Below are 72,089 nucleotides of genomic sequence, written 5' to 3'. Positions count from 1 at the left end.
GCATTTCCAATGCATGACTTGAACACTAACTAGGTCAAAATAGAGGAAAATGAGACCAAGACTCATGCTTGGAGTCCAATCCACCACCAAACTTCAAATCTGAGACTTATGCTTATCAAATGACCTCAAAGACCCATAAAGTTGCCAACTTTATGGATTTCATGCATCCTACTTAACCTATACATGGAGAAAAGTGGGTAAAACTTAGATCTAACATGCTTAATGAGAAAGGGAAGAACATGAGGACTTACAAAGGTCCATAAAAAACACAAGATGGTCAGGAGGAGGCTTGATTGTTGAAACAATGCACGAAAGGGACTTTCTTCTTCAACAAGGAGCTAAAACCACCCAATATGAGCCAAACCACCAAGATGAGATAAGGTTAGGGTTTTCTGAAGTTTGAGAAAGATGGAGGCTAAGGAATGAACCCTAAACTCGAGTTTAGGATGCTTAAATACGAAGGAAACCCTAAAAGATCATGGATTTGGGTTGCAGCCCTTTTCACGTTGTGACCAGCTATGTGTCACGTCGTGACCACTACTTCAGATATGCGTCCTCATTTGGCTCGTCACGTCATGATATCTTTATGGTCACGTCGTGACCCATGTTTTTTTCCCAAAAATCAAGCCTTTTTGTCCTTAATGCCCCACACTGATCCATTCTGGAAACCGGGTGTTACACTTTGTAACGCCCGCAGATTCGGGCTAGCCAATCTAGAGACAATAAACGTCAAAAATGACTTTTTGATAGAAGATTATTTAGAATAAATATTCTTAACCAAAGCATAGTATATGTCACAAGGATTACGTACATATAAAGAACGCTAAAATCCAACTTATAACGAAGAAGTTATGACCCGTCGAAGTTTTACGACAAAACCGGCATGACGCTGTGTGTCACAAAAATTGAATTTTTGATAAACTACTTTTTAGCCTTAGTGATCTAAACAAAAGTTGTAGTAGACGTTAAACCGAAATCGTGCATATATAGAACGTCCAAATCTGACTTCGTATGAGGAAGTTATGATTTTTCTAAGATTTGGAATAGCAGTGCACAACCCAAAAATCGAATTATATGCACGTCAATACCTACGCGTGGATATAAATAACGTCGAAAACGGAGCTCGTATGCGAAAGTTACAAATTTAGAAGTTTATTAGATTTTGGTTGATGTGAGGTAGACACGTGGCTAGATCCGAACCCTCGCTTTCTCTCCACGGCTTCGCTTCGGATGCCGACACCTGGCCCTCGTACGCGCAGCGTAAGGCTGCGTACACCCAGCGTACCGAGTACGCGCAGCGTACATCGAAGAACGCCCCGCGTATGCGCAGCCCCTCAGCCTATAAATAGAAGTGTTTTTCTTCATTTCTCTTCAAACCTTTCTCATTCTTTCTCTCTCAAACATCCTTATTAACCCTTCCCATTCCCTAGTACTTCCCAAGTTCTAGAGGCAGTTCCCGGAGCGCCAGAAGGCTCCGAGAAAAAGAGCTTTCGGCTCAGAAGTTCTGCCCGCGCAGACCCCGGTTCTTAGCTAAACTCCATTGTAAGTGAGTTATGCTTACCCTACTTTAAGTATAGCTTATTTTTAAGTTCATTATCGTTATTATGAACCTATAAAAAATATATGTATGTATTGTAAAATATATAAAGTGTTATTATAATATCTTTTAACTTATCGCGGTACGGGGAATCTGGTTTGAAGGGTCGCATAGGGTTGTTGGATTTCAGAACAGCTTAAATGCCAAAATGGTCATGCCCTCCGGTGTTTCATGTCTTACCCATGTTTGTACATAGTAGTTGAAAATTATTGTTTTAACACTTATAAAACTATATAGCTCGTAGACATTGAGTTAATAATTAGTCGTAATAAATATTAGGCTAAAATCTAGTGATAATGATACTAGGTTTCGTCGAAGAGAAATAAAATTGTTAGAAGCGAAGCGCTGCCCGAGTTTGGAGTCGTCACTTTAACAAGTGAGTGCATAGTCCATTTCATGAACATGATTTTAATACAAGTATTAAATATATGTTTATATGTGGAATATTTGATATTGTCTAAAATACATGTTAAGAGTATATCTGACAATATATGGTGATTTAGGATACAAAGTAAACCTAAATTAATTAAGATGAATATTGGGTAGTATCTTCTTATGAGTACGAATGAGATATACACAGAGGGTAGAACTTTAAAAATTGTCATTAATCCAAGAGCATGGATTAGACATAGTCATTCGTCCCTAGTCCGAGAGTATGGAGTGCGCATAGTCATTTGTCATTGATCTTAGAGCATGGATTAGACATACCTGATCCGGGAGTATGGATTAGGTAAAGCTGTTAATTTTAGATCCGAGAGTATGGATCGTGTCGTTGTGAGGATCGACGGGGTGGGGTAAAAATTGCTTATATGAGGTGAAATTGTATATATTGTGAGTTCTAACATATATATATATATATATATATATATATATATATATATATATATATATATATATATGATATAACATTGTAGGATTGAAATCCGTATGTACTCACCAGGTTTTCCAACCTGACCCACTCAGTTTATTTGTATCACGTATGTCAATACGAAGCTACATTACACTGAGAGATTAACAAAGATGTAGATCATTTGTGTAAATGAATGTAAGGTCTGTTTATGCTTATGTTTCTATATTGATGATGACATCCCAAAGTTTTAATATAAACAAAATACATTTATTCGGAAATGCTTTGATAATATCTTTATCATGTTTTCTGGGAACAAATTCCGCAATATCATTCTTTAAAATGGATACTCTGATTTTTAAAATAAGCATAAATATTTTTTTTTAAAATGACCATGAATTTGGGGATGTCACACACTTCAAACCCTAATCAAGTGGTTTCATAGCCCAAGGGCTCATCACAATTAGCAACATTCAAGTATATATTTTGTTCTTTTAGACCGGTTATTAATGCATTCCACTTTTGTCGACATGTTATTTTTGTTGATGGTACTCATTTTAAAGGTTCATACATGGAAAATGATTGTTGTTGATCCAAAAGAAGCTAACAATAATGTATTATTGGTTGCTTATGTCATTATACATGAAGGGATTATGCATATGAAGTGCTGGGTTTTTTGTTAGTTAGACATTTTTTTTGCTCAAAATAGATAATTATATGTTATTTCAAACATGCATCAATAGATAATTCGGTTAATGATGCATCTGCAAGAATGGAAGGAGCCATTAGTATATAATCGCTTTTGTTTCTAACACATCATATGTAATCTTGATCCTTAAATGATTTTGTTGGGCACACAAAAAAATCATTAAGTATACGAAATAAATAAAAGCAATCAATCTTGATACTTGGCAGTATTTAAAGAAAAATACAAAAGTCAATAGGTGTCTTATATATGATAAAAATCATCGATATGTGAAGAGAAACAAAATTACAAATTATGACGTATATTGACCTTATATTCAATAAAAAATGCAACTTAAAAAGGAAACATTATGATATTGCAATGAATTGGAATACACATCTACCATCGTGTATGTGACATCTCTTTGTTAAATGTGACACATAATCACAAAGCCATACATTTGTTTAAGTTTGACTATAATTAAGGTGTATACAGACTTGTTACAATGTCACAAATAAATACATGCACATATGTAAGTGGAAAATGGAAATGTTTTCATGCTCTTACAGTTTTTCGACATTGGTGGAATAACCTTATTGCCATTGTTAATATTGTGTGCACTAGTGTTACATATAAACAACAATATAATGTTGTTTTTGCACCATTTCCTCCTGACGGTTATTAGTTAAATTCAGATTGGAGGATTGAAGCATATTACATAAAAGTGTGTGTTACTTGAGGTCGAAGGCATGCAAATCGAAGTGAGATAGATTTTATCATTTCGATGAACCTTATAGATGTGGACTATGCCACTACTCTGGTCATAATAGAAGAAACTGTCCAAATTCTCAACTAAAATATAATGCGATGTAGAAAATGTTTTTTTATTGATCTTGTATTTCAAGTTTAATTTATCTTGGAATTTTATTTTTAGTTAATTTTGTAATTACATGTTTAACTGATCTTTGTAATTTTCTCATATTATAAATATGATGTTACTTGTTATATATAATTTTCTTGACATTCAATATTGGTATTGATTTGAAGGTATTAATAAATTTAGTGTTATAAATTATTAAAAGTTATACATAAATGTTAATAATATATTTTGATAAAATATAATATATATACATATGGTGAAGACAATTAAATATTAAAAATGTGTAGGATATAACTATACCATATTATAAAAATCGAGGGTGAAAATTGTAAAACAAAAAAAGCCTATTTATGTAACTTTCATTTTACGCATCTTTCGTGTGTCCATAGCCCCCATTTTTATAAAACAAGCACCATTTTTGCAATGCTTAGCTCGTTTCTACAAATTTCTCTATGGATCTTCGGATCATAGTTTTTCTACTCAAATCCAATCGGTCAAAAATATGTCCCTTTTTTTATCAAACATTCACTATGATCATAGAATTGAAATTTAGAGCACATTACAAATTTCGTCCCTATAGTTTTCACGATTTTCATTGATTTTACTATAAAAAAATGATTAACCATGTAATTTGTTGCTTGTTTTTCTTTTATCTGTAATTATGTTCGTCAAAATTTATATATACAAATACATAATTAAGATCATTTGCAATTCTTATATAGAGGTTTAATTGGGGTTTGTGTCTGTAAATCCTAAACTAACAACGTTAATTTTAATATCTTGAGTTACTATAAAATTGCTATTAACAAACCTCATAAATGGTCGGTTTCCCAAAATGTGAGATATCGTCCATAAGTTTAAAAAACCTTATATATGATCTTTGTGTTTTCAAAACTTTTAACAAATAATCTCTTATCCACATAAAAAGACTTATTTACCCCTTTTAATATATTTTTAATTTTCTTTATTAAAATCAATTTTTTTTAAAATGAAAAATAAAATAAAAACTTGGGCCCACATCTCTCTCTCTCCTTCATTCCATCATCTTCTTCCTTAGGCTGGAGGGTGTGATGCGGTTCCAGGGAGTGCGGTTTCGCCACATAAGCAGCGAATACCGCCCCCTGGGTGCGGTTTGGTGCGGTTCAAACCGCAGTGCGGCAAAAAATGGCCGCGGCTTGTGATTGGGTGTAGATAATTTGACTGTTTTGTGATTGGGTGGGGAGAAATTAAAGTTTTTATTTATTTTTTTTTAAATAAAGTGTGGCACCACTCTTTGGGTGTGGCAAGGAACCGCACTTTCGTGGTAAAAATGACGTGACGCTTACGTGACAATGAAGGGAGTGCGGTTTCGGTGGCACCATTCCCTCCAGCCTTACTGCTCCATTTCACACCGGTCTACCCTCCTCGTAGCCTGTTTTTCTCCTCTGTCAGTTAAAAACGCCCAAATTTGCTCAAATAACCATCTGTGTAGTAGAAAATACATCAAACTAACATCGGAGATGAGATGAACATAAAACTAAAGAAATGAGATTTGGATAATCTGAACTAAAAATCGAAGGAAGTGACGGTTTCAAAGACGACTTGCTCCATAGAAATCAGGTCTCTGTCACGAATATCATATTGTAAGAAAGGGATTTGGGTTCATCTTTCATTTCCAAGAAAATCTGATCTCATAGCGTATGACATTTAAATCAAAAGTAAGTTGGTTTCTATAGACAAAGAAGAAGCTTTCATATTTGCATCGGTTCTTCAGAGCTTCATCTGATGGATGCTTAGGTGGAGGGCGAGCGACACTGATAGTAAAAAGAGATATGGGCAAGCGATAGTGGGTCTTTGCATTTTAATGGTGAAAAATAAAAGGGATAAATATCTCTTTCTTGAACAAAATCATACATAAATGATGAAGAATCGGTGCATTTCATATTGATGGTAGATCGATAGGTAGAGTTCAATATTTGCATCCACCAAAGAAGGGAGATAGTAGTGGTGATTATGAAAATCTTTCGAGTTTTGCAATAGATACATCGAAAACACCATATTTTTGTTTCCTTTGCTACTGATCTTCCTTTACATCTTAAAACATCATCAATGGTAGTGGGGAGAGCACACATACTGTGTGTGCTTGTTGATTTTTCTATTGATTTTTTGTTTTGATTTCTCTCTAGTTTAATCAATAAAGTTTTTTACAAGATTAGAGAGGGGAAAAGAAAAATAATCGTTGGAGAAAGTAGATCGAGAGAGGGAAAGAAAGATCCAGATAAAGATCTCCAGTCTTGACTCACATGACGATTATTATCTGAGTTTTTCAGTGTATGTGTTTTAGTGTGTGAGAATGAAGATTTTGGTGAAAGAAGTTAAAGAACTTGATGAAGATGGGTTTAATTTCTTCAATATGTGTGTGTGAGATGTTGGCTCAAATTATTTATTTTCTTTTTCCTTTAAAAAAATAGATTTAAATAAAGACAATCAAAAATATATTAAACCGAGTAAATAAATATTTGTATATGGGTGATGGACTATACATTAAATTTTTTTAAACCACATGGACCATCTCTGATATTTTTAAACTTAGAGACTATATCTAATGGAAGACATAAGGATCATTTATGAGGTTTTGTCTTAAAATAATAACAAGCTTATCAATTTATACAACGTTTACATAAAACCATGAAAAATGTGGTAAGATGTTCAAATGGGTAAAATATAATTTAAATTTATTAAAAAAAACATCTTTTATGTTCCATTTAAAATGAAAAAAATAGTTGTTAGGTATTTTTTTTGAACTTTTTAACAAAAAAAGGACGCATAGGCGTTCTAAACATGTTTCATACTACATCACACATGTTTTAAGAGTCACATTATAAAGAAAAGTGGAATTGAAAAAGTTGGGAATTTGCCAAAGTTATATATATATATAAAGAAAAGTGGAATTGAAAAAGTTGGGAATTTGCCAAAGTTATATATATATATATATATATATATATATATATATATATATATATATATATATATAAACAAACAAACGTGTTTTTAACTTCTTGTGAGATTCGTTAAAATAATAAGTGTGTTATTAACGTTTTGGGAAATTCATGAAGATTCATATCATATCATACTATATTTTAAAGGAAACATTTTTACTTTCACCGTATCCATTTGAAACTCCAAACTTTTCATATATCCACATAATATATACTTAATTTATTAACTTAAATGGTAAATTACACGAATGGTCCCTGTGGTTTGGGGTAATCTATGTGGTTGGTCCCTAACAAGTTTTTTTTCACTCGGACCATCCTTATGGTTTGCTTTTATTGCGCGTCTGGTCCCTGGTCGATGTAGAAAGACAGTTATACCCTTCTTATTTATTTTTCCTTTATTTTTATAATCTTTTATTGTTATAATAAAAGATAATATAAATAGGGCTTACCCTTACCCTTTATCTTTTCCCATTTTTTTTCCATCTTCTTCCTAAATATAAAAGCATGCAACTCAATCGAAAGGAACTTGTTCCCAAATCTATTTAACTTCGAATGTCTTCACCTTCGGCGATGAACCAAAACCAGACGGAAATCATCCAATTATTCTTGAACAAGACAAAATTGTTCAAGAACCAAAGCAAATCAGTACCAGATTTTCGGTGATTGAGGGGGTTTACAGGCGGCAGCGGTGGCGACGGAAAACACTGTAACAACCCAATTTTTCAAAAGAAATTTTCATTTTTGATTAGCCAAAACGCTTTTCCATAAACCATGAAATCCAAATACAATTGTTTTCAAAATTCATATCAACTACAATTTTATTTCAAAACATCAGAGTGTCCCGTAAAACGCCTGAGAGAGAGTGCACGTTGCTCCATCAAGCCTTGCCCTTGCCCTTGGGCTCAGATGTACTTGAAACAAATCCACAAATTGTAAGCTAATGCTTAGTGAGTCCTCCAGAGTATACCCCACACACAATCCATATAACACATATCAAATTAGCTACAAAAGCTACATATATCACATAATCCATGCATACAACATATAAGGAAGCCATGGAAACCCTCCAGGGTCATACACCTAGTGCCACTAGAACCCCCACGTGGTCTTAACTGCCTGCCATGGGAACCCCCACAGGGTCTTCCTGCCATGGGAACCCCCACATGGTCTTCACTACCAAACAACACATAATGTAACTACACATACAAATATACTAGGATGCCATGGAAACCCTCCAAGGTCTTATTCCAAATGTCACAGGAACCCCCACGTGGTCTCGGACTACTGCCACGGGAACCCCCCGGGGTCTTCCATGAAAATGTCATACTAACATAACACATAATCAATCAACAATCCACATATCATAAAATGGGCCGACCTTGGTGCCTTAGACCCATTGGTATGGTGAGTAGACTCACCTCTCGGATGCTGAACTAAATAGCTAAAATCAGATGTATCCCACGCACTGCTCCTCCTCAACTGCCTATAACCAACATGTAATTAACTTGTCATAATCCCATAATTACCCTCAAAGTCAACCCTGGTCAACCTTGGTCAAAGTCAAGGTCAACAGTCCATGTTGACCTCAACTCGTCAAGTGCATCCTAGCAACTCGTCGAGTTCCTCCCGAGTCCATTCCACTGAATCCCGCATCAACTCGCCGAGTCATCCTAGTGACTCGTCGAGTTCATCAAATGTCCAGAAAACTAATGTCCGTTCAGACCAAAACCCTAATCCTCCACTGCACTCATCCAACAACTCAGAAACGGGCAAACCCTACCCCGACTCGTCGAGTCAGCTAAGGGACTCGACGAGTTCCTTCAGCCCCTTTCATGTCCAACCCTTTTTAGTGTGATCTAAGGTCCCAAACTTCAGATCCAACCTCCCCTAGTACAGATACCACGTAAAGTTGCAAACTTTACGTGCATGCAAGGCCCTTCAAGGCTATAACATCAAAACTAGGCTTCTTATAAGGTTTTTGTGCATGGAAAGGGGCTAAGCTGCATAAAGTGAGCAACTTTATGTCATTGGGGACCTAGAGAGGTCCAGATCTGGAACCATATCCTTGTGATAAGTCCAGATCCGAGTTTGACTCCATTTTGCTCCAAAAATGGCCATTTACTTCCAATAAAAGGGATCTAATCAACTAGAGATCAAGGTGACGAATTTATACCTCAAGATGATGACCAATACATAGTAGATGCTGATTCTACTGCTTCTCTCCTTTCTCCTTCTTCTCCAAACTCTAAAATCCTTCACAAATACCCCAAAATTTCTCACAAAAACTCTTTCTCTCACTCAAGGAGGTGCAAGGTCGAACTAGGGCTTTCTCTGGCTAATAGGGTGATAAGGGAGGCCACAAGAGGCGGATTATGTTCTTTAAATAGGGTGCAAACCCTAAAAATTAGGGTTTCTCTTTACAGCTCCTACTCGTCGAGTCGGGGCCTTCCGACTCATCGAGTAGAACCCAAATCCCGCGTCCTCATAATAGTCTCTACTCGACGAGTTGGAGCACCCCAACTTGCCGAGTCCATGCACAAAACCCTAAAAATTATATAAATTAATCAATACCTGGAACAGGTGTTACAAACACAACCAAACCAAAAGGGGGCGGCGAAGATCTTTCCAGCAAAGGAACCAGATAAGTTAAACACATTTCCTGACATAATCGAGTCTATGTCAACTCGATTAGGCTTCAAATCAGAAGGAATCGAACCTGTTGTATTAGATGTTTATATAAGTGATTGGTTTCTTAAATGAATTTGATTTCTTGAATGACTTTAATCTCTTGAATTGATTTCTGAATTCGTTTTGGGGATTTGACCCTCACCTGTAAACCACCTGGTCTAATTGTGAAGTGTATCATGATCAATCTTCACCATATGGACGATATTTTTTCCGACGCAAGAAGTGATTCCCGACAACAAAGGTGGTCGATGGTAAGGTATAAGGTGATGTCAAATGGAGTCGACGGAGGTTAGGAATTGGGAAGAAGGAACGGTGATGAAGAGGAATAGGGGATGAAGGGATGATGACGACTGTAAACATTTTCTTATTTTATTTAAGTTTTTTTTTCTTAATTTGTTTTTATTTATGTTTTTTTTATAATTTATAATAATAGATAAATAATGCAAAATATATATAATAAGGGTAATCTTGTCATTTTATGTCTATCAGAGACCAAACGCCTAACAAAAACATACAATAGGATTGGTCCGAGTTAAAAATTCTTTATAAAGACCAACCACGCAGACTTTCCCAAACCACAGGGACCATTCATGTAGTTTACGCTAACTTAAATATACTGTTAATTACAAACATTTTCATAAATGGAAGACTTCTTGAATTATTAATATGATATATTTAATTTGTTGACTTCAATATAATATTAAATGCATAACCTAAATTAATAAATCAAATAAGCTTAAAAATATAGTGCAAAATTTAACTCCAGAAGTACAATATCAAATAAAGTTTTAAAAAAAATCAACAAATATTTTTTAATATAGTTAAAAGAAAAATATTAAATATGATAAATGTAAAAGAACCTAAATCTAAAAGTCAAATTAAATAAAAGATTCCAAAAACTATTTTTTTTAAATAACTAAAATTCAGTTAAGTTCTTTTTAAATTAATTATTAATAATAATAGTTAAAAATAACATAAGGTTATAAATAAAATTATGTTACATTACAAACAATGATTGATAATTAAAATAATCATCATGATGAAATTAAAACATCGTCAAATCATATCATACTATACTATAAAGGAAACATTTTTCCTTTCACCACATCAATTTGAAACTCCCATCTCTTTATATTTCCATATAAATTACTTAATTTATTAACTTAAATATGTTGTTAGTTATAAACATTATCATAAATGAAAGACTTCTTGAATTATCAATATGATATACTAAATTTGGTGACTTCAATATAGTGTTAAATACATAACTTAAATTAATATATTAAAGAAACTTAAAAATATAGTGTAAAATTAAAACCTAAACTAAAATATCAAATAAAGTTTTAAAAATTCAACGTATATTTTTTAGAATAGTTAAAAGCAAAATATTAAATATGATAAATATAAAAATCTTAAATCTAAAAGTCGAATTAACAAAAAGATGTCCAAAAACTATTTTTTATAATAACTAAAACTCAATTAAGTTGTTTTTAAATTAATTTATAATAATAATTAAAAATAACATAAAGTTATATCTATATATACTTACAAAAGAGACATTTTTTCTTTTTCCACATCATTTTAAAACTCCTAACTCTTCATATATCCACATAATATATTTAATTTATTAACTTAAATATGTTGTTAATTATAAACGTAATCATAAATTGAAGACTTATTGAATTATCAATATGGTATACTAAATTTGTTGACTTCAATATAGTGTTAGATGCATAACCAAAATTAATATATCAAACAAACTAAAAAATAGTTGAAAAGAAATTACTAAATATGATAAACATAATAACTAAAATTCAATTAAGTTGTTTTTAAATTAATTTATAATAATAATAATAGTTAAAAATAACATGAAATTATAAAATAAATTATGTTACATTACACACAGTGGTTGATAATTTAAATAATATTCATGATGAAATTAAAAAAATCATCAAAAAAATGTAAAATTTAATAAATTATAACAATAATTAATTAAAATAGTGAGTACTATATATATATATATATATATATATATATATATATATATATATATATATATATAGAGAGAGAGAGAGAGAGAGAGAGAGAGAGAAAGAGAGAGAGAGAGATAAGATCGGGTAAGGACTCATTTTAAAGTGAGGACTCGTGAGGACACCATAAAAAATTGAAAAAAATCTAAAAAAAATACAAATCTTAAAATCGAGCAAAATTAAATCATGGATCATAATGATGCAAAATTAAAAATTAAAATTGAATCATGGATCAATTTTAATGATGCAAAAAAAAAAAAATTCCAATTTTTTTTTTCTCTCGGACATAGATCTATGCTCGATTTTATAATCTGTATTTTTTTAAGATTTTTTTTTCATTTTTTAAGGTGTCCTCACGAGTCCTCACTTTAAAATGAGTCCTCACAGGAACCGGACCATATATATATATATATATATATATATATATATATATATATATATATATATATATATATATATTGGAAAGAGAACTTCCTTAACGAGCATTCCATGCCCGAATAATCCCTCGATGCAAAAATAAGGCTATGCATCATGCCCTGAAGTAGTGCGATAATTTAAATATGGGTCAATAATCTATTCATCATATCTTCCATATGTCTAAATAAGTCACCACAACTAATTTTATACACACGTAAAGCATGAGCAGAGACCATCAAATGATTTGATTTTAATAAGTGTTATATTATTTATTGTGCAAATTAATTATAATTTTGCATCAACTAAATGTAATTATTATTATTTTATAATTAATAAAAATGACATAAATATTTTCAATAACGCATGATTACAAAAAAATTAACCGTATAAAAACAACATATTAAATCTATTAAATTAAGTATAATATGTTAAAAGTTAAAGATATAACTTTATAAGTAGAAGTAAAGATATTACTTTAATATTGAAATTTAGTTTATTTACGATTATATTAAAGGACGTGGGATGTTTCAACAGGAAACTTCCCCTCTTTATAATTTTACCATTTTTTTTTACTTCTTTATAATTTTGCCACTAAAGTTTCAACTAACTTTTCATCTTTATAATTTTGTCACTTTACTTTTACTTTTTTATATTTTTGCCACTAAACTTTTACTTTTACTTTTTTTACAACCATTTTTCTTTATTCTTTATCATTTTCGTCTACCGTATTCTTCTATCTTTTATTTTTTTTCTAAGAAGATTCTCTTGTGACTTTTCTCACTTGTTTTTTATATTTTCTCAAAAGTGCTCCGTTTCTTTAATCCATTTATAGTTTTGTCTCCCATTTTTCAACATTATTCTATTTTGATACTTTTTTTTCTTCAATTATCAACCCAAATTTTTTAACATTTAGACTTTCGTCACATGTTTTCTAAAAAGTTGTTAAATTCAATAAATTTTCTTTATTCTTTGTAATTTTCGTCTATCATATTCTTCTACCATTTATTTTTTTTCTAAGAAGAATGACCCGTGCAACGCACGGGCCTTTTCCTATATTTTTTTTATAAAAGAAGCATTCTTTTTCTTTCACCACAACCATTTGAAACTCCAAACTCTTCATATTTCAACATAATATATACTTAACTAGTTGTGAGACCCATGTATTAAATGGATTAACTTAAAAAAAAAAGTTAAATATAAAGGTTAAAATATTTGAAAACTTTGAATTTATAAGAAAATAAGAAAAATAATGAATTATTATAATGGAAATGTTTTTTATCTTTTAAATTTAAACAAATAATTTAAATAAATAAAAGAAACTAATGGGCTTTAACTTTGAAAAAATTGAAATTAAATGGTAAGTTCATTAATGAAATTGATATTAATTTATTACTACATTTATTACAATTATTACATTAAAATATTATGTGGAATTTAATAAAATAGAAAAACTAATAAAATGACACGTGGAAAAAAATTATTTCAAAATAACCACAAAATTACATTTGGCAAATTAAAATGAGAGTGTGACAAGTGGCAAAAAAACTTTCATTTATTAGAGAGGATTAATAATTAACTTAAATATATTGTTAATTATAGACATTATCATAAATGGAGGACTTCTTGAATTATCAATATGATATACTTAATTTGTTGACTTCAATATAGTGTTAAATGCATAACCTAAATTAATATATCAAATAAACTTAAAAATATAATGTAAAATTTAACTCCTAAAGTAAAATATCAAATAAAGTTTAAAAAAGTCAACGTATATTTTCAAATATAGTTAAAAGAAAAATATTAAATACGATAAATGTAAAAGAACCTAAATCTAAAAGTCGAATTAACAAAAAGATTTCCCAAAACTATTTTTTATAATAACTAATTTTTAGTTAAATTCTTTGTAAATTAATTGATAATAATAATAATAATAATTAAATAGAACATAAAGTTATAAATCCATATCATCATATCATATCATAATCATAATTATCATAATATATATATATCTTATAATAGAGTCATTTTTACTCAAACCATATTCATTTGAAACCTCTTATTTTAATGAATACCACTCAAAAGTCTCTTAATAATGATTAACAATTCAAATGTTTTATAAGTTATATAATATGTTTAATAAGCAATTCTACTATAGAATGTCAATCTATTTAAGTAGACACACAAATACAAATAACATACAAAATTCACAAAGAAAACAAATTTAAAGGTTTTTGTGTTGGTTTGAGGGTTTTGGACCATTTTTCGAGCCATGTTATTATGTTGAAGTTTTTAATTTGTAAGTTTGTTATATACTAATTTTGTTTTCTATTTTTTTGGTTTAAGTATTCTTTTAAGGATATCATTGTATGTTGTGGTTGAAATTTTAATGTAAATTAGAATAGATTCATGTTATCGATTATATGTTATGGAAGGTGATATATATAATATTTAATTAACTGTTGTATACATGTTTGTATGTTCGTGTTGCTTCAAAGCAATAATTAACTAAAAATTATGGATATGTCATATTATACATGTAAGTCTCTTTTAAAATGCAAATTGTCTATCTTATCACTTTATATTTTAGTATATGTTTAACATTTTAATTATAATAATAAGTGTTTTTTAAAAGTTTCTTTCACTTATTAATAATAATAAGTGGTTTTAAAATTAATGAACAATAATTATAAATAATAAAATCAAATTATAAAAATCATGGATATGTCATATTATCCATGCAAGTATATTTTGAAATGCAAATTGTCTATCTTATCACTTTATTATTTAGTGTATGTTTCACATTTTATTAATAATATTAAGTATTTCTTAAAAGTCTTCTTTAACTCATTATTAATATTGTTTAACGTTACTTAGAACCTTAAATTGATAATATACCATAATAAATTATTCAGAAAAACAAAATAGTTGGGATACCACATTGTACCTTTATCATCAATAACGACCCATACACACACATTACCCATATAAGCAACGTACACTCACCAATACCATTTAACCATATTCTCACCCGCATACACTTACATCCATACCAATATTTTAAATTGCCATTGCTTTATTGCTACTTTCAAGCTTTATTTAAGTTTGGGTCTTACAACATGGACCAAAGACATGGATATGGTGAAACATACTTCTTGATAATAACTAATTACCGACCCTAAAGGTAATCATCAACGTTTATGACTAGCATATACGTCTAAGGGTTATTATTAGACATGAACAAAAGATGTATTTCTTTTACGAGCCATTTCCCAGTGCACCACCAAAGGGAACCACTATGAATGACATGTATCTTTATGAAAGGTTACATGATCTAACTTCATTTGGCAATTAAAATCTTATTCATACAATTTTTAAAGTGTTTTTATAAACCGGTTTTGTAAAGGCACACTAAATATTTGGTCCTTCATCTTTTAATCATTTTATATAGTGTTATTAACACGTTATATCCAGGCATGCTTTGTGCAAAAAAATCAAATTGAAGTCTCATAAAAAGTTTGTAGATAATTTTTTATTAAATTCATTATCGCTAAATTTAAAACTTAAAGTTGATAACAAGTATCTTGTTAATTTTGTACTTGTGCATCATATATGGGTCTTAACTCATTAGAAATAAATTGAAATTGCTACAAACAACTTTCCAAATAAAGATAAACAGCCATTGCATTACGATTTGCAAAACGTCGATAATCTAGTATTTTTTATAAGAAAAAACTTTTCAGGTCTTATTGTCAATATTTAAAAAAAAAAAAAATTTCAATCGAAATCAAAGTAAGAACGTTTAATCTCTCTTGAAAAATAGTAGGTCGCAAATAATATATCAAAAGTTTTAGTTTTGAATCGTTTTTTTCTAATCGGAGGAACAATCAGCAATATTATGTATACTAGACAATAAGTTGGATAAATATTTATCATTTTTAAGAATTTTAGTATGTGTTAGATGATTATGAGATATGACTATTTTATAACGTCATATCAAGATTTTTTTTTCAACACTTTAGTTCATCAATACTAAGTGACTATAATTTTTATGTTCTAAATAATAAACCAAAAATGTTTTCATATTATTTGTATTGTTCAAATCGTCGCTTTGATGAACCGATTGTTGGTGAGTTTGTATCATCAATATGTATTTAAATGTAATGGATTGACTTGTGTGACCAAAATTCAATCTTGATGAATATTAAACAAGTAAAGAAGGTGCGGAGTGCACACTTGTTTAAGTTTATTCAAGATTCAAAGTAGACTGTCATTTGAGGCGAAGCCCCTAAACGAACGGGGGTCCGGGGGCAGCGCCCCTGGGAGCAGGGTCCAAGGGGCAGAGCCCCTGGCTAGGGTCGCGGAAACCTTTTATATGAGTTATATTGCTATATAAAAAATGCCTTAGAAATCTGAATTTTCTGTAAATGAACCCGGTTTTTTACTTCATCTTGACCTTTATTAATGACCTCGTTTTAGTGATTGTTATTGGATTTGACAGTTGGAGTAGTTTTTTGGACAAAAAAAACTGTCTTGACAGTTTTCAGACAAATGAACTACTTAATCATTTTGGTCATCATTTTTCCTGGTACAAAAAAAATCACGAAATTCATAACAACCATATTTTTTGTTCTTGCTCTCAATTCAGAGTCTTATCCAATTAAAGATTGGGAGTACCACCCAAATACTTTAATCTGAAAATGTTATACACGATTCTCAGAATTTTCAAGCCTTTCTATACCCAAATTTCTAACACCAATAACTTGATCAACTATATATTCAAAATAATCAATCATGAATGATTCTTGAGGTGAACGTGCATGTACTAGTTTCAATGACTCAATGTTTCTCTCATCAAAAAGTTTTTTTTTTCAATAGTTCTTTTATTACTTTTCTCAACAAACACCAGATAAATTCCTAAATCATAAGCTATTTGCTCAAGAAAAATCCAAAGCCTTCTCAAACCCATTTTCTCGTTAGTCTTTAAGAAACTCAATAAGTATCCGTATACTACTCATTGTCATATCAATATCTATGGTTTCATATTGCAGTTGCCCTTCTATATGTTCATCATTAGATTGTGGTTACAACTTCATTCACATTCAGCGTTATATCTTCTTTATGTTTCTCCTCACTAGATTGAATATTATTAAAATTTATAGTATTATCTTCAAATATATATTGCTCCACTTGAACGGATTCTCGTTATGATGACATTGTGGCACTTTTTTATAATATATTCACTGAAAGTGAATTCTTTAATAAATGTGTTGCTTTCCTAAAATTAAAACTGCGACCCTTGTAATATACTTTACTTGACCTTAAAGCTCAAATATATTTTTTTAAATTTGAGTTATATTTTCGAGCTTTAGTGTCGTGATATAAATGTCTATATATTGGTATCTGAGAAATCAATATTATAATATATTTAACAAACCTAAATTTAAACTTTATTGTTAATAACATGAATTAGATTAATAACATCCAACTATATTTTAATTTTTATTAAATTCTAATTTTTTAAGTAATATAATATTAAAAGAATTTTTCAATCGAAAACCTCTTATAATTGGATGTCTTATGCGACTGTATGACCCGCACGTCCCAAGACCGCCTCTGCTTATATCATTTAAAATACATATTTTAAGTGAACTTTTGCTAAAAATACAAATGAATTTTAATAATCTTACAAGGAACTCAATCTTTTATTGGTATAATAATTTCCTTTCTTTCCTTTTATTCACAACATATTTTAAGTGAACTTTTGCTAAAAATACAAATGAATTTTAATAATCTTACAAGGAACCACTACTAGAAAAAAGACTTTTCTTGATAGACGAATTACGACATACAGCACTTTTATGACAGGGATAAAAGTCTGTCATAAAATTTATGTCATATACCGTAAAATATCAATGATTTACGACAGACAAAAATGTATGTCGTAATGTTATGTCGTATTTTAAAGAGTAAATTAAAATGATTTTTATCGGTTAATACTATAAGGAAAAGTTAGTAATCGCAAACAATAATACAATAATGCTATGTCGACAAGTACATGAGCACTATGTAGTATGAAAAAAAGTTAAAGCAAGTTTAAAGGATGTGAGTTAAATATTAAAACCAATAAACCACTAGATTAGTGCAAAAAATTAATTACAAAACCGGTGGAAAAAAAACTCAACAGTCGAACCAATTTGAAAAAACTCCACTTTGGTGTGAGAAAAAAAAAACAAAAAGAAGAGCGTTTGGTAAAAAAAAAAATTATATTTTGGTGAAAACTCTAAAAATACCTGAAGAATGACCTTTCTAATCGGTAGGTTAGCATTATTTTTGTTTGCCACAAATACTATATTTTCTAATCGGTAGATTATGTTAGCAATGATGAAATTACTAGGAGAAACTTGAGCTAGAACTAGTAGTACACGTGAAGTTGCTTATTGTTACTGTGATATTTGTTGGTATACTATATGTTAAATCGGAAAAAATGAGTGTATGTTGTTATATCAATTTTGTATCAAAATAATGTACTTTTGGTATAAAGAATGGTTAATCTCCAACTTATTACATCATTTTAACACCAAAATTTCAACATATCAAACATCCTATAAATTATTATTGGTGTATATAAAGTCATATAACGATACCATGCCAAGAAAAATGATTTTGAATCATTTTGGTTTTGGGGGAAAAGTTGGGGAAATATAGTCTTTATTGAAAAAAAAAATCCATATTACCTCAAGGTGACTTGGAAAATAGAAAATTTAGGGAAAATATTGGGTTTAAATTGGCAAAAAAATAAATTTTTGGCTTAAATAGAAAAACTATGAAAGTTTTAGGTCTTTTACGAAAATAACCCTTCTTTCTATCGGACGTTCCCTTCTTCCGAATCTTCACCGACTCCATCTACCTCCACCCTAACTCCATCGACCACTCCCTCCGCCTTCACCACCAACGCCCACCACTTTCATCGATCCTCCCTCAATCGAACACCTCTACCTCCGTCAACGATCAACAACAGCTACCAATCAACAATTCTTAATCCGCTTCTGCTGCCTATGCTAGAAAGATCAAGCTCGAGAACTCTAAGATCGTTAGGGTTTTCGCTGATCTTTCACGCAGCTATACGAATCTCATCTCGAAACCTTCTTATAAAGCTTTGTTCAACTCAGATGCAGAATCAACAGACGAAGTGATGCTCCGTTAGTTCAAGAAAGAAGTGAAAGAGCGGATTAATGTAAATCGTTCCGTTAGTCAGCAGAGCCGGACGATGGCGTCGTTGCCGCCTCCATCAGATGGCTCCGTCAGATGGCTTTATGTGCTATTTTGTTCATACATTTACGACAAAGGATAATGGAACATGATAGGTGCTCAAAATCTCATATAATTGTTCATCAATGGCAGCCATGTAAATTCCTCGAGGAACTCGGAGACTTCATGGAATCGTTCATCAATGGCAGTCATCGCTCGATTCCATATCCTCCAACAGTCGTCTTCAGTTCTAAAACCTACTGTAATCTCGTCGAAATTCCCTCATCAATCTTCTTTGCCACCGTTTTATTGTAACCCTAGTTTCTTTCGAAACAACACTCATATACGCAAGCTTCATCTCACTCCATCACTCTGCGCCAATTCGAGCCCGACTCCTGAGGTCTGCTCTCTAGAATCATAACCTTACATTTACATTTCTATATGATGATGGATATGTCTATCCCTGAAAGACCTGTACTTTGACCTTCGATTCGAAATGAGTTGCTTTTTAATTTCAAGACCACTGTGGTTTTTAACTGACTTAATATAGTTTAGAAACTCCAAAACGTACAAATTCACGTTTTTTTCTTTCAAGTTGAACAGTTGAAGGTCAATTGTGCAATTTTTATTATTTTGTTGTTCATTCTGATGTAGGAGTGGTTCTGTGCAGAATTCTTCTTCAAGCGGGCCAAGTAGTTCGATAGTTGGTCATCTTCTAGAATATCTCAACGAGTCTTGGACTCAGTTTCATGCCACAGGTATGCAAATATAAAGTTGTTGCTTGACATTGTGTCACATACATAGTTTTACTTGGAACTGTATGTGAAAAGGATTGCCAAGAACTTAACAGTGATTCCAGGTTAATTTTTTTAGGAAAAGGTTTTATTATATCATTATCTTATTATCTACATCTGAATCTATACTCTATAGCTGAAGCAAAACTCCAATTAGTTGCTTTTGCTGGATTTCATCTGAATCTATAATCTATACTCTTATGATGCTTTGAGGAGTTATGTTCCTCAAATGGTGGAGCTATTTGTTGACTCTGTAAGAAATCAAGCTTTCTTGGATTGGGAGGTCAAAGCACAGGTGCTTGTTTAGTTGTTTCCTATTCACTTTATTTCTTGTCATATATCTTTTTGAAAGTTGGCTTTTGCATATTTGATAATTAAAAACATTACATTACCTTTTTTATGTTTGTTTGCAGATTGAGAAAGTGAAAGCTGAGATTGGTGAATATGGCAACAATCCTGAGGCGTTGTTGGAAGCTATTCATTCAGCTAGATATGCTGGTGGACTTGGGAATCCTCTTCTTGCTTCAGAAGGCTTAATCAATAGAATAAACAGTACAATTTTGGAGGATTTTGTAGCTGTGAGTCACACACCTTATAATTTTTGTTATTTTATGCATTTAGGAACTAGAGTATCTGGTATTACTATTACTCTCATTCTTTTTATTTATTCCATGTGGATTCTGTTCCTGAAAAAAATGTTGCTTGAAAATTTTTAGGCAAACTATACTGCTCCTCGAATGGTACTTGCTGCATCAGGAGTTGAACATGAGGAACTGTTGAAATATGCAGAGCCTCTTCTCTCTGATTTGCCAGGTGGCGCTCAGGTTCAGGAGCCGAAATCAGTATATGTTGGTGGTGATCACCGTGTTATGGCTGATACAGGGGTGGGTGTGTCTTTTAAATTAAATTGTGTATCCTTTTTATTGACTAAATTACCCTTTGTCATCCTGATGTATTATTGACTAAATTACCCTTTTGTTAATTGTCATCAGAGAACTAGTTTTGCTCTTGCATTTGAACTTCCTGGTGGCTGGCTTCAGGAGAAGGAAGCCATGACCTTGTCAGTTCTTCAGGTATCCTTTTTTTTTTTAAATATATTTATTAACCAATCTTCTTATTCCTTTTATTTATCTACCATTAAGTATTGGGAATTAATATTTTCTGATTTTATCTACTCACAGATGCTAATGGGAGGAGGTGGATCTTTTTCAGCTGGTGGTAATGGAAAAGGGATGTACTCTCGTCTCTGTGAGTCGCTTCTTCATATTATTTTTATTAAATTTAAAATTAGTTATCATAATTCACATACTAATTTTAATTTTTAATTTATTTTTTTGGATTATTATCGTGAGCAGATCTTAGAGTTTTGAATGAGTATCCTGAGATTCAATCGTTTTCAACATTCAACTCTATCTATAATCACACTGCCTTATTTGGAATTCAAGCTATCACTGTAAGAAGACATCAATAAACTTTCAGTTATTTTATTTAAGTGATTATTTAATCCTTTTTTAACAAAAAAATGCATGCAGAGTTCTGATTTTGTATCCAAAGCTGTTAATATAGCCGTGAAAGAACTCATTGCAGTTGCCACCAACGGAGAAGGCAAGCTATAATATGCCACAGTTGAATTACTTTTTAAGAAATAGCAACCTACTTTCAGTGATTTGTTTATTATATCATATTTTTATTTCTTCCTACTACTATAGCATTGAAAACAAACAAACAAAAAAAAATCATATTTTCATTGTTTTAATTGGAAATATTTTTCAAAAGTTGTAATAGAAGGAAATGAAAGTAGGATGCTATAGTAAACAAATAAGAGAAAGTTTGTTGCTATTTCTTGCATTTAGTCAAAGTTACTAACATGTAATCTTTCAGTCAACCAGATATAGTTGGAGCGTGCGAAGCAGTCAACCAAGTCTGCCATTCAGATGAACCTTGAATCAAGAGTATGTAATTTAGTTTTGACTAGTCAACCGATTAGTTTTTAATAATATATTTAATGTGATTTATGATTGATCTTGACATTCACATGCAGATGGTTGCTTCAGAAGATATTGGCAGACAAGTATTGATATATGGGAAAAGGTATTGGCATTTTACCGATCAATTTATTATACAATTGTACAGAAAGCGGATCTTATGTTCTTAAGTTCATGAAAGCGGTTGTTGATGGACTTGAAGTGTTGAATAACAATGTAAGTAAATCTATTAGTTACATGATGGACTTGAATTGTTGTAGAATATTTACATATATAATTATTTAATAGTTTTTTGCTAATATATTAGTTTTTGTCTCAGTTTTGGTGGAAGAATGAATATACAGACGTCGAGCTTGATAGGGTGCGTGAAGAATGGGCTACTTATGTCATAAATTTTATTTACCAGTGATATGAATTTGACAATTACTTTTTGATGAATTTGGACCATATTTTTGGATTTGACACTATAGCTCGTGTAAGCCTTTTTATATATGTATGATATTTTATTTTGTTGTATTAGACATTAAATATGTAATTTAGTTTGATTCAAGATTTGGTAGAAATTTAGAATATATATATATATATATATATATATATATATATATATATATATATATATATATATATATATAACCATGACATACAAAGCATGTCGTAAAAATATGTCAAAAATCATATTGTACAAAAGATGTCGTAATTTGAAGTCGTAAATGTATGTCATAAATACAAAAATGTTACGAATTATGACAAACAAAGTCAGTCGTAAATGTATGTCGAAAACGCATGTCGTGTATGTATGTTGTAATTGTTGGTCATAAAAGTTTGTCGTAAATTTTATGACGAGTATTTTACCAAAAGGCTGTATCTCCAATAAATATTTACCAACTAATGGTATTTTAATTTTTATTTACTTAATAAATGTGGTTATTAAAAAAAGATAAAAAAAAAAAAGCCTTATTATCCTCTTCGCCGCACGCGTTTTTTCCTCCAGTCTTTTCACGTCGTCTTCCTCACACATAAGATTTTACCTCTTTGGTTTCTGAAAATTAAACTACTCATCGGTTTCTCCCTCTATCACCGGTCATACCCGCTAGTCGTCTTTTTCTGCATCATATCCCTCTCCATCGATCTATCACTTACGGTCGCCTCTTTCACTGATTCACACCGATTTCTCAAAATCTATTTGTATTCTCGATATGTCCTCTAAACCCAGTTGATATTTTCTTGGCTATTCAACTTCAGTGGAAGCCTTGTGTCTAGAAAGTTGTTCCGTATCATATGTGAAGCTTTGACACATTCAAATCACTTCAGAACTCTGATTTAACATCAAAATTTATGGGAATTTTGATGCTAAGTTCTTGTAGCATGGAAAATCATTATGAACCAAGAACTTGTTGGTTTTACCAACGACACCTTTAATGGTCCACTGATGTTTTTACTTCTTGAAGTTCTTTAATAATCAAGTTTTTATATTCAACGTCTGTCTTTGTTTTCTAAAATTACTGTTTCTTCTAGGTTTGAAATAATCGACACTACAATGATCTACTAACTACAAACCTTAATCTGTTAGTCGTTAGTCCATGGAAGTGTGATTGTTGGTGCAAGCAATCGAACCATTACTTTTGTTCATCCACATGTACGACATTATGAAGCTAATATTAGATCAAGGAGCCTGATTAACAATTCTTCATTTTTATATAATTAAGAACATGGTTGGTTCATGGTATCATTCTTCAGCCAAGAACACCAACACCTTGATCCATATTTAAGCCTATTTTTTCATAAATTATGCCGGCATACAAACATGCTTTTTGTACATACATTGTAAAATTCTTCATTTTTAAGAACATGGTTAATTTTCCCCTGGATTTGAGTGTTCGTATAAGGTAAAGAGGCGAGGAGTGTGGGTTGTTATGGGGTGTGGTGTCAAAACTGCAAATGGGTCCTATATAGTAGGAGATAAAAAGCCATTTAATATAAAACTACAATATTTTGGTAATTAATTTTCAAAGTACTGTTAATTGGTAAATACTTTTCAAAAGTATAATCCCTTGGTACAAAACTCATTTTATGACAGACATAATGTCTGTCATTTTCTTTTATGACATGGCTTTCAATGACAGACATTTGTCTGTCATGTATAGGCATTTATGACAGACAATGTCTGTCAAGGAAAAGCTTTTTTCTTGTAGTGAACTCAATCTTTTATTGGTATAATAATTTCCTTTCTTTCCTTTTATTCACAACAGCTCGTAACTATAAACTCATGGGCTAGGATGCCAATGTGGTTATCTATATTTTTGTTCCAAAATATCTCCACCGTAACCTACATGTGTTTAAATCACAGCTCCATCAGCGTCCACACCTGAGCCAGTCTCGATCCTGCCAACTTTCACATCAACTGAGCTTGTAGACTGGATGCCTCCTATTTGAGGTCCTACAGCTAAAATTTCATATGATCAAATATATGTAATCTTTTGTCACCTATATATTCATTAGAAAAATAAACTTTTCAATTGAGTTAAATCAGCTTTTAAAAATGGTGCTGACATATTACCAACTACTTAATTAGTCAATAAACTTTCAATAAAAAATTAACACAAGTATAATCATAACTTCATTTTTCAAGGACACCACTTATCAGCTCTTGATTTGTTGGTTTAACTTTTCTTCCAACAAAAGTTATTTAGTGAAATACATTACTTTTTAGCCGAAAAAGTTCGTATTTTTTTTTCTCTACAAATAAAGTTCTATCTTGACATATTTATATATAAAACACCAAAAACTCATAATTAATGATTCCTTTTTTTTTTGGGTAACGATGTTTAGCTAAGAAAGATTGTTAATATTGTTATTGCTACGTCGCGATAATTAGTTTTTGACTACCATAATTAAAAACACATAGGTACCTTGAAACAAGGTTTTAAAATTGTAGGGAGATGTGAATTTGGAATCTCCATTCCAAAACAACTCTGCAAACTGACGAACTGCGGCTTCACTAGGATGTAATGAGTCGAAGAAGAGATAATCATCAGGATTATCACATAATTCAAACTCTCGTATTCCTCTCTTTCCTCCACAACTAAAAAACCCTCGTAAAGGACCACTACCACAACATGCACGATCTCCAACCTTAAAACCTACAAATCCATTCAAATCCAAACAATGAATGATGATAGTTCACGAATTGAAAGCAATGAAACTCATGAGTATACAACCATATTTTGATGGGTTTTTCATCCGTTTGGTAATGCCAGTTGAGATATCATAGTTTGCAAACATGAATCCTTCCAATTGTTGCCCTAGATCTTGCAATTTATGTAAAAGTGCATGATTGTGTTGATTTGCTATGATGTTAAGCTCTTCGTTGCACGTATTGTCTGGCCTTTCTGCACGAGTGTTAGGCCAACAGCCTATTGCCGGGACCGTACCGATTCCAATTTTTCTTCCCCCCTTTGCATGGATTTCCTTTTTAAATTAAGATAAAATAACGACTAAATTACTGAAATTTTTTCTTATGGTTTTGTCAAAATTGCATGTTTGGTTTCTAAATTTTTTTTTTTTTTGCATTCGGACCATTCCTATGATTTCATTTTGTTGCGTTTCTCATCCCTATGGTTTGGTCAAAATTGCACATTTGGTCCCTAACTTTATATATGTAAGGGACGAAAAACGCAATAAAATCACCACGGAGACGAACAGAGTGCAAAAAAAAGTTAGAAACCAAACGTGTAATTTTGACTAAACCATAAGGATGATTTTCTCTAAAATAAATTGAATATCACGGTAATTAATTGGAAACCTAACAACATCCATAATAGAAGTTTTTGGGAGGTTTTTCGAATCAAAACATCTTGAAAATTAATTAAAAAAAAAAATTTCAAATAGTTTGTTAATTAACAAACTTTTCGTAAAAGCTTTTTCAATAATTAGGTCATTGTGGACTCATAAATAATCAAATTGAAAAACTTCATCTACTCTAGATGTAAAAATAAAAAATAAAAAAAACGGGTCCTAAGTTTTTTGTAAGCTTTATGTCTAATTGCTTCCATATAATCAGATCTAACATCTCACATCATATATCTACGATACATAAATAAATAAAATATAATTATATAGGTAGGAAGTATAGATAGAGGGGAGTGAGAAAAGAGTCACTCAAAAACTCCATTCAAACACCTCTCACGTGTTGTGGATACTCCTGATATTTGTTACCTTAAAGACATCAGTCAGGTTTCCGATCACCATTTCAACGTACCGCTCATAAAGCCGACTACTCTCATTGTTGCTCAAGAGGACTGAATAATCGTTGCATCCGCAGCTAAACAAGTAGACAGCATCGGACAACAGCTGATTGGCTTTCGCATCACCTAAATTCTGCCTATATTGTTTCTCTAAATCGGAGAAATATTGTAGCTGTGTTTTGAGGTCAACTACCTACATCCATTAATTTATACATATGAAGTCAATATATGAGAAAATTCAAGCAGTGGATACGAAGAAGGGATACATACGAGTCCCGCATCGGTTTCAACTAATGCACCAGATCCCCCTGATGCAAAGTTTGCTCCATACAGAAATCCACTATTATGGTAATGGGGGTCGAGATATGCAGGGATGAAAGGCAATCCAGCAAACTCAGCTGTTAACAGAAGGGAATTAAGTTTGGAATAAGAAAGAAATTTGAAAAAGAGGAGTAAAATTGGTAGTTGCTTTAATTGTTACCGATGAAATCAGGGAGGAGACGGCCATTGGAGAATCTTCCAGTTGGGTGATTGAAGTATGATTCGCCATAGGGCCAAAAATTGGCTTGAAAGTCCGGAGTAGTTTTTATGTAGTTGTTGTTTCCGGAATCGAAAAATGAATCACCGAAAATGAAGAGCGCAACATGTTTGTTGAAATGCCCCTGAGAACTCTGGCAACCTGTAAGGATCAAAAGAAACGAAACAACAAGTTGATCAAGTCCCAACATGCTTTTTAGAACACCCATATGTCTCAACTCTGAACCTTCAAAGGACCCTTTAATTAAATGGCCCAATCTAGTCAGCCCCGTTGAAGAATAAGTATTAAGTATATACTGTTTACAATTTACAACATGATAATAGTGTTTTTTGTATTTTTTTTAATACGATATATTTTCTCTTTATAATTATTTTGTGTCAAATGTTAAAAACAACTAATTAATAGCTCATTGGTTTGTGCTTTCTATGTTTACTTCTAATTCTACGGTCAACGTTGGTTCAAATCCTTCTCAATTAGCATACACCACTTCCATTTTCCCTTATTTTATGTTTTTAGCCCAACCTTGATCGTTTTTACAAAATTGATTTACATTTTTTATTTACAATTTTAGCGTATTTTTAAACAATTTTTAAGATTTTGGTCTATATTTTAAGACAAAATTGTAAAAATGATCTCTGTAGTTATTAAATTATGTGGTTTTAATCCAAAAAAGTTTGATGATGCATTGATGGTCCAATTTCGTATATTTTGTATGGTTTTGGTCCCTATGGTTGATATTTTTATGTGATTTTTGTCCGTACCGAACCTGAAATGATCAATATGCCCCTAATATAAATGTTTTTTAATTTCTTATTATTTTGAATAAAAAAAATCACCCATCTACACTCTCTCTCTCTCTCTCTCTCTCTCTCTCTCTCTCTCTCTCTCGAACACTTTTGATCTGAACCCTCACTAACATGCTCTTTGTTTCTTCTTCGGAGATGGAAACAGATCTACAAAGGAGGGTTTGCTTTGAGTTAGGTTTTGTTGAGTAACAATCGAGTCGGAGGAGAAGACGAAGGACGGCGAGAGGCGATAGGTTTGCTTCATATTGTTGTATCCCATAAACCGACATCCAAATCTGGAAGGAGGAGGATCTGAATCGTCGCCACCAGATCTGTCGATTCGGGGTTTGTAAGGATGAGTTTCAAATATCTCAGAGGTGGCTTCGTCTGGAAACCCTCATCGATGACGTTCCAGATCTGTAAACGTCGTCGTCTTCACAACTCGACGACAGCTTTGTCTAGAAACTTGAGCCACAAATGTCGCCTCCGTCTCTCGCTCCTTTTATGGTGAGTCTCGTCTCTCTCAGATCTGACGACTAGTTAGGGTTTTCAGATCGATGAATTAGGGTTTCAAATCGTCGTCGTCCTTCTTCTTCACTGAAAACCTTAATCCATATGAGATAAGATGGCGGCGCTAGGGTTTCAAAAGTTGGTGATGGTTTTGTCGAAAATAGGGGTTATGGAGATGGTTTCCGGTGGAGAAGACGAACCAAGAAGGTGACAAGATGGTCTCCTGTAGTGGGAATCGATTAAGATTTGTTGTAGGTGATTGCGACTTTTAGATCTGTCGGAGGTTGGTAGTGACGAAGACGATGAGGGTTGAAGGCAGTGGTGGCCGACGGTGACGACAGTGGTGACGTCGGCTGACAGAGGCGGCGCCGGTTTCCGGCAGTGGAACCGGTGGTTTTAGTGAATAGTAGTGGGAGAGATTGAAGATTGAAGGAATGTAGGGATATAGTTTAAGTTCAAAGCAAAGTGGACCAAACTGACAAAAAAATAGAAAATGAAAATTATAAGGGCAAAATCGTCATTATAAAAAAGTTCAAAGCAAATTGAACCAAACTCGCAAAAAAATCAAACTTTTGGACCACTGGTGCTAGTCCAAACCTTTTTAGATCAAAGTGGCAATTTTCGACATACCATAGGAACCATTTTGCAGTTTTGTCTAATTTCAAGTGTATAGGGACCTAAATCACTAAAAATATCTAAAATTTGACTACTATACACCACCAAACATTTTTGAACCAAAACCACATAATTTTACAAACTACATGGACCATTTTTGCAATTTTATCTTTTTTAATATTTTTTTTAAAACTTTCTCCAACTTTTTTATTTTTCATTATTTTTTTAGCTTTTTGATAAAGTATTTTTTTTATGAATTCGTCCAAACATTTCTTACAAATTATTCCCAATTCTTTTTATAAGGTTTCTGTTGCAATGCACGGATATAATTATTAAACTACAAATTTAGTCCAAATGATTAGTATTTCTTGTTGATTTTGGTTTAAAAATGATTCCTTTTTTTTCAATTTTAGTCTTTATTTTAAGTAACAATTTTAGACCTTAATCTATTAAGTTAGCCATATTTATACTAACATTTTAATACTGTAAGTCATTATAAAATTATTATCAATTTATACAGCATAGTTTATTTAACAATTGAATGTAACAAACTATCGTTTTTCGCATTTATATGAATAAAATCATTTAAGTATAATAAACTTATAAGTTACACAATGTTTACATAAAACTATTAAAAACAAGCTAAGGTTATTGAATAGTTATTACAATAAAGCATCTTTATGTTTGGTTTAAAATTAATTTTAGCTTTTCTTCATTCTATGAAGTTTCTAAACGAAGAAAGGGACGTTCTAAACATGTTTCATACAACATCACAAACATGTTTTAAGGGTTTTATTTGCAACCATAAGTGGATTCTTTATTTACACTCCACGCCAACAACACCCTACTTTAGTTAATTCCAGATTAATCATTGAAGTAAAAAGGGAATAGTTAAATTAATAAAGCACAATACAAACAACATGGTGATGTGAAGGAATTTTTGCAAGTAGGGTTCCGGATATGTTTATCATCGATGAAAAAGAGAACGGAAAAAAGAGAAAGTCAATGAATAGGAACATGTTTTAACCCAAAATGAGGTGGTAGTAAAATTGGCAAAATGTTATATTGACGATCAAAGAAGTGCACGAGGTTGAATTGGACAAGGGAAGTGATGATGTTGATCAACTTACACAGATTACCCATCAATTTAACTCTGATGGTCGGCGGACAACATGTCGGCTATTAAACATATTGGTTACCAACACTTTTTGTTCCGTTGGTAATATGTTTGTTTGTTTTCTGTGGTACATATTTGTCAGTCTTATATTTCATATAACATAATAAACATGTTTTAATAGTCATATTACAAAGATAAGTGGAAACGAAAAGGTAGATAAAGACCAAAATTTGCAATTTTAGACCTCACTAACCTTCTCATTTTCACTTATCTTTGTAATCCGACTCTTAAAACATGTTTATGATGTTGTATGAAACATGTTTAAAACGTGCCTATACATTATTTTTGAACGACTACATTTTCATATATTCACATATTCTAGCGAATTGCTAGAATATAAAAAAGATGTTCCGAAAATTACAAAGGGGAATTAAGCCAAGCATTCCACATTACATCGGAATTGAAAGCTCGGTTTTTAAGCCAAGAAAACGAACTTAACACAATACTATCAAATAACAAGTTTTTCCTAATTTTACTCTCGTCAAACACCACCGGATTCCTATACCTCCATAGCATCTAACAAGTAGCTAACACAACCACTTCCAATCATAGACGTTTTGATATCACCAACCTTTGATCATCCACCCATGACATCCACTTAGTGGTCGACGTATACATAGGGAAGATTATATCACACCATCTTGCAATCAAAAGTTAAATCTAATTTTAATTTTCAGCCGAATAAAACTGCTTTATTGTAATAACCATTTGATAAAGAAAAGGCACATATTTATGATCACAGCTGGGACATGTCTGATGAAGAAAAGGCACATATATATATTCTTCAACATGATTATTTTCCCAACCCTATTTTGGTTGCTGATTAGATTGACTACAAAAATACAATACAATGGACGTTTATACTTGAACACAAAGCTAACTAGCTGTGACATCCCCTTTTTTCACGGCCAGAAAAGACCGATTTGTTTATGCTTTGTTTTATAAAATCAGAGTAATCCTTTGATTAAAAGAGTTGCGGAATTTGTTCCCAAAACAAAATATGATAAGAATCTATCAAAACTTTTCTTGAAGAAGTGTATTTTCATTAAATAACAAAATCTCGGGATGTCATGTTCCGATACAGACCAAAAGCATAAACAGAACAAAATAGACCTTACAACAGTTATTTATAACTACTGGTCTGCTCTTGTGTCACTACCTGTAATTCAAAGGAAACTGAGTGGGTCAGGCTTGGGAGCCTGGTGAGCATATAGGGTTTTCAACACACAATAAAATATTATATTATATTTAATCATCACACAATCAACCCAATTACCCACCCCATTATCTCCTTTTTATTTCTTAAAGATTACCCTAAGAATCAACTATTCCTCGTTCATTTATTCCTAAGGATTATCCTAAGGAATCGGCACGAAATCTATCGTTGCCAGGGTTTTCTCAACAAACATTATATCCGTAGTTACCAAGCGCTAACTCCATAGTCGCCGGGGTTTATCTCGTTTATTGACAGTATTGGTTCCACAGGACTGTCTAGAATAGTCTGTGGTTGTCATCCCTACTCTGCTGAATGACGGGGGTCATCGTTTGGGTAAAGGTTTCACTCATTTTTCACCTGTCACCCTCATCTCATGATCTATATCATCTTTCGTCTCATCCTCAAACTCATCTTTCATCACACACCAACTATTTCATCTACCTATGTTCTACCCAAAATATTTGTAGATATAAATTACATATATAGATTAAATCATTTAAAAACCTGTATAAAACATTCATTCAACAACCATCTCAAGTAAACAAACAACGTATAAACACATAGCACATATTTCATAGCAGATACTTCATATCTATGCGGTAGAAGAAAGTAACTACACACTCACTTGTTAAGACGATTGTCGGACAGCACTACGGCTCTTCAAGTAGTAATTCTTCGATAAATCTGGGATATCTTCACACACCGGCCTTCTCGCGGGCAAAGCTTCGGTTTGAAACTCTTTTCTTCTCGGGATCTTCGGAGCATCGGGACTTGCTTCGGGTGTCGGGATGATACCGGGGCTTCGGGGGTACTTCAAGAGGGCTAGAGAGTGTATCGGGAGTGAGAGAGTGAAGGAATTAGTAGCTATGGGGCCGGCTGCCCTTCGGTTTCTATTTATAGGGCCATTTTGCTGGATTCACGTCGTGAATCTCAAAATTCACGTCGTGAGTTCAGTAGTCATCAGGTGCGTCATCGCAACTTGCGTCTGTCAGGCTCCAAAAGTCATTAATACTGAGTTCACGTCGTGAACACTGTATTCACGTCGTGAACTCTGACACAGTGTAGGGGTTCGCGCCCCGAACTTCAGAAATTCATATCTTTCGCATACGAGCTTCGTTTTCAACGTTCTTTATATCCACACGTAGGTGAGATTATGCTCTACAACTCTCGTTTAGACTCCGATGGCTAATTTTGACTTTAACTTTTTATTATATTATTTTTAGTAGGCCGGGACAGGAAAACTCCGTTAGGAATTCATAACTCCTTCATCTGACGTCCGTTTTCGTCTGTCTTTTTACCGTTGGAATACTATCGACGAGATCTTCGATTCTCATTTAGATTGTTTCGGCTAGAAACCACTCGATCTCATATTCGAACTTTGGGCTGCATACCGCTAAGTCGAAACTTCGAAAAATCATAACTTTCTCATACGAAGTCAGATTTAGACGTTCTTTTTAGGCATGCTCTCGGTTTAACATATTCTACGACTTTCGTTTAGATCGCTAAGGCCAAATATCGTTCTATCGTAAATTCACTATTTACGTCGCGTTGTGTCGTGCCGGTTCTGTCGCGAAACTTCGACAGGTCATAACTTCTTCGTTATAACTCGGATTTCGGCATTCTTTATATATCCGGAATCCTTGTCACGACCACTACAACTTAGTTAAGATTATTCATTCTAAATAATATTCTATCAAAAAGTCATTTTTGATGCTTATTGTCTCTAAATTGACTAGTCCGGATCTACGGGCGTTACACTAGCTAGTGTTAAGGAGAATCTATAAGATCAGTTTTAGCCTTTAGACATTAGACATTATAATAATAATGGCTATTAAAAAAAATAGATTTGGGTCTCCCGCTTGTTGTTTCTTGTCTGTTGATCCTTACATGTTCACACTCACAGGGGTATTCCAATAAACATGTTGCACTTTTCATTTTTGGTGATTCATTTTTCGATTCTGGAAACAACAACTACATAAACACTACTACTGAGCTTCAAGCCAATTTATGGCCCTATGGTGAATCTTACTTCAAATATCTGACTAGAAGATTTTCCGATGGTCGTCTAATCCCTGATTTCATCGGTGACAATTAATATCTTATCTCAAACTTTACTCTCTTTTATAAATCGATCTCTTTCTTATTCCTAACTTAATTCCCTTCTATTAACAGCTCAGTTTTGTTGGATTGCCTCTCATTCCTACATACCTCGACCCCCATAATAACGAATTTTTGTATGGAGCAAACTTTGCATCGGCAGGATCCGGTGTAGTAGATGGAATTCAACTTACATCTGTATGTGTATATAAATTCTTCGTTTCTACAGTTGAATCTCCGCATCTATTGATTTCATATATCATGAATTAATGAATGTAGGCAGTTATGGTCAAGACACACCTACAGTATTTCACCGATTTAGTGAAACATTATAGGAAGAATTTAGGTGATATGAAAGCCGAACAACTATTTTTCGATGTTGTCTTCTTGTTCAGTTGCGGAGGCAACGACTATAAGATCATCCTCGAAGACAACAGTTGTTGAAACTTTGTTAATGGGAAAATGCATTTTGGTACTTATCCCAAATTGGAAGAAGAAAGAAACCTTTTCTACTCTATAAAGCTTTATTTTAGTATTTTACTCATATGATTAAAGCTTGGGCTAAAGGGAATTGAGCTAAGTTTGGTGATAGTCAAAATTAGTTGAATTGGTTTTGAAAGACTTGAATATATATATTTTGGGGTCTCCTTGACTGATTAAATTATTTTTAAATATTAATTCTGATTTTGACTTTTTACTTAATATTAAATCTGATAAATTGAATTTAACTGTTATGACAGTTAATTCGGTTTAATAGTTTTTGGAGGAAAGGCAGTTATTAACTGCCAATAGTTGGAAAAATCACATTATTCTTAAATTCGTATTCTTCATTCATAATGGGAACATAGAGAATTTCGTCAGAATCAATATTCTTTCTTGATTGATTGTTGTATATTCTAGATAGATCCCTACCACTAGGGAAATTTCTGTCTTAAAACACTGCAAAAGCATGCCTCAATCTATACAAATTCATGATGGTATTTTCTGTTTTATCAACATTCAAATATGTTTTCTGTAAACTGATTCTTGTATATTACATTCAACTGAATTTTCGTTTGTATTATTTCTATTATTTTGTTGAATGTATACTTCTGTCATAACAATAGTGAAAGTAGACTTCATTATGAGGAGTACGTAGAAATGGTGATCGGAAACTTGACTGAAGTGTGCAAGGTAATTAACAGTTTCCAATTACCTCGATCAATATATTCAAACTGCATATATATCTTCAATGATCTTTTGTTTTAATTAAAAAGGTAATCCATGAAAAAGGAGGAAGGAAGATTGGAATTGGTATGCTCAAATCATTTGGCTATTTGCCAGTCATGCAGAAATGTCAGGCAATATATGCGATGAAGGACTTAACATCGTATCAAGTCTCCACGATAAGGCACTTTCCAAGACATTGCAAGATTTGATGCAACAGTTGGAAGGATTCATGTATGCACTGTACGAGCTCGAGTTGGGGATCAACAAATGGCTGACAAACCCATCAAAATATGGTTGTGTACTCCTGAGTTTCATTGCGTTAAATTAGTGAATTTAATTAATTGTTTGGATTTGCATGGATTAATTTGCAGGTTTAAAGGTAGGTGATGTTGGTGATTGTAGTGTCACCATGTCATTTTAAGTAACTGGAACTAACATGTGAGCTGAGGGGCTTTATAATTTGTACTCTAATATATGTACGGGTTGTGCGGAGTGCACACATGTATAAGATCGAATTAGAAGCCGGTTTGACGACCAGTTGGGGGTCCGGGGTTTCCAAGGGGCAGCGCCCCTTTGGCGGGGTCTAGGGGCAACGCCCCTAGCGGGGTCCAAGGGGCAGAGCCCCTGTCTGGGGTCCCGCTGAATGAAACCCTAGTCTCGTTAGTAAACCATGTTTCAACCGTTCAAAAAAAATAGTAAACCATATGGTTTTATGTTTTAGACTTGTCACTGGTAACAAATTTTTCTGAATGGATTAAAAGGTTTCAAATAATGATCCCTACATTAGTAACGATATATGGTTAATAATTGTTTCATAGAAACTGAATGATTCAGTATTGAATAATTAAGAGGCATGAATGATTAAGGGGTTTGAATGGTTCAAAGACAGTGTTGTTTGGTAAGATTGTTGGACAGATCTTGTGAATGAATAAAATTATCATTTTAACCTTCTAACAATAACAAAAACAAGAACATCAATAAAAACACAATCACACTGACATGTATATGGAGTTTAAGATTTTTTATAGACTAAACTGCACAAATGGTCCCTGTGGTTAGCTGACTAGCACCAGAGGTCCAAACTTTTCATTTTGTTGCGAGTTTGGTCCAATTTGCTTTAAAAATTTTTATAATGACGAAATTGCCCGTACCTTTTTGGGTTTCCATTTTTTTGTTTATTTAAATTCTTTTCTAATTAAAAGAAAAATAAAAATAAAATTTCAACCTTTTTCCCCTTCCCATATGAACAACTACCATCACCAATCGGAATAATATGAACAACCACCACTACCACCTGCCGGAAACCACCGCCATCATATCAATCTCTTTCTCTGCTGATGAACACACAATCTCTCTCCAAATGAACACACAATCTCTCTCCAGATGAACACACATCCAGATAAACAGAAAGACAAAAATAAAAAATCCAAGAACAAATACAAAACCCAGAAAATTACAAGAACAAACATGAAGAAGAGAGATAAAACATGGTTTTTCAGAGATGGTTTGTTCGTCATAAGCATCGCGCCATATCTGTTCGTCATAAGGATTTAGGATGACTGCTTTGGTGGTTCCGACAAGAATAAGAGAGAGAAAAAATGTGACAACAGATCTAAAAAGCTAGGGTTTCTAAAAAGTAGAAGGGTGACGACTGAAACCCTAAACGACGTCTGATCTGAAATCCATATCGATGAAGATAACAGAATAAAACAAACGTCGGTTTATAGATATGCGAGAGAAGGAGAAAAAGGTTAGCTGAAACCCTCTTCCACCACCATGTCGCCACTGACGTTCGTCCCCCATCTTCCATCACCAAGTCCAACATAGTCATCCCTCACCCATTATCATCATAATAAAAATCGTTAAGGTTTCTCAAGGAGAGAAAACATATTTTAGCATAAACCTCATCTATGTCGGGATCTGCCATGAATGTCACTTTGGAAACTGGAACGTTGTTATATGTCTCTCATACACATGCACAAACGAATGAAGATCACTGGAGCACAAGGTCTGTGAGGAAGATCTGCAAGCACAAGGTTCATTTTTTCCTCAGAGTTCAGATCTAGAAAGAATCGTCGGAGTTCATATCGAGGGTTTTGTGTTTGTTGGACGGCTCAGATGAAGCGAAGGTGGAGGTGGTGGTGCTCTGACGAAATTGTGGCAGCGGCTTCCATCTTTTCCCTCCTTCAAATCCGCCGAAAGGCTGGTGGTTGTATTTTATTTTTTTGAAAATCATAATAGGGATGAGTTTTTTGAAAAGAGAGAGAGAGAGAGAGAGAGAGAGAGAGAGAGAGAGAGGTTTTTTAATTTTGTTTTATTTTTAATTTCTATAATAAAAGAAAATTGTAAAATAAAATAATAAAGGGCAAACCCGTCATTATAAAATGTTTCAAAATTTTTGGACCAAACTCGCAACAAAATAAAAAGTTTGGATCTCTGGTACCGGTCCAAACCTTTTATGGACCAAAGTGGCAATTTTCAGCTAACCACAGGGACCATTTGTGCAGTTTAGTCTTTTTATAGTAACAATCGCATTTACATGTAAGAATTACATTTACGACGCTACATACACCAACACTCATTTATGACTCCTTACTCCAATACAAGAGATTTGTTAGTCGATTTTCAATGAGGTGCGTTAACTTAGAAAGAAATATTCAATCATGCTCACATAAATCTCATATATGTTATTGAATGTGCTTATGATATTTTGAAGACATTTTGAAGACAAGATTTTCAATCCTAAAATTGCAAATAGCTCATTGTCCTTTTCCAGTGTATTTGGTCATTTTGTATGTGTATTTGAAATTAAAAATTTGGATGTTTCATGATATTGGCATATTGCATGTGTATTTGACTATTTGGTCTTTTGTGCTTGACAATATTCGTTTCTTAGTAAATAAATTTGATGATTTTCTTAGAATATTTATTGTTTGTTAGGACATTTTATTTGTAGGAACTTTAACACTTAGTTCAATATTGTTGTAGATAAATTTTTATTAAATTTTGTCCAAGTCTAATAGAAGTATAAAACAACTTATAGTACTGATTTACGTAATACAAACTATTTATTAGTCTCAAAACAGCTTAATATATATAATGCTCTTAGAAATCTTTTTGGTTTGTTAAGAAAGTTAGTTTTTTTAGGGAATTTAATAACTTACAAACTAGTGTATAATAAAATTTATTTTATAAACTGTTATAATTTATAAATATATAACGATCATATAAGTTATGGAGAAGAGTTTTTCTGTTTTAATAAAAAATATCGGGCTAGTCCCAACAGACGACACTTTTCTAAGCCCATTACGAACGAAAGCTGTTTTCAAGTGGGGTCTACTTTCTATCTACGGCATCTATGGATTGCCACATGTCAAAATCTGAGCCAATCATCATAAAATATCAGTTCTTGCAAGTGATTTACTTCAACGTCCAAAACGCCAATAAAAACCGATTCAAAAATCTCTCCATCACAAAATCGCTGCAACGTCAATGGCTTGCAGCTCGATCGCCATGGACGGAAGAGCACTTCCGATATCTCTATACTCTTCTCCAAAACGCCAGCGTCCGCCGGACACATCGGTTTCCAGGAACTCCGGTTCGAATTTGAACTTCAAACTTCACTTCAGAGTTAGGGTTCAGTTCCTCTCTGGTTCGAGTGTTCATGTTCTTCTGAATGGTTCACGTGGGAGGAATCAGTTCTGGAAGGTCAGGTCGGATGTAAAATCGGAACCGTATGAAATTTCGAAGTCAGCGCCTGAATCGTTTAAGTTCAAAGAGAAATTGGGCGTTGACGTTGTATCGAAGGATGATGATGGAGATGAATTTGTTGTCAATGCAGTTCCGTGGTGGGAAGAGTTCCCGAAACGTTGGACTATTGTCATTCTATGTTTTTCTGCTTTTCTTCTTTGCAACATGGATAGAGTAAGCTCATCTCACTACTATTTTGCTAAGTTTTATGGAATCTATACGAGTACTTAAACAAACGTGACTTGATTGATCACGATATCTCTTCAATTGAACTCTGTTGACACCTGAAAGAACCTTGTTTTGACAACGTCGGTTTTTTTATATATGTCTAAAATTCGCAGGCGAGGCTGTTTTCAGTAGAGAATTATAGGAATTGATTGATTAAATACATTTGGAACTCGACTTGTTGTATCTATTGGAGAAATTCAGGAATCAAATGTAAAACGATAGTGATGGAACTGTAACCCCAATTTTCAACTGATGATAAAGCTTTCTAGTTGCCATGTTTGAAGAATCAGAATGTATGATAATGGTATCTGAGTTAGATTTTTCTACATGGCAGGTGAATATGAGCATTGCTATACTACCAATGTCATCAGAGTACCATTGGAATTCTACAACTGTTGGTTTGATACAATCATCCTTTTTCTGGGGCTACCTTCTCACTCAGGTTTTCCCAATTTCTTCATCTAGTTCAGTTCTTGTTCTTCACATCATTGTTGGTGCTAGATTAATCAGAAGAACAAATTCATATGTGATTCAGTTTTGAATTAATGGTAATTAAGCTTAGAATTAGATTGCAGGAGGCATTTGGGCAGACACTGTAGGTGGGAAACGTGTATTGGCTTTTGGTGTCATCTGGTGGTCTGTAGCTACAGTTCTTACTCCAGTTGCTGCAAAGTTAGGATTACCTTTCTTACTCATAGTCCGTGCTTTCATGGGCATAGGCGAGGTTCTTTTTCTTCTTCCCAATCTTTACCATTGATCTGTTTATTCTATAAAGAAAAACTTGATAGTTTGTTTATATAAACTTTCTCCCTCTCTTCTTCCAGGGTGTGGCTATGCCTGCCATGAATAATCTTCTATCAAAATGGGTTCCTGTTGCAGAAAGAAGCAGATCATTGGCTCTTGTTTACAGTGGAATGTACCTTGGATCTGTCACAGGACTTGCCTTTTCACCATTTTTAATACATTCATATGGATGGCCTTCTGTCTTTTTCTCTTTTGGTTCTCTAGGCACAGTGTGGACTGCATTATGGTTAAACAAGGTATCTTTTCATAATTTCATCCCATTTCTGATATTTCTTTTTCTATTTTTTTTTTTTTTTTACAAATCTTGTAAAATTTTATTAGGCATACAGTTCACCTCTTGAAGACCCTGAACTTCGCCCTGAAGAGAAGAAACTTATCTTTCGCAATCGAGTTATTGAGGAACCTGTTAAGACCATTCCTTGGAGGGTAATCTTGTCAAAACCACCTGTATGGGCTTTAATCACTTGTCATTTTTGTCACAACTGGGGGACATTTATACTCCTCACATGGATGCCTACCTATTATAACCAGGTTAATTAGTCTTTTAATTCATATGTTTTAACTTTAATCAAAGAAATATTGACTTAAATGTCTTTTTTTACAGGTTCTAGGGTTTAATCTAACAGAATCAGGGCTATTTTGTGTATTGCCATGGCTTACAATGGCTTTCTCAGCCAATCTTGGAGGCTGGATAGCTGATACACTTGTGAGCAAAGGGATGTCTGTGACCACAGTTCGAAAGGTAATATTCAAGATTTAATATTTTATTTGATTATTTATTTTTATTTCTTATATTAAAAAATCAGGTAATGCAATCAATTGGATTTCTTGGGCCTGCATTTTTCTTATCTCAATTAAGCCATGTTAACTCTCCTGCAATGGCTGTCTTATGCATGGCATGTAGTCAGGTTTGTGTTTTAATTAATTATTTGAAATAAATAAATATTTTTCTTGAAAATATTGTAACAACTTAATAATATCTTCACTTATGAAACAGGGGTCTGATGCATTTTCACAGTCGGGTTTATATTCTAATCATCAAGATATTGCTCCTCGATATTCTGTAAGCATCTCCTTTCTTAAATGTTGTTAAATGTTTATAAATCCATTAAAACAATGATTAAAATTTTGTTAATTTATTTTATGGTTTTCAGGGGGTGTTGCTTGGCTTATCAAATACTGCTGGAGTTTTGGCTGGTGTCTTTGGCACTGCAGCAACCGGTTACATCTTGCAACATGGTAATTTTTTTGTCTTTATTATAACAACGTGAAAGTACAAGTTTTTTTTAAAAAGTACAAGAGAAACTTTACACTTTGTGACACGTGTAAGCAGGTTCTTGGGATGATGTGTTTGAGGTGGCAATTGGGCTATATTTGGTTGGAACAGTTATATGGAATCTTTTTTCAACTGGTGAAAAAATAATCGACTAAAAGTTGCATATATAATTATATATATAGTCTGATTTATCACCCGTGATGATTGATGATGATGGGAATTAAAATCCACAAATTGGTGCAACGATTTCTTGAGGCTCCATAGAAACATATTATGTTTCGGAAGCTCCAAATCAAATATGACTTTTTGGCACACAGAACTGGTTTTGTGAGAAAGAATAACACGAAGATTATGACGACTTGTAAAAAAGCCATTTCACTGGTGAATATAGGAAGATTAGACACACGTTTTGATAGAATCTGTATATTTTGTTTTTATACCAACATATGGGACAAACAAATATTTGGGCATTTATGAAATGTAATACCCTTTTTTATGTAGTCCAATTATTTTCCTAATGCACACCCCCTACCCCCTAGGGTCACACTCACCGACTCACTTAACCCATTGATAATAATATAATACTTTGAATGTTATCTACTATTTCGATTTGATTCCCATATTGAACCTTGGCTAATCCATCGTAGCCTACAATAAATAATAAATAATAATGTATGATGATGTGTCACGTGGGTTGGTTTTGTTATATAATAATAGTAATAGTAATAATAATAATATTAATTATAATAATAATGGTCACAGATTATATAGCCGGTGCATAGACAGCTAAATATGTCTTGACCCTACTTTGTACGGACCACCAAAATCACTCTTTGTTTCATTCAATTCCACAACTATATTTTATCCATAACCATTACAACATCCAACTACTAACCCCACAACAAAACATAATCAAACACAAACACAAACAAAAACAAAAACATCAGGTTAAAAATTCAAATTGAAGACCGAATCATATAATATTAATAATGAACAACAACTCAACAAGAAACAGAATTAGACATGGTTGATGAAGTAGAAGAAGAAGAAGAGTTGATGAAGTCAATGCAATCCTTAATGGCTTCTGCTCTTTCAGAATCCACTGGAGACAGTGAAAGTCGTTTTGGAGTTCCCGATGATGATATCTTAGTGGAACCTCGTTTTCGAGGAGCAACAAAACAAAGAACAGCCACCATCCAATTACCCACGTTTTTAAGGTATCTCACAGGCAATAAAAATCTACAACTCGCTGAAATCTTTGTTGTTCTTCTACCATCAACCCTTTTACTTGAGTTACATTTGCTCAACATGGTTAGCTCTCCTGTTAACTGTGTGTGTTTACACTCTTGGTGTGTGTGTGTGTGTTTGAGAGAGAGAGAGAGAGAGAGAGTTCAGTAGATACATGCAATGCCAATGTGTTTGTATATATAGTGGTAGGAGGAGAACTAAATCACTAATGCATTAAAGAAGTGGACCTACCAGTAGGACATAGAAATTAAGGTTTACAGAGAACCACCTAAAATTTTCTTCTTATGTACATTGCAAAAGTGCATATAGTGGCCAGATAAAGTGCCTTTTAAAATTTTGGAAGAAAACTACTCTCTTGAAACCACTAATTAAGTAAAATACCTAAATTACCCCTCCACTAACAAGATGCTCATAAATTCCTGAGTTTCCCATATTACCCGTATTTAAATTATGTGGCAGAAGTCGATGCATAGCAGTATAATGTTCTATCAAGAAAAAAATTTGAAAATTCAATGTTGTAATTTGGTAGTTTTTCAAAATACAATGCCTTAAGAAAAAAAGAAGACTGAAAACACAATGTTGCAATAGAAAAATGACTAAAAAAAAACCATTATATTTTGGACAGTTTTGTGGTTACCCTTTTTTCGAATCGAACCATAAAAGTTTTAAGGCATTTTTCCATATTAACCATTTTGACGTGCTATATCAAGTTTCAACTGTAATTTTGTTATATTGGGTTTCACCGGTAATTCTCAAAATTAACCATTTTGACATGTTAGATTCCCTCAAAATGGTTAATTTGGAAAATTGTCAAATACTTTTAAGAATGCAAAGAACCATCTAAAATTTTCTTACTTCCATTTCATCTTATTACATTACTATACTTTGGCAAATCTACAAAATTATAGCAATATCATCCAAATACAACACGCTTTTCATTGCTACAATTGGATAAAACTTTTAAATTACAATGTTCTAATAAAAATAAAAAATAAAAAGTAACAAGCAAAATGTTGTAATGGGCCTAAAATGATCCAAAATCTATTGTAGCTAACTACTAGTCATCATCCTTAACAAGAAGTAGCTCAGTACCACCATCAATGGCAGCATCCAAGAAATCCCTTAATTCTTCAGTGCTTCCAAATGAACAAGGAGATGTAAAGTCACTATCTAAGTTATACCAAATCCCATTAATCCTTCTCAAAGAAACCCAATGTCTACTTCTCCAAAGACCACCATACTTTCTTACAGGCACATTTAGCACAATCCCCATTAATTTACCTTCAGGTTCATCAAGATTAATGGAAGAAGCTCTATTACGCCTATCATGCCAAACAACTTTCTTCCCTTTTCTTTCAACAGCAGTAATTAACACGTTTATGTCATAATTACCTGTTAGTGAATTATGATGAGGCTTGAAGATAACTGAAAAAGGCATCCGGTTTCCTTCATATGGATCTTCTTGAACAAGTTTTTCAGCTATATCATCCAAATCTTTTCTTGTAAACGCATCCTTCTCCTGAATCTCATCAAAAAGGAAGAATTGGTTAATCAATTTGCCCAGAATCCCAAGAGATGGAACAAGTACAAAACGAAACACTGTAATTGATCAAAATTACTCTTTCCACACTGGTTTTGTTTGAGAAAGTCGCTAATGATTTCTTATCTAATATTCATGATACATTTGAAATCATAAAATTACGAGAAATCGATGCCTGATTTTGGAACGTATGGGGTAATTAATCAGTAAAATCAACTAAATTTTCAAAAACTCGTTATTCCAAACAGTATGACCTGATTTGATTCTACTCTTCTGTAAACAAATCAAAAGTAAGCCCAATTGACGACATATCAACCACAGAAAATTTATCAATTCTATAGAAATTGAATATAAATCAGATAGGAAAAAAAAAAAAAAAAAAACCTGGAATAGATTGTTGAGAGAGTGTAAGAGGCAAAATTGTAACTTCTGTTTTTCATGATATATCTGCTTCTGTTCGTCTCCCATAAATTCTGCTTCAACTGGTTCGAAATTTAGGGTTTTACAACTAGTGTTTCGAACTTTCGATCGAAAGAACGACGAGACCGTGAAAATTAGACCGATAACCGATTAATTGCACACGGATGTCTAAAGATTACATTAATCCTCAAAATTCTGATGAGTAAGTTATAAAACTAGTCCCTTGACTATATGTCATTGAATAAACTAAGTCATGTAGTATTTTTTTTAGTTTTGCATTCTTCATCCAACAAACCCATTTTAATCATCGTATTTGGTCCAACTTAAGAGATCCTAAAATAAAACCATCAAAAAGGATATATACATTGTACATGACATTTAATTGAGGTCAAAACCCAAAACTAGTGATTAAGTTAATGAAAAACTACACCGAAAACAAAAGTTGTAACAACCTACTAATTCTTTTTTATACGAACCTTAAACTTTTTAATCAATAAGGTCATAAACTTTAAACCACAAACCATTGACACCGAAGATAATAATGTGCCATCTATCTCGATGCAATCTAAAATGCAAATCCTATTCTAGATTACATAGGAAGTCACGTTTTATAATCAACTATGTGTTCTATAAAAGGTTGTTAATTGAATTTTTGAATCATGTTTATTAAAAGCTTAGGTCTTAACCCCTGTCTGTATCGGCACTTAAGCCTATCACTTACATAAAGTGCCCAACCTATCATTCAACCATTAAGTCATTTTGTTTGTATTAAGCAATCCATCCAATGACTCAACTTCATTGACAAATGTGTATATATAAAACAAATATACAAATATAAATGACAAGAAACAAAATTACAAGTATAAATTAACTAACCCACTCCTATATCTAGCTATAAAACAAATTTACCCTAAAATTTCCTCATCAACCTCTTCCTTCAAAACTCTTAATAGTATCACTTTCTAAACCATGTGATTCACATGGTTCTTAGCCTTCGGTTGGTTGCCTCTATAACTTCTCAAACGTACACCGTTCCTATACCATGTACCACACGTAAGTACAATTAGCCAGCCTTGTACTGTGTTTGGCATACATTGGACTGAAACACAGCCAGGGACTCGCTCTCAATCTCTCATGTGTGCTAAAGACGAAAATACCCTCGTCATCCTGATAAAAAAAAAAGTAACCCTAAAAAGCTTGTCCAGTCCAGTCCAGTCCAGTGTTACAAATGCAGAACTAAGTCACTAACCTCTATCTTTGCATAACTATCGGTTTTCTCGTTTGAATCATGATCTGTCCTTGAAAAATCGGATTCTACAGAACTTTGGTCACTAAAATCATCTACATCGCTCAATCTTACATCATTTAAATCCATATCAAACGAGTTAACTGAGTCAACCAGGTTTTCGTTAAGTATAGATGTGGATGTAGGCGAACCAACTTCTGAAACCTCCACCTGCATATCAGAAGCAATGGAATTCATTGATGCGTAATGAATTTTTTTATTTCCCCCAAAAAAGAAACAATCGGTTTTTGACTTGTCAAACAGTGAAGATGGACCACAGTCGAATGTTTCTGCATGTCTATGAAAACTCTTTCCTTGTGAAAGTGAAAGTGAAACGCTTCTCATTCGTGACATACTCAAAGAATGCAAGATTGCTTCTTTGTTTGGTCTCATCATTCGTTGCTCATCTTCACTACATGAAGATGATGATGATGATGAAGTTGATGAGTCATCAATGGAGATTTTTTCATGTTCATGTTCATGTTCAATTTCCTTTTCTTTTGTGTTTTTTGAGTTTCTATTTGCTTCATCGGGATTGTCAACCACGTTTTCAGCTACTTTTGAATCATCTTGTTCAGGTTGTTTCTTGTCAACTTCCTTGTTTTCTAGAAAACAAAACTCATCATGATGAGTAACATTCTGCTTTTAATTTTTTTATAATTTTTTTTGAGAGGACTCACCTTCTTTTGCATGGTTATCATTGGTGCAATGATTAGGGTTTGAAACATCATCTCGTTTATCCTGTTTGTTGTCATCTTTCTTGTTTTCTTGAAAAAAGAAATATATTGTCAATTTGAGGGTCTTTCATGATAAATAATCAGATGGGATAAATTCAAGAAATAACAATGCACTTTCAGATATTTGTGTATATGAAACAAATAAATGAAAGTAAGTTGCTATTTCTTGTATTTAACCCTAATCAGAATGCTAGAACAAGAAGTGAAGAATTGTACCTACCAACTGTGGAAGTGACCAGTTTCCCAGAGGGTAACTGTTTGATGAAAAAATCAGTCTGAAAAGATGTTTTGTATTTATAATTTGTGAATTTTGGAGGTGCAAAACTGCCTAATCTAGAAGGCCCATGTCTCGAATCTTTATGATGTGTAGCTCTGAACTCATCTTCAAATGTATCTCCAGTGAGAATTGGCTTTTCTTCATGGGGATCATAAGGAAGGTCAAAAGGGTTGCTTTTCACCATGTAAGATGGAGCTGAAACAGGAGAAGCTGAATTATCTGAAAGAAATGGATTCTTTTTAGGGATATTGAGAGAAGAAAGTTGACCACAGCTTGTATTTCCTATTCCAGTTCTTCTAACTTGAAAGCTTGATAGCTTTTTTGATCTTCTTCTTTCCATTAGACTCTCTAATCTTTTGCTTCTTTCATCCTCTGAAATTCCAAGATCCATAAGACTCTTTTCAGCCTCATCAAGCCATCGAACAGTTTTGATTTTCTCTTTCTCCTCATGAACATCCAAACTTTCTTTTGTTTTATCTTTATCGTTATTATCAAAACTAGATTTTCTATACTCTTCATCGAACCTGTTATGATGCATCTCTTTTGGGTTCTTATCAACCAAATTTTTTGTTGAGAAAACAACGTCTTTGTTGTCCTTGGCACTCATATTGTTGTAAAGTTTGTTACTTGTCTCTTTGGCATTTTGTCGAACACTTGGTGGATCCTGCATGAAACTATTTTTGTTATGTTGTTTGCGAACATGAACACGATGCAATGACTTAAATCTCCTACGAGACTGCAATTCCTTCCATCTTTTACTTTTTGCTCCTACGCTTTTAACTTTTGAACGACGTTCCATACGTATAAATACTCTATGAACAAGAAATGCAAACCCAACTACAGGGGAGGAATATACTACGAAGTCTACGATGATGAAAACTGAAGGAAAAAACTTATATAACAAAACGTATGCGAAAAACATAAGACAATAATGAAATGTGTATTTTTTAACACAGCATGCACAATTTTCACCCAATTTTTTTACGGTTTTGATCACAAAAATTTGGATCTCATTCGCGCCCATACTAATTACATATGTATTTATTCAAATTTCGTTTCTTCCTACGTCCGATATCCAGCAGAATAAAATCTATAAACCGATTCGGAGCACACAAACGAACAGAATTAATGAAAGAATCGAAAATTTGATATAAAACCCATTGACGGAATCTAAAATAAACAAAAATGCATTGATGTTGGAGATGCATATCATGTATGAATTTCTTACTTTACCTAGAATCGGTTCTTGAAAGAATTGTCTGATTGAAAACTGCTGGAATATTTTTCATTTTGCGATTGCTAATGTGGGGCACGTTTTCTTTGGTTGTGAGCTTTGTTGGATCCTCAAATTCAGGAGTCCCGAAGTTTAGTCCCCCTCGTTGTCAAACACACAAATTTACACGTAATATCTTGGATATCTCCTTCTTCCATCTTCGTCTTCAATCCTTGCAAATGCCATAGTTTTAGTACATCCATAATCGAAGATCGGATACCCATGATTAGGGATCAGGGAGAAGGGTCACTCACTCACTGGTCGTGGGATATATTTTTAAAAACGGTCCGGCCCGGGAAAGAAGACGGTTGAGACGTACCAATTTTTTATTTTTTCTTTTTAATCCTAAATTTTTTTATTAAAAAAAGTTATATTTTTTATTTGATATTTTTTATAAGGTTTTTTTTTTCAGAAAAAATCCTTAATTTTTTTTGGAAAAATCTTTTAATTTTTTTTTTAAAACCCCAACATTTGGCAAACTCATGTTTTCCTGATTATAGACATTTTCAATATCAAAAATGATTTGATCGAAAAAAATCTTATTAAATTTTTTGAGGATTAATTTTTTCCATTATAGTCAAATTAGTCATAATAGAATCAACAATTCGTTAAACATTGTATTATTATAACAGACGTACAATTAACAAACATAAGATTGTGTAGACTGTAGACTAAATACTTTGAATTTTTTAATTTAAGTGTTGAATTTTATCCTAAACTATCAATTTCATATTATTTCAAAAGAAATACAATTGTTCTGTATTAGATTATAACATCTTTCATAACTAATATTTGTTTATCATAATCATTCTAAAATGTTAATCATCACATATCACAATAAACAGTCCTATTGGGTAAAAATTGGTTGCATGAGTAAAATCAATGAACTAAGGATTTGAGACAACTAAATTTTCTATAACAAGCTTTTTATATCAAATAGTTGAAGATACATAATGTAGATCTTATGAAATAAATAGATTGTTAACAAAAATAGTTACATGGTGGTACCATTCAAGGCCATTGGAAAGCATGTTTTTTTTTTCTTTTTTGAGTAATCAATATATTTTTATATTTTAACCTTAAATATATTTTAGTTTTAAATATTTATTATTTTTCTATTAATTAATTATTTCTATTAAATATTTAAAAACATTTCATTTATGAAATATAAACTTTATAACAATTTTAATATTTTTATGTTCTTTTATTTCCATAATTATAACATAATAACTTTCTTATTTTATATATATAAAATAAAAAAACTGTTTATATTTTGTATTAAAATATAATATGTGTTTAAAAACTACTAATAAAACGAGGAAGGTTTTATATAATATTTTAGATAAATAAAGATAAATTAGTTAAACTTATAAAATAATATAAATTAAAAACTATCGAAAATGATTAACCTTTGAATAGGTCATTTAGTTATAAAAATAATTATATGAAAATAATTTTAAGATATAGTATAAACCGGCATCAATGTTCCAACAATAATTGCTTTGAAATTGGTTTGTTTATCAAGTCAATGCATAGTAAAAGAAACTTACTACCCCAAGTTTGAATCCCTTCACAAGCGCTTTAGGTCATCAGGTATGGGATACACCAAGCAATTCCACCTCACCACCATCTTCTTCCACATCATTGTTGGTGTACTTGCAACAAGAAAATGAGAAAGGAACGTAGAAGAAGAGACTTGATTGGTTGTGGTATTTCGTAGTATACACAACATGATACCATGATCGTGGCTCTAAGCCATCATCAGGAGACCTTCAGAATGGTGTGCACAGTCATTGCCCTCCTCCAACTTCTCAGCATAAGACTTTCATGCCTTGTATACCCCATTGTCTTACCCTCTCCATTTCCGTGACACGAGGAGGCATTCTGGCGGGCGCGTGCGTGTAGGAAGGCCGACGACTATATAAGCTAAAAGACTACGACTACAAGCCAAGCCGGAACTTCACTCAAAGCCGGGGAAGGAAAGGAAGGGTCAATTTCATAGATAAGAAGGGCGTCGTTAGCAGGATAAGAGGGAGGACACCACTCAGCACCCCACAGAGCGGTGGGGTTCAATGCCTAAAAAAAAAAAGGGGGGGGGGGGGGGGGGGAGGGGGGGGGAGTCGTATTCGGATTCTGCTTACGCGGCCTTCTCTCTCTAAGTTACGGCAAAGGTAGTTCGGTAAGCCTCGCCCTACAGTTCCTTCGCTTACCGCCTAAGATGAATCTATTGCCTCCCCTCCCTCCACGAGGGATGGACTCGATCGAACTGCCAACTACTTTCCATTTTTGTAGGATATTAAATCCAAAAGACCACGTGGCACTAGTTAAAAATGTTAAAATCAAATGAGGCCTCACATTTTCCTTTCAATTAAAATCATAAGGTTAAAGGTATTTTCAATTGGACAAAGAAATTGTTAGAAATTTAGAAATAACCTTATTTTTAAAATCAATTTTTTTGAGTTTATACTTTCAAAACATATATTCCAATACACCGATGTTATAATTTATAAATTGTTTGTTGTTGGAAATATATGCCCGAGTTTGAATAATATGTTTCCCAAAATTACCTTAAATAGTCGAGGACGTTCATTTCACATGCATCGTGCAATTTATCCTTTCTATAAAATATGTTATATGACCAAGTAATATTTATAATCATATTAATTTCACATTTTGAAAATTTACAAAGACAACATTCAGTTATTGATAGCCTACACTTCAAACTTCAAAGATAATGACAATTCTAACAACTCTCCTATATGAAGATCCACAAAATAACCATCAATCTACTGCAAAATCTGTATTTAGTGCTTTTTTTTTGTATGATCACCAAGACACACGATATCATACTATTGATACCATGGTAGAAAAAAAGAACCAAAAAACTTTGTTGTTTCAATTAAAACAAGTCGTTACTTTACTCTTACACCTTGAACCTTATAGCCTGGTGCAAATATAATAAATCACAAGTAAAGATACAACACCAAATTGCATCAAAATCCACTTCAATCTTATATATTTCCCTACAAAAATAAGATTTACAGAGCTGAAACTTAATGCAACTACAGGATAAATGTCGATAAATCAGCTTCATGCATCGCTTGGTGGCAACACTTCCTCCTCTGCCTCAGTTCCTGTATCATGTTGAAAAAATATATAAGAAAATGAGAATGAAAGGAAAAAACTAATTTTGGTAAATTCATAAAAAGCTTAACAGATTAAATTAGGTCAAATTTAAGTCCATTAGATGATAAAAATGGTCACTAAGCCTAGTAACACCTTCGAATTATATACATCACATATTCTTAATCAATGATCATAAATCAAGATTCACTATATACCACAACTAGGATTTAAAAATTTATTCTGAATTGAGCACATTAACACATCCAAAACATATTTTCATAGCCAACACCAACAACCATGGATTGGAACTATGATTTAGACTCTAAACCAATCAAGAATTCTAAAATTATGACAATTAGGATGATAGTTTTCATGTTCTATGTGGTTTTCTTATATGTCGACCCACAATCATGAATGTAAACAGAACATTTAGCAGTGAATAATAAGAATTGACAGTTGATAATACTACTGTTTTGGGTTAATTAACCAACCTTCATCAGCTACTTCTTCGAAATCTTCTTCATCTTCATATTCCTCGTATCCATAAGCATCGTTCAAGTAGTCTAATGCAGCTTTAGTGAAAACCAATTTATCAGCATTCAGAATGTCAAACAAATTTAGTGTTCTGGGCGTCAACATCCTCAGAGTTCCAATGTTCCTACTGGAAAGAACAACATTGTCTGAAATCTCTGTCATGAAAAACATAGATTTCTCCTTGGGGTCGATTCCCCATCTCTTCAAGGCTTCAAGGAAATCTTTAGTTTTGGGTTTCTGAAATTTATCCCCAAATTCTTCAACCACAATCCCATTCACGGCGGCGCTCGCCAAAGCCGTTGAAATCGCAAGCCGTTTCTCCTTCTTGTTGATCTTCACGGACCAATCACGGGGTTTAGGGCCGAAAACGACTCCTCCACCGGGACGAAGCGGAGTACGTTGAGACCCACGGCGGGCGCGTCCGAGTTTCTTCTGGGGGAAGGGTTTTTTACCACCTCCTCGGACCTCGGCTCTGGTAAGAGTGGAAGCGGTACCACGACGTTTGTTGTTTAGGTCAGTGGTGATACCACGGTGGACAACGGCGCGGGCGGTGTCTGGGTTGGCGGATTTGAGGTTAAGGGTGGTTTCTCCGACCTTGGTGCCGTCGAAGGAGAGTACTGGGAGTGTGGCTAGCTGGGAGCGGACTACGGCGGTGGTGCATTTGGGAAAATGGGGTTTTGGGGGTTTGATGAAAAGAGAGGTGGAGGGGGTTTGATTAGAAGAAAGGGAGAAAATGGAGGATGAAAGGAATGAGATTGAAGATGGTAGTCTTACAGAAATCGACATTGTTGTGTGTGATGAAGCTCTCTCTGGATGAGTGTGCGTTATCCTCTCCTCGAGAGATTTACGGGCCTATCCGCTTCTGCTGGCTTTGCTCTTTAATCTTTATTTGATGGTGTACCGGGAAAAATATAACATAAGATTTATTATTTTATTTTAACAAGTGATAACGAAATAAAAATGATTAACTTTGAAAAAAATTTACTGTTTTACCTAATTTTAGGGGGATTATAATCGGATTATTTAAAAATGTTATATTATAGATATTCTGATTATAATCCAATGATGTATGGGGGGCATACATAGAAGCAGCACGACCGCATTAGGAAATAGCTAACCAACACGGTAAGCTCACAACTTACTTGGCTGCCTTTAGCAGCACAAATCCTTATGCAACATCCCAGGAAACACGGAAAAGACAATACTATTATATTGAAGGGTATTACTTTCGCAACCTATGGGTAAAGGCATATTCTGGTCAATGAACAAAGAACTCGGACTCTTTTATTGAAATATAAAGACCACGACTCTTCTCTCAATAAGCATTTTGCAACACTTACAATTGACATCTAACTTAGGCATCAGAGAGTAATATCAGGGTTCTGTTGGATTAATGTCTAAACCCGTAACTATATTTGGTAAGTACTTGATCCGGTTGTGCATGGTCTTTTTGGGTTGCCTTCACCAAAGCAACTAGATAGGATGATTTATGAAGAGAGAGGTTATTATGGTTTATTAATATATTATGAGAATAATATATTAAAGGAGAAATCATATTATTTAAATAATATTAGTCATGAATTAATTAAGAATTAATTTGGTGGCTAAAAGACATTAATTAAATAAAGGGGAGTAAACTGTCAATTGTGTGATAGTTGAATATTGGGCTGAGAAGCCTTATGGATTAGGCATGGACGAAATTAAGGATGTGTCCATCTTAGTTTCGGCCATAGAGGCCTTATTCCAGAAGGTTTATTGCACTGCTTAAGGCCTAAGCTGTCTATTAGGGTTTTGACTGAAACCCTAGCAGCACAGGTATAAATAGACCCCTAGGGCATCAGTTTTCGGACACTGAAAACCCTAGAAGAGTTCATAGCCTAAGTTTTGCCTTCCCCCTCTCTCCAATATCATCTTCTTGCTTGTGGTGTTTGTAAGCCAAGAGAAGAAGATTCAAGCCATTCTTAAAGAGGTAATCATCTAGATCTGATTTTATATGATAATTTCGAAATATGTATGCTAGATCTAGGGTTTATAAGTCTTGGATGAATTGCATCTACAATAAAGAAACCTAGATCCAAGCTTTAGGGTTTGCATGAGCACATAGGATGTTCTTTTGTATAAAACCCATCAGTGGTATCAGAGCCTTGATTGGTTTCTATTGTATTGATGCCTTGTATGTTCATCTTGCTGAAAATCGTTTTTCTGCCCTCTGTCCGACCTGACTCGGTGAGTCACTTGCTGAACTCAGCGATTCTAGTGAGTGACTCGGCAAGTCGGGGAGTCAGACAGAGGGATACTCAGTATTTCTTGTTGTTTTGCTGAAGGATAATTACCAAAACTGTTTTTGACTAATAAAATCCGAATTTTATTATTATTATGTGATTATCCTTACCAAAACAAAAGACAATTACCAATTATTTGAATAATAAATTCCTTATATGATAAAATTTGATTATTTGAATTATTTGATGAATTATCTTGTTTATAAAATGGAATAGGTCAAATTTAGATAATCATTAATTAAATGTTTGATTTAAATTATTTGCTATTTGATCCTATGTGTTTTGAAAAGTTCAAAACTTGCCCTCAAGTTTTGGAATTTAAATTTTTAATTAAAAGTTTAATTTGAATTATTTAAATTCCAAACCCTAGAATTTTACAAGTTTAAAATTCACCCTATACTATTGTAATATTATAAGAATAATTATTATATATGTATAACTTAAATGCTAGTCTTACCATTAGTAGGCCTCATTCACGAAGCGGATCTATAAGGGGGGAGGGGGGGGGGGGTATAAGGTTATTGCCTATAAAATGGCCGTTTAATTGGTGTCCACTCTCACCCACCGCTTCCTTGATTGGTGGAGGGTCGTTAGCCGAACAGGTAGGATAGGGCAAACATTTCCTCATTAAAAGTATAATGAATTTATAAAGTAACTAATTTTTTTTTTCAAAAAAAATTCCCAATCTTAGTTACTTTAGGCAAAAGTGAATTGATGCAATTCCATGAAATTACACTTTGTACCCTTGCTAAGACGTTAGTGGAGCGCGTGTGGTTAACCGACACACTAATTGGGCTCTAAGAAAAGGTGGTAAAGGGTGACTCGATGTTTGTCATAGTTCAATGGAGCATGTATGGTTAACCAACACGTCGAATAGGTGACTGTAACATTGGGGGCACCATGTACATTTGCATGGTTATTCACACCCGCTTTGTGATCCTCGGCATCCCAGTCACAAACTTAAGGGGCATATCGAGATTTAAACATGTCATTGAAAAGTTCAATGAATCTCAAAAGATCTAGGAGTTTTCAATATATTTAAAACTTAATTTTGATTTGTTTTCATGGTGGGAACTAGTGAATCGTCATTCACTTACCTTTAAATTATTTTCTATTTAGATTACGACATCCTTTTTCTAAATTGCAAATAATGTTGTTGGATCCTAGCCCTAATTTTCATTTGGGTGTTTAATTAGGGATTCTTATCTAATCAAACTTTGTCTCTTTTCTATTTCAGATGTCTAACGTGAACGCTTCCGGCTTAAATTCCTCTGGCTCGTTCTCACTCATGAAATTGTGTGGGAGAGTGATCTTTGACGGGTCCAATTTCAATGATTGGATCTGAAACATCCGAATGGTCACTCGTTACGAGGACAAAGAGTATGTCCTCGATGAGAAGCTGAAGGAAATCAACATCAGCACTGCCTCTGTTGAAGAGATCGCTGCCTTTGAGGCCCATGAGCGTGATGCTACGAAAGTCCATTGCATCATGTTGGCGACTATGACTGCAGAACTCCAGAAGTCCTATGAGGACATGTATCCCTATGAGATGCATCACGATCTGTTGGACCGGTACCACCAAAGCGCCTGGAAATAAAGGTACGAGATCATCACTTCGATGATCACTGCCAAAATGGGTAATGGAGAGTCCCTTACTGCTCATCTGCAAAAGATGCAGAGATATGTTGATCGCCTGCTAAAGTTAAATGTTAACTTTGATGAAGAGTTGGCAATTGACATCATCCTTCACTCCTTGCCTTCTTGCTAAAACCAGTTCCGCATGACCTACCACATGAACAAGGAGGACGTCTCTTTGAGCAAGCTTCAAGGCTTACTAAGGACTGCTGAGAGCAACCCCAAAGACAAATCTGTTGCATTAACTCCTAATCATGTTGTTTCCCCAGTCCTAGCAATTGGTCAAGGAAAGGGTAAGAAGAGGAACGCTCCCTCAAAGAGCCACCATAAGGGAAAGTCCTGATGGGTTTTGAGCATTCTAACACTCCTATGGTGTACATGCAACCCTAAATACCTTGGATCTATGTTTTCTCTATTATACATGCAAATATCAATTTTCCAAGGTATTATCCTAACTAGCATAATATGAACAACATGTAATATAAAAACTAGTAGAATTACATACCTCTTCCTTGTAGCTTGATTCCATGGAGCTTAAGAGCCTAGTGCCCCAAGTGTGACACCTCAAATGGTTCACACAACATCACAATATCTTGGAATAACCATGAGAGAAGAGTTCTTATGCTCTAAATCGGCTAGCCCTCACTTAGAATCCTTAGGGCCGATTTCTTGAGCTTATGGGTTCTTTATATAGTGTGCACATTAGGGTTACACCATGTAACCCATGACTTTCCCCATTCCTTATGCTCCATGGGTTTTAACCTCCATGGAGTATCCATGGGTCACCACATGGGTTAAACCCAACATAAGGAATCATGGATCATAAGCCCACATATATAAGAATGAATGATTTACACAATCAATCCGCATATATTTAATTAGTCTCTTTTGATCACAAAATCAATTCCAAATTAATTCTTGATCAATACTAATTAAATAATATGATTTCAATATTAATATATTAGAACTTATAATATATTAATATGTCACAAATATCCTCTTCTCACAAAAGGTCTATCCAAATTGTTCTGATGCCATGCAACCCAAATGGACCATGCTGGGTCGGGTCAAGTATGTACCAATTATCGTTATGGACTTAGACACTAATCCAACAGTCTCCCACTTGGATAAGTCTAATAACTATTATTTCAAGTATTGTTGGATTAGTGTCTAAGTCCATAACTATAATTGGTATATACTTGACCCGACCCGGCATGGTCCATTTGGGTTGCATGGCATCGTGCATTTGGATAGACTAAAATGAGAGAAATAACACTTAAGGTTTATTAATATATTATAAGTTCTAATATATTAATAAGATTATTTAATTAGTATTGATCAAGAATTAATTAAGTGATCAAAAGAAGACTAATTAAATATATGGGTTGATTGTGTAAATCATCCATACTTATATAGTGGGCTAATGCTCCATGGATTATCAAGTTGGGCCAAAACCCATAGGATGCTCCATGGATGTTCCATGGATCCAAGGAAATGGAAAGCCATGACAATTAGGGTTTACCCTAATTGTGACAAACTATATAAGCATCTTATTCTTGCAAAATCGGCCACCATGTGTGCATGAAGAGGGCTAGGCGATTTCATGAAGTGTTCATTTCTCTCTAAGTTATTCCAAGTGCATTTGATGTTGTGTGAACCATTTGAGGTGTCACATTTGGGGCACTAGGCTCTTGAGCTCCATGGAATCAAGCACCAAACAAGAGGTATGTAATTCTACTAGAATTTATATTATGTGTACTTTATATTATGCTAGTTAGAACAATACCTTGGAAAATTGATATTTGCATGTATAATAGAGAAAACATAGATCCAAGGTATTTAGGGTTGCATGTACACCATAGGAGTGTTAGAATGCTCAAAACCCAACAGTGGTATCAGAGACTAGGCTTGTTTTCACTTATACTTGATGCAAATTGGCTGAAAATCGAATTTTGGTGCTGTCTGCACAGCAGACTCGCCGAGTCCATGGAGGGACTCGACGAGTCCAAGTGTAAATGCATCCAACTCGCCGAGTTGGTTCGTGCACTCGACGAGTTGGACCCCCAAACAACATATCTTCGAGTTTTGGTGCTGGAATTGGTCTAGAATCATTACCTTTGATTGTTTTGGTCTTATAAAACCTGTTTTTAATGTGGTAATGATTATGTTAAACCAATTTCAATGCTATAATCGAAGTTTCAAGTTTATATATGTTTATGTAATTCTTGAAAATTGTTGATTGTGAATGTTCATGCTTATGAGTTTTGGTAGATCATAGGAATTATGTGCAAATTGTTTGTTATTATAATTCTTGATCTCAATGAAATTGTAAGGAGTCCATAACTTGTCCTCAAATTATGGATTACCAAAAGTTTTTTATGTTTCCTTGATTTATGAGTTAGTTTAGATTAATGAAAAAATTGTGTTTTAGTTGTTTTTGATCCAAATTAATCTAAAAGGAGTTCATAAAATATGTTTTTATAACTTGTCTTCAAGTTATATGAAAAGTCATATTTATGGATTTTAAAACTCATAAAAGTGTCATAGGTTACATAAAAGTGAAGAGTCTTTTTCATTAAATAGTATTATGACTCCATAACTTGTCCTCAAGTTATGGATGTTAAAGAGTCACTTCTTTAAAAGATGTCATTAAAAGATAAGGAGTTACATAAAAATGAAGAGTCTTCATTTTAATGTACATTAAACTCATAAGTTATGAAATGAAAAGTCTTGAATAGTTTCAAAACTTGCCCTCAAGTTTTGGAATTTGTAAAGTTACTCTTCATGTATACTTTAATTCCAAAATTGAACCCTTAGAATTTTAAAAGCTAAAATTCAAACTTTATGGACTTCATTAAATTAATTAAAGTGTTTAATTAAAAGAGTTAATAATTCCATAAAGACATGGTTTAAGTTTAATTAAATTAAGAGTATAGTTTAATTAATTGATTAAACCACTAAGTATTTTAAATGTTTAAAATACACCCTTATACTATTATTATAATTTTAATTATATAGATATGTATAAGATAAAGTCAATCTTACCATTAGTAGGCCTCATTCACGAAGCCGGTCTATAAGGGGGGTAGTTACTGCCTATAAAATGACAGTTTAATGGGTGTCCACTCTCACCCACCGCTTCCTTGACTGGTGGAGGGTCGTTAGCCGAACGGGTAGGAAAGGACTATAATTCTCCCTTCATTAAAAGTATAATGAAAAATACTAAGTAACTAAACACTTATAAATTCCCAATCTTAGTTACTTAGGAAAATGTGAAATAGGTGCTAACCCATGAAATTACACTTTGTACCTTACCAAGTCGATTAGTGGAGCGTGTGTGGTTAACCGGCACACTAATAAGGACTAGTAAGAGTGGAAAAGGGTAACTTGACTTTATTATAGATCGGTGGAGCGTGTGTGGTTAACCGGCACATCGATTAGGTGATAAAGTTAAGGGTACCAAGTCAATTTGCATGGTTATTCACACCTTGTTTGTGATCCTCGGCATCCCAGTCACAAACTTGAGAGGGCACAATCGAGATTCAAACATGCCATTGAAAGTTCAATGTATCTTAAAAGATCTAGGAGTTTCAAATCCAATTAAAACTTAATTATATTTCATTTTTCATGGTGGAAATTGGTAAATCGTCATTTACCTACCTTCAACTATTTTATAATTTGGATTACGACATCCCTCTTCCAGTTATAAATAGGTTGTTGGGTCCTAGCCTTAATATTTCATATTGGGTGTTATATTAAGGACTATAAATCAACTAACTTGAATTTCTCCCTTATAGATGTCTAGTTTAGACAACTATGGTCTTCCCAAATCTTTAGGAACAAGCTTCCTAATGAAGATGATATCACAAAAGGCAATCAAGGTGAAAGACTAATCCCTTTATTGAGCACTAATGGGACTGGAAATCATACTTCATTTCCTCCACCTCCTCCAATAAATCTCCCTATCCCACAAGTTTCAAGACTTGATAAGTTCTAAGTCACTCAATCCCTATTGGCAAACAAAGTCTATATGTGCTTAGGTCTTGTAGATTAAGTCACATATTGACAAGCTGGGAGAGTCGGGTGTCGAAGTCTCGTGGTAGCTGGCTGTTGACTTGGTTCTTCAGTCACTCCCTGATGACAGATCACGACATGACCCTTTAATGATCTTATCTATTTGCTTGGTGCTGCTGAATCAACAATGATTTGGAACACTGGTAAAGCAAATTTGATTAGAAGATCGACTTCCCAAAACTTCATGGACATTGATAATGGTGACACTGGAAATCCAGAAAAACTTTCTCTTCCCAATGGAAAGGGATCGGCCATAGTCAACTTGGTTGACCAAATGGTAAAGAGAAAGGCTAAGTCTGAGATAGTCCCATGTACCATTCCTAAAGAGTCCATATGTGCCTATTGCCAAAGGAAAGGGGCATTGGTTGCGAAGCTGCCGAATTTACCTGAAACCTCATAAGGATGGTAAAGTCAAAAGTTTGACTCTACTTCAGGTAAAGTCCGTTATCTAACTCTATTAAGTCTCTTTTGGAGATTCTTAATACATGATGTAATGTAATTACATTTTGATGTTTTTTGAAGAATCAAAGGAAGCTTAAAGAAAAAGTGTGCTGATTCTGATCGCATGGTTCGATGACCAGAATTTTGAGCCACTGCATAAGAGTTATGAGATATTGCTTAGGAATAGATAACAACAAAGTTTTCATATGAATTTGCATTGTAAGGATAAGTTTTTCCGCAAGTTTTAAAATAAAAGAAAAGTTTTGATTTTATTTATTTTAAGTATCCTTACAAAGGCATTTGTGAAAAATTGTTGTTTATATGTTTCCATCGATAAGCAATATTGGAAAATGAATTTGATTCTTTTGTTTGTGGTAGTGTCATAATTTATCAAATAAGGAAAGATTCTCATCACCCAAGTTTCAGTTGGATAGAAACTTGGAATCATGCAAGTTGTATTGTGTGATGAATGAGATTTTTCATCTTTGGTAAATTAAGACTAATTCCTTGTTCACATTCGCATGTGAGTCAAGCGAAGGACTAAAGGATCGGGTACATTAGGTTGTGCACTAGTCAAGTCCACCACAAAGGTTGATAAGATTATTCGTTATGATTTACTAAAGTTTAGTAAATATGATTATGCTTACAAGTTTAAGTGTAATGTTGAAACATTGGAAAAGTTTCAATATATGGCAGAATGAATAAGAAGAATCAAATAAGGCAGAAAGATAAAAGTTTTTCCAATCTGAAGAGATGGGAGAGTACTTGTGTATCTTGTTTTATGATTATCTTAGTGATTATGGAATCATATCACAATTGATCCTCTAAGGACACCTTAGTTCATTTGGTGGCTAAGGAGAGGAATCGTGAATTATGGAAATGGTTAAATCAAAGGATAAATCATACTTCGTTCCAAAATAAAATCTTAGAGTCATACTCCAAGATTGAGCCTTGAGTGACATAATATTAAGAAAGGTTTAAAACACTTGTCAAATGTAGAGTAAAATGTTTTCTTACTCTTGTACATTTGAAATTGGTAAGTTGTGATGCTTTGGATAAAACAAAGACCAACTAAGGCCAATTGTGTGAAGTGTTTGTAAAAGAATCCGCACTATCTCTTGAATATTTGGCAAGAGAGTCTTATATGTCAAGAGGACAGTGGGAGTCTAAAAGATCTTAAGATATGTTCAAGAACTAATCAAGATATTTGTTAATCACTAGCCCACGACTTGAGGTTTGTAACCTATCGTGTTGACATATCATATTTCTGTGCCCATTCCAGTTAAAGTTGGCTTTGCATATGAGTTCTGAGAGTTCTCAAATGGTTGCATAAAACCTGGAAGCAATGGTAGGCCCTTGTGCTGCCGGGTGGCAAGAAATTAAGATTGAACAAGTTCAGTCCATATGTGTTTGGATTTGCCACTAACCTTGTCTTGTGATTATGGTTATGAAAAATTCGAATGGATAGGAACACTTACACCATAAAATCTAAGTGTCATAAGGTTTCTCTCCGATTCATGAAAATGATGGTGAGGAAACTCTTTCACTAAGTAGATTTTAAGTAGATAGCAATTGTGAGAATGACAAAAGGTCTAAACATTATGATTACGGCATCCCTCTTCATAATTGTTTAGACACACAAGTGAGCTATCTAAGGAAAGGTGTATGATTTTGATAAAGTCTTATCAAAGCATCTTGTATCAGAAATCTGAACTTTGGTAAGAAAGTCAATAAAGTATTGTTTTCTAGAAGTCCAGCTGATATCTGAGTACATGTCAAAGCTAGTGGGAGCATAAGTGTTATGCTAGTAAGATAATAATCATTATGATAGTGGGAGCATGATGATTATGTTGCAAGTTAGCAATGTTAATTATAGACAACAAAAGTTTCAATTCGCTTTGAAAAGTTGTTTCCCTATAATTAAGGGAGATGATTTTATACTTCATTCCAATTCTACAAGCTTAGATTGAGATTTTAATCAACTTTAGTCAAGGATATATATGAATGTTATGTTGGAATGGTTCAACATAAGGAAATTCTGTATATGTTGGGTTCTCAAAATTTCGATTATGATTACGGCATACCTCTTCATAGTTCGAATTGTGAGAATATGGCAAATAAAAATTTTATAGCATGAATCATGTCCTATATGCTTAGGATATAGGATTGATTGCATGTGCTATAATATTCATCCGTTCTAAATTTTCCTAATGCTTAGGGCATTAAGAAGGGAAAAGGGATTAGAACTGGATATGACTAAAATGATTAAGCAATTGTCGAGGACAATTTGAGGTTTACCAAAGATTGGTTACTCATGGACAATTGGAAGTATAGAGTAAGGATCATATTGACATATTTTGAAAAGAGGCAACTCTTGTTCAAAAGGTGATGGTCAAAATGGGAATATGGAATTGTTTCCATAGGTGGAAGTTATTTTTTGAATCTGTGTAAGATTAAAGAACTTAATGCAAAGAAGGATGTTCAAAGGAATGTACTTTGAATTTGACTTCGTTTCCATGGAATTGATTTCCATTAGAATACTTTGTAATGTCTGTTGCCAAGTCTTTGTGACTTGTGTGCATATTCATTACAAGAGGATCATTGCATATAGGTTTAGAATCTAACAAGATTACGGTAAATGACAAGAATTTTGGTATTCTTGCATTTATTGTAAAGGATTTGGGATTGTGAAATGAGCATCATTGAAATGTTTTCAATCGTTCTGTTTCACAAAGAGAGGACCATATATAAGCATAGTGTGCATACTTGGAGTATGGCATAGCTATTGTTTGGACGAACATAGTGTGCATGCTTAGAGCATGGCATCACTGTTGTTTCAATTCAAGTATTAAGTTGATTAATCGAAACATGAATAATGAGTAATCAATATGGTGGTTAGATAAAAGGGTTTTTATTTACACTCAAAGTGTTGGGGCCATACAGGATTAGTATTACTTTTGTGTTTCACTTTGCATGTTTTGACTTCCAGAATAACTAGGTCATTCTTCCGAATGACTAAGTTATTCAAACCATCCACAGTCGGTCATATGTTGGAAGTAGATATGAATCAAGACTGTCATGAATTTGGCTTGTATGATTTGTCTAATGTGCATTAGACATAGTAATGTTTGCTACAACATTCATGGGTGCTCATAAGTTCTGAGTATTGGATTCAACCCACGCTCATTTGAATCACTTCATGGATTTTATTACGAGTGAATCATGAGACGATAATATCTTATATTCTTCAAACCTAGAGATATGAGTTGTTGACTATGAGTTGGTTATACATTGATTGCACGTAAACGCATTGGTAACTCGATGTTATAAAACGTGCCTTTGTGTATGATTCAACAAGTAGTCAGTACAAGCATATGAGTCGAAGTTTATCCATTCCTTTTACCTTCGGGATAAAAGCGATATCTGTGGGCCCCTCGATGATTTAGTGATGACAAAACGTAAGTGCTCGGCCGGGCCTGGACTAATTTGATTTGTTCAATTAATCAGTCGTCATAAATCGGAAATCGGGAAACAACAGATGGACAGAGAGAATGATTATAATCCATGTCTCAGTCCATATGATATCTAGAATGGAGGAATATATGATCACTTATCTAATGGACGCGTTATTGATTTGTTCAGAGTTTGGCAGCAGCTTTTAAGAGCTACGATTGCTGGTCGGGTTGTGAAGGCATACTTGCAATAATAGTTATTAGACTTATCCAAGTGGGAGATTGTTGGATTAGTGTCTAAGTCCATAATTATAATTGGTATATACTTGACCCGACCCGGCATGGTCCATTTGGGTTGCATGGCATCGTGCATTTGGATAGACTAAAATGAGAGAAATAACACTTAAGGTTTATTAATAGATTATAAGTTCTAATATATTAATAAGATTATTTAATTAGTATTGATCAAGAATTAATTTAGAATTAATTAAGTGATCAAAAGAAGACTAATTAAATATATGGGTTGATTGTGTAAATCATCCATACTTATATAGTGGGCTAATGCTCCATGGATTATCAAGTTGGGCCAAAACCCATAGGATGCTCCATGGTGTATTTGAACCCATGGATCCAAGGAAATAGAAAGCCATGACAATTAGGGTTTACCCTAATTGTGACAAACTATATAAGCATCTTATTCTTGCAAAATCGGCCACCATGTGTGCATGAAGAGGGCTAGGCGATTTCATGAAGTGTTCATTTCTCTCTAAGTTATTCCAAGTGCATTTGATGTTGTGTGAACCATTTGAGATGTCACATTTGGGGCACTAGGCTCTTGAGCTCCATGGAATCAAGCACCAAACAAGAGGTATGTAATTCTACTAGAATTTATATTATGTGTACTTTATATTATGCTAGTTAGAACAATACCTTGGAAAATTGATATTTGCATGTATAATAGAGAAAACATAGATCCAAGGTATTTAGGGTTGCATGTACACCATAGGAGTGTTAGAATGCTCAAAACCCAACAAGTATGACTTCATAACCCTACTAGCAATCGTAGCTCTTAAAATCCACTGTCGAACTCTGAACAAATCAATGACGCGTCCATTAGATAAGTGATCATAGATTCCTCCATTCTAGATATCATATGGACTGAGACATGGATTATAATCATTCTCTCTGTCCATTTGTTGTTTCCCGATTTCCGATTTATGACGACTAACTAATTGAACAAATCAAATCAGTCCAGGCTTGGCCAAGCACTTAGGGGTGTCATTACTAAATCATCGAGGGGCCTACAGATATCGCTTTTATCCCTTTAAGGGTAAAAGGAATGGATAAACTTTGACTCATATGCTTGTACTAACTACTTGTTGAATCATACAAAAAGGCATGTTTTATAACATCGAGTTACCAATGCGTTTTCGTGCAATCAATGTATAACCAACTCATAGTCAACAACTCATATCTCTAGGTTTGAAGAATATAAGATATTATCGTCTCATGATTCACTCGTGATAAAATCCATGAAGTGATTCAAATGAGCGTGGGTTGAATCCAATACTCGAATCTTATTCCAGGAGTACTCATGAATATTGCAGCTATGCCTAGGCCACCTAGGCATACTACAGACCCATTCATGACAGTCTTGCCTCAATACCTACTTCCAAAGTATGATCGACTATGGATGGTTTGAATAACCTAGTTATTCGGGAAGTCAAAACATGCAAAGTGAAACACATGAATAATACTAATCCTATATGGCCCCAACACTTTGAGAGTAAATAAGACACCTTTTATCTAAGCACCATATTGATTACACATTATTCATTGTATAATGTTTCGATTTATCAACTTAATACTTGAATTAAAACAATAGTCATGCCATGCTCCAAGCATGCACACTATGTTTGTCCAAACAATAGCTATGTCATACTCCAAGTATGCACACTATGTTTGTCTAATGATCCTTACTTTTTGAAACAGATCGATTGGCAATATTTCAATAATGCTCATTTCACAATCCTAATCCTTATTATAAATGTAAGAATACCAAACTCTTGCCATTTACTATGATCTGTTAGATTCTAAACTTATATGCAATGATCCCCTTGTAATGACTATGCCCAAGTCACAAAGACTTGGAAACAAACATTACAAAGTATTCCAATGGAGATCAATTCCATGGAAACAAAGTCTCACATTCAAAGTACATTCCTTTGAATATCCTTCTTGCGTTAAGTTTTCTAATCTTACACAGATTTAAAGGATAACTTCCTCCTATGGAAACATTTCCATATGCCCATTTTGACTATCACTTGTGAACAAGAGTTGCTTCTTTTCAGAGTATGTCGATATGGTCCTTTCCAAAGTTTAACACTATACTTCCAACTGTCCCTGAGCAACCAATCTTTGGTAAACTTTAAATTGTCCTCGAGAATTGCTTAATCATTTTAGTCATATCCACTTCTAATCCTTTTTCCTCTTAATGCCCCAGGCATTTGAAAAATTTAGAATGGATGAATATTATAGCACATGTAATCGATCCTATACCGAAGCATATGGGACACGACTTACATAAAGACATGATACTTTACCAGTCTTTTGCTAAAATATTTTTATTTGCCATTTTATTTGCCATGTTCTCACAATTCGGACTATGAAAAGGTATGTCGTAATCATAATCAAATTTTGAGAATGCAACATACATAGAATATCCTTATGTTGAACAATTCCAACATAACATTCATATATATCCTTGACTAAAGTTGATTAAAATCTCAATATAAGCTTGTAGAACTAGAATGAATTATAAATCCTCTCCCTTAATTATAGCAAACAACTTTTCAAAACGAATTGAAACTTTTGTTTTCTATAATTAACATTGCTAACTTGCAACATAATAATCATGCTCCCACTAGCATAATGATTATTATCTTACTAGCATAACACTTATGCTCCCACTATCCTTGACATGTATCCAGGAATCAGTTGGACTTATAGAAATCAATACTTTATTGACTTTCTTTACCAAAGTTCAGATTCTTGATACGAGATGCTTTGATAAGATTTTATCAAAATCATACACCTTTCCTTAGATATCTCACATGTGTGTCTAAACAATTATGAAGAGGGATGCCGTAATCATAATGTTTAGACATTTTTCCATTCTCACAAGTCCATGTTAGTGTGCCGGTTAACCACACACACTTCACTAATGACTCTGAGAATGAAAATATCACAATTGCTATCTACCTAAAATCTACTTAGTGAAAGCGTTTCCTAACCATCATTTTCATGAATCGGAGAGAAACCTTATGACACTTAGATTTTTATGGTGTATGTGTTCCTATCCATGTGAATTTGTCATAGCCATAATCACAAGACAAGGTTAGTGACAAATCCAAAATCATATGGACTGAACTTGCCCAATCTCATTTTTCTTGCCACCCGGCAGCACAAGGGCCTACCATCGCTTCCAGGTTGTTATGCAAACAATTGAGAACTTACAGAACTCACAAGCATAATCAACTTAAACTGGAATGGGCACAGAAACAGAAATATGTCAACACAATGGGTTACAAACCTCAAGTTGTGGGCTAGTGATTAACAATACTCTTGATTAGTTCTTAAAACTTTCTCAAGATCTTTTAAGACTCCCACTGACCTCTTGACATATAAGATTCTCTTGTCAAGAACCATTCCTTGACAAAAACAAATATTCAAGAGTTAGTGCGGGTTCTTATCAAGTTAAACACTTCATACAATTGGTCTTAGTTGGTCTTTGTTTTATCCAAAACATCACAACTAACCAACTTCAAATGTACAAGAATAGGAAACATCTTACTCTACATTTGACAAGTGTTATAAACTTTCTAAAGATTATGTCACTCAAGTTACAATCTTGGAGTATGACTCTAAGACTTGATTTTTGGAACGAAGTATGATTTATCTTTTGATTTAACAATTTCAACAATTCATGATTCCTCTCCTTAGCCAAACAAATGCACTAAGGTGTCTTTAGAGGATCAATTGTGATATGGTTTTATAATCACTAAGATAATTATAAAACAAGATACTCAAGTACTCTCCCATCTCTTCAGATTGGAGAAACTTTTATCTTTCTGCCTAATTTGATTCTTCTTATCCGTCCTGCCATACATTGAAACTTTTCCAATGTTTCAGAATTACACTTAAACTTGTAAGTATAACCATATTTACTAAACTTTAGTAAATCATGACTAATAATCTTATCGACCTTTGTGGTGGACTTGACCAGCGCACAACCTAGTGTACCCAATCCTTCAGTCCTTCACTTGACTCACACATACATGTGAACAAGGAATTAGTCTTAATTTCCCAAAAAATGAAAATTCTTACTCATCATACAATACAACTTGCATGATTCCAAGTTTCTATCCAACTGAAACTTGGGTGATGAGAATCTTTCCTTATTTGGTAAATTATGACACTACCACAAATGAAAGAATCAAATCCATTTTCCAATATTGCTTATCAATGGAAACATATAAACAACAATTTTTTCACAAATGCCATTGTAAGGATACTTAAAATAAATAAAATCAAAACCTTTTCTTTTATTTTAAAACTTGCGGAAAAATCTTATCCTTACAATGCAAATACATATGAAAAACATGTTGTTGTCTATTCCTAAGCAATATATCATAACTCTTAAGTAGCAGCTCAAAATTCTGATCACCGAACCTTGCGATCGAAATCCATCTTCGCGATCAGAATCAGCATACTCTTTCTTTAGGTTTCCTTTGATTCTTCAAAACATCAAAGTGTAATTACATTACATCATGTATTAAGAATCTCCAACAGAGACTTCATAGAGTTATATAATGGACTTTAACCTGAAGCAAAGTCAAACCTTTTTGACTTTTACCATCCTTATGAACTTTCAGGTAAATTCGGCAGCTTCGCAACCAATGCCCCTTCTTTTGGCAAAAGAAACATATGGACTCTTTGGAAATGGTACACTTGATTGTCCAGACTTAGCCTTTCTCTTTACCATTGAGTCAAACGACTTGACCATGGCTGATCCCTTTCCATTGGGAAGAGAAAGATTTTCTGAACTTCTAATGTTACCATTGTCAATGTCCATGGAAGTTTTGGGAAGTAGATCAATCAAATTTGCTTTACCAGTGCTCCAAATCATTGCTAATTTAGCAGCATCAAGCAAATAGGTAAGATCACCAAGGGTCATGTCGTGATCTTTCATCAAGGAGTGACTGAAGAACCAAGTCAACAGCCAGCTACCTCGAGACTTTGACACCCGACTCTCCCGTCTTGCCAATAGGGATTGAGTGACTTAGAACTTTCAAGTCTTGAACTTGTGGGTTAGGGAGAATATTTGGAGGAGGTGGAGGAAGTGAAATATGATTCCAGTCCTATTAATGCACAACAAAAGGATTAATCTTTCACCTTGATTGCCATGTGGGATATCATCTTCATTAGGAAAGCTTGTTCCTAAAGATTTGGGAAGACCATAGCTGTCTAAACTAGGCATTTATAATGGGTGAAATTCAAGTTAGTTGATTTAAAGTCCTTAATATAACACCCAATATGAAATATTAAGGCTAGGACCCAACAAACTATTTATAACTGGAAGAGGGATGCCGTAATGCAAGTTATAAAATATTTGAAGGTAGGTAAATGACGATTTACCAATTTCCACCATGAAAACGAAATATAATTAAGTTTTAATTGGATTTGAAACTCCTAGATCTTTTAAGATACATTGAACTTTCAATGGCATGTTTCAATCTCGATTGTGCCCTCTCAAGTTTGTGACTGGGATGCCGAGGATCACAAACAAGGTGTGAATAACCATGCAAATTAACTTGGTACCCTTAACTTTATCACCTAATTGATGTGTCGGTTAACCACACACACTCCACCAATCTATGATAAACATTAAGTTACCCTTTGCCACACATTGTCAGTCCCATGTTAGTGTGCCGATTAACCACACATGCTCCACTAACGACTTAACAAAGGTGCAAAGTGCAATTTCATGGGTTAGCACCATTTCACATTTTCCTAAGTAACTAAGATTGGGAATTAATAAGTATTTAGTTACTTAGTTTTTATCATTATACTTTTAATGAAGGGAGAATTAGAGTCCTATCCTACCCGTTCGGCTAACGACCCTCCACCAGTCAAGGAAGCGGTGGATGAGAGTGGACACCTATTAAACTGCCATTTTATAGGTAGTAACCTTATACCCCCCTTAGAGACTGGCTTCGTGAATGAGGCCTACTAACGGTAAGATTGACTTTTACTCTTATACACACACACACACATATATATATATATATATATATATATATATATATATATATATATATATATATTAAACCTATAATATTATAATAGTATAAGGGTTGAATTTTAAACTATTAAAATTCTAGGGGTTGATTTGGAATTAAAGCATTCATAAGCAAAACTTTACAAATTCCAAAACTTGAGGGCAACTATTGAAACTTTTCAAAACTCTTGGATTTTCATAACTTATGAGTTTAATTAAAGTTTTAAAGACTTTAATGAAGAGACTCTTGAACATCCATAACTTGCGGACAAGTTATGGAGTTTATAAAACTATTTATGACAAAGATGACTCTTCATTTGTGTAACCTATGGCAATTTTATGAGTTTCAAGATTTATAAATGTGACTTTTCATATAACTTGAGTACAAGTTACAAAAACACATTTTGTGAACTACTTTTAGATCAATTTGGATTGAAAACAACTATCATTCAATTTTTTATTAATCTAAGTTAACTCACAAAAACAAGGTAACAAAAAAAACTTTAGGTAATCCATAACTTGAGGACAAGTTATGGAGTCCATACAATTTCATTAAGATCAAGAATTACACTAACAAACAATTTGCATATAATTCCTATGATCTACCAAAACTCATAAGCATGAACAATCCATATCAACAATTTTCAAGAATCATATAAACATATATAAAACTTGAAACTTTGATAATGACTTTGAAATTGGTTTACCATAATCATTACCACATCAAAAACATGTTTTATAAGTCCAAAACAGTTTAAGGTAATGATTCTAGACCAATTCCAGCCTTAAAACTCGAAGGTATGCTGTCAGGGGGTCCAACTCGTCGAGTGCATGAACCAAATCGACGAGTTGGATGAATTTTGGCATGGACTCGTCGAGTCCCTTAATGGACTCGGCGATTCAGCTGTCCAGACATCATACAAACTTCGATTTTCAACAATTTGCATCAAGTATAAATGAAAACAAGCCTAGGCTTTGATACCACTGATGGGTTTTGAGCATTCTAACACTCCTATGGTGTACATGCTACCCCAAATACCTTGGATCTATGTTTTCTCTATTATACATGCAAATATCAATTTTCCAAGGTATTACCCTAACTAGCATAATATGAACAACATGTAATATAAAAACTAGTAGAATTACATACCTCTTCCTTGTAGCTTGATTCCATTGAGCTTAAGAGCCTAGTGCCCCAAGTGTGACACCTTAAATGGTTCACACAACATCACAACATCTTGGAATAACCATGAGAAAAGAGTTCTTATGCTCCAAATCGGCTAGCCCTCACTTAGAATCCTTAGGGCCAATTTCTTGAGCTTATGGGTTCTTTATATAGTGTGCACATTAGGGTTACACCATGTAACCCATGACTTTCCCCATTCCTTATGCTCCATGGGTTTTAACCTCCATGGAGTATCCATGGGTCACCACATGGGTTAAACCCAACATAAGGAATCATGGATCATAAGCCCACATATATAAGAATGAATGATTTGCACAATCAATCCTCATATATTTAATTAGTCTCTTTTGATCACAAAATCAATTCCAAATTAATTCTTGATCAATACTAATTAAATAATATGATTTTAATATTAATATATTAAAACTTATAATATATTAATATGTCACAAATATCCTCTTCTCACAAAAGGTCTATCCAAATTGTTCCGATGCCATGCAACCCAAATGGACCATGCCGGGTCGGGTCAAGTATGTACCAATTATAGTTATGGACTTAGACACTAATTCAACATAGTCCCATGATGGCACCTCTTCTAGTGGAACCAAGGTTGGTTCTGCTAAACCCAACTCCAACCCCAAGGAGGCAGAGTGTCATTACTACCACGAAATAGGGCATTGGAAACGAAGGTGCCCGAAGTATCTGCAAGATATCAAGGATGGAAAGATCAAGCCGTCCTTCGCAGGTATTTACACTATTAAATCTAATAATTCATCGCATGCTATTTCTTGGGTTCTTGATACAGGATGTGGTTTTCACATTTGTTCTGATTTGCAGGGCCTAAGAAGAAATGGGGATGTGGAGCATGGGAAGATAAACTTGATCATGGGGAACAGAAGATCGTCGCCTGTCACCTAGATTGGAGTTTACTCTTTAGTGCTTAGTAATGGATTAGGATTAGATTTAAATAATTGTTGCTATTCGCCATATATGGCAAGAAACATCATTTCTTTTCATGGTTTATATAGACAAGGATTTAGATATTCATTTGATAATGAAAAGGGTTCTATTAATTCTTATCTCAATGGTGTTTTCTATTTTGAAGCATTGCCTTGTAATGGAATATATGAAACTGTGATGATTGTAGATAATTTAGGAAATGATGTGTTGTGTATCGATTCTTCCAATAGTTTGGATAAAGCATGCTTGTGGCATTGTCGTCTTGGACATGTCAATAAGAAACGCATAGCCCAACTCCAAAAGGATGGAGTGTTGGAGTCATTCGACCTTAGGGACGATGACGTATGCGAGTCTTGTTTTCTTGGAAAGATGACCAAGTCACCCTTCACTAGAACTTGTGAAAGGGGTGAGGGTTTATTGGATCTCATACACACCGATGTGTGTGGGCCCTTTAGATCCACCACAAGGGATGCGAACCGCTTCTATGTGACTTTCACCGATGATTATAGCAGATATGGGTATATCTACTTAACAAGCACAAGTCAGAAACCTTTGAAAAGTTCAAAGAGTTTAAACAAGAAGTGGATAATCAATTGGGCAGGAAAATCAAGATGCTTCGATCCAATCGAGGTGGAGAGTACCTAAGTCTTGAATTCCACGACTACCTCAAGGAATGCA

At 33.6% G+C, this 72,089-nt stretch overlaps 6 protein-coding genes across 8 annotated transcripts; 2 read left to right on the top strand and 4 right to left on the bottom strand.

Moving 5' to 3' along the window:
* The first annotated feature begins 18,974 nt into the window (after positions 1-18,974).
* On the top strand, positions 18,975-22,668 carry LOC145113152 (mitochondrial-processing peptidase subunit alpha-like). The gene is made up of 12 exons (XM_079049273.1): positions 18,975-19,773; positions 20,044-20,131; positions 20,304-20,462; positions 20,581-20,745; positions 20,884-21,051; positions 21,160-21,240; positions 21,349-21,415; positions 21,523-21,620; positions 21,700-21,772; positions 22,049-22,119; positions 22,209-22,368; positions 22,472-22,668. Exons 3-10 carry the CDS (start codon positions 20,397-20,399, stop codon positions 22,060-22,062), a joined length of 732 nt encoding a protein of 243 aa, XP_078905399.1. The 5' UTR covers positions 18,975-19,773; positions 20,044-20,131; positions 20,304-20,396; the 3' UTR covers positions 22,063-22,119; positions 22,209-22,368; positions 22,472-22,668.
* A 1,449-nt stretch (positions 22,669-24,117) lies between these two features.
* Positions 24,118-27,197, bottom strand: LOC145113151 (GDSL lipase-like). Of its 2 annotated transcripts, none has more exons than XM_079049272.1 (6): positions 26,878-27,197; positions 26,667-26,794; positions 26,368-26,589; positions 25,371-25,620; positions 25,062-25,292; positions 24,118-24,589 (listed from the first exon to the last, which is right to left on the bottom strand). In XM_079049272.1, the coding sequence occupies exons 1-6, from the start codon at positions 27,140-27,142 to the stop codon at positions 24,489-24,491; spliced, it is 1,197 nt and encodes a 398-aa protein (XP_078905398.1). In that variant the 5' UTR covers positions 27,143-27,197; the 3' UTR covers positions 24,118-24,488. The 2 variants fall into 2 exon arrangements, with proteins under 2 accessions (XP_078905398.1, XP_078905397.1); XM_079049271.1 differs by having other exon boundaries at positions 24,118-24,595; positions 26,878-27,196.
* A 10,773-nt stretch (positions 27,198-37,970) lies between these two features.
* Positions 37,971-41,107, top strand: PHT4;1 (phosphate transporter 4;1). Its single transcript, XM_079049268.1, has 10 exons — positions 37,971-38,467; positions 38,856-38,963; positions 39,090-39,245; positions 39,346-39,561; positions 39,647-39,856; positions 39,930-40,067; positions 40,132-40,233; positions 40,323-40,388; positions 40,480-40,564; positions 40,659-41,107. The coding sequence occupies exons 1-10, from the start codon at positions 38,036-38,038 to the stop codon at positions 40,754-40,756; spliced, it is 1,611 nt and encodes a 536-aa protein (XP_078905394.1). The 5' UTR covers positions 37,971-38,035; the 3' UTR covers positions 40,757-41,107.
* A 316-nt stretch (positions 41,108-41,423) lies between these two features.
* On the bottom strand, positions 41,424-43,988 carry LOC145114164 (josephin-like protein). Its single transcript, XM_079050160.1, has 4 exons — positions 43,774-43,988; positions 42,908-43,368; positions 42,775-42,790; positions 41,424-41,986 (listed from the first exon to the last, which is right to left on the bottom strand). The coding sequence occupies exons 1-4, from the start codon at positions 43,855-43,857 to the stop codon at positions 41,603-41,605; spliced, it is 945 nt and encodes a 314-aa protein (XP_078906286.1). The 5' UTR covers positions 43,858-43,988; the 3' UTR covers positions 41,424-41,602.
* A 669-nt stretch (positions 43,989-44,657) lies between these two features.
* On the bottom strand, positions 44,658-47,607 carry LOC145116368 (uncharacterized). 2 transcript variants are annotated; one of them, XM_079052708.1, is made up of 5 exons: positions 47,342-47,607; positions 46,052-46,782; positions 45,775-45,861; positions 45,059-45,699; positions 44,658-44,844 (listed from the first exon to the last, which is right to left on the bottom strand). In XM_079052708.1, the coding sequence occupies exons 1-5, from the start codon at positions 47,395-47,397 to the stop codon at positions 44,818-44,820; spliced, it is 1,542 nt and encodes a 513-aa protein (XP_078908834.1). In that variant the 5' UTR covers positions 47,398-47,607; the 3' UTR covers positions 44,658-44,817. The 2 variants fall into 2 exon arrangements, with proteins under 2 accessions (XP_078908834.1, XP_078908835.1); XM_079052709.1 differs by having other exon boundaries at positions 46,052-46,772.
* A 2,704-nt stretch (positions 47,608-50,311) lies between these two features.
* On the bottom strand, positions 50,312-51,927 carry RPL4 (ribosomal protein L4). The gene is made up of 2 exons (XM_079049267.1): positions 50,999-51,927; positions 50,312-50,515 (listed from the first exon to the last, which is right to left on the bottom strand). Exons 1-2 carry the CDS (start codon positions 51,825-51,827, stop codon positions 50,472-50,474), a joined length of 873 nt encoding a protein of 290 aa, XP_078905393.1. The 5' UTR covers positions 51,828-51,927; the 3' UTR covers positions 50,312-50,471.
* Positions 51,928-72,089: the final 20,162 nt, after the last annotated feature.

The sequence above is a fragment of the Lactuca virosa genome, chromosome 5 (genome assembly GCF_052849685.1).
Source record: "Lactuca virosa cultivar CGN04683 chromosome 5, Lactuca_virosa_CGN04683_v6, whole genome shotgun sequence".
In the NCBI taxonomy this organism is placed as follows: Eukaryota; Viridiplantae; Streptophyta; class Magnoliopsida; order Asterales; family Asteraceae; genus Lactuca; species Lactuca virosa.
Note: the sequence above shows the minus strand (reverse complement) of the source record. Positions and strands in the feature narration are given on the sequence as shown.

Bases quoted from the DNA above. Each gene is read 5' to 3' on its own strand.
- LOC145113152 (XM_079049273.1), top strand. From the start codon at position 20,397: ATGGTGGAGCTATTTGTTGACTCTGTAAGAAATCAAGCTTTCTTGGAT. The intron at 20,463-20,580 runs GTGCTTGTTTAG...GTTTGTTTGCAG, and splicing joins ATTGGGAGGTCAAAGCACAG to ATTGAGAAAGTGAAAGCTGA. The intron at 20,746-20,883 runs GTGAGTCACACA...GAAAATTTTTAG, and splicing joins TTTTGGAGGATTTTGTAGCT to GCAAACTATACTGCTCCTCG.
- LOC145113151 (XM_079049271.1), bottom strand. From the start codon at position 27,142: ATGGGTGTTCTAAAAAGCATGTTGGGACTTGATCAACTTGTTGTTTCG. The intron at 26,795-26,877 runs GTAACAATTAAA...TTCTGTTAACAG, and splicing joins TCTCCTCCCTGATTTCATCG to CTGAGTTTGCTGGATTGCCT. The intron at 26,590-26,666 runs GTATGTATCCCT...TAATGGATGTAG, and splicing joins TTGAAACCGATGCGGGACTC to GTAGTTGACCTCAAAACACA.
- LOC145114164 (XM_079050160.1), bottom strand. From the start codon at position 43,857: ATGGGAGACGAACAGAAGCAGATATATCATGAAAAACAGAAGTTACAA. The intron at 43,369-43,773 runs GTTTTTTTTTTT...GATGAGATTCAG, and splicing joins CTCTCAACAATCTATTCCAG to GAGAAGGATGCGTTTACAAG.
- LOC145116368 (XM_079052708.1), bottom strand. From the start codon at position 47,397: ATGAAAAATATTCCAGCAGTTTTCAATCAGACAATTCTTTCAAGAACC. The intron at 45,862-46,051 runs GTAGGTACAATT...TCTTTTTTCAAG, and splicing joins ACTGGTCACTTCCACAGTTG to AAAACAAGAAAGATGACAAC. The intron at 44,845-45,058 runs GTTAGTGACTTA...TACATGGTATAG, and splicing joins ATAGTTATGCAAAGATAGAG to GAACGGTGTACGTTTGAGAA.
- RPL4 (XM_079049267.1), bottom strand. From the start codon at position 51,827: ATGTCGATTTCTGTAAGACTACCATCTTCAATCTCATTCCTTTCATCC. The intron at 50,516-50,998 runs GTTGGTTAATTA...AACATGATACAG, and splicing joins CGAAGAAGTAGCTGATGAAG to GAACTGAGGCAGAGGAGGAA.